The 72,089-nt window shown below is 44.7% G+C and overlaps 1 long non-coding RNA gene across 2 annotated transcripts; it reads right to left on the bottom strand.

The window, feature by feature from the left end:
* Positions 1-24,852: 24,852 nt before the first annotated feature.
* On the bottom strand, positions 24,853-52,993 carry LOC135385278 (uncharacterized). 2 transcript variants are annotated; one of them, XR_010420383.1, is made up of 4 exons: positions 52,926-52,993; positions 35,238-35,462; positions 28,218-28,556; positions 24,853-28,140 (listed from the first exon to the last, which is right to left on the bottom strand). It is a non-coding gene; the product is annotated as an uncharacterized LOC135385278 (long non-coding RNA). The 2 variants fall into 2 exon arrangements; XR_010420382.1 differs by having other exon boundaries at positions 24,853-28,556.
* Positions 52,994-72,089: the final 19,096 nt, after the last annotated feature.

Genomic DNA, 72,089 nt, shown 5'->3' with positions numbered 1-72,089 from the left:
GAAAAAACGATCACCACATTTAATCAAAGAAGATATTCTTAATCAATATGATTATAAACAAAATTACAAATTGTATTATAAAAAGTCTAATATTCCTATACGTGAGAACCATCAGTGCAATAGCGGGAAGTTCTGATAGTTATATGTAGTTAAATGTGAACAGCACAGACCCTGGAAGACTATGGGACACCAACACAAGAGGAAATAAAATCTATACCACTACATTGATTAATCAAAACAACATAGCAATCTATCATTCAGGAAATCAGAAGAAGAAAAAATCAAACTCATCAGAAAATAGACATGTTAAAAATGAACTTCACCACATAGCACGCTTCTACCCAACAAACAGAACACGAACGACAAGAACACAAGAGGAAATAAAATCTATACTAGTACAAAGAAGATATTCTTAATCAATATGATGACAATCAAATTACAAATTGTATTATAAAAAGTCTGAGACGTGAGAACCATCATTGCAATAGCGTGAATATCTGTCATAACATTTCGAGCGCAATAGGGAATCTCAGTTTCATATTCCAACATTACTCAACTTTTAATTTCTTATTAAGTGAACCGCATAGACGTATGGAAATAACGAGAAACAACACAATCAACAGCTACAATTAATAGAGAGCAAAACCTGCACACCATCCAACACACAGAGAAATAATGGCTAATCAATCTATGAAAAGGCGAAATAGCACAGACATAACGCTGAAGAACAGAGGAACACGCGACGACACGTAAACAACAACAGAGGAAAATAATCTATCATTGGACCATCATAAAATCGACCAATATACAATTTTCATTCTAACAAACACTACGAACCTTGATGGAGGTATCCAAGACATAGGAAATATGCACGGTTTTCACTCTTTTCTTCAAAGCCGGTAGACTTTATGTCTCTATCTATGTGACCATAGCACAGCGCATGTTTTATCACTCAAAGAGTTAGGGGCTATATTACTTCGTCCAGCAAACGGGGCGCTGTAGAGGTCAGATAAGAGAGTTCAAAGGCGATATATTTTATTGTGCAGCGCAAATATAGATGTCGATATCACTCGCGGGTGTCACTATCTTTTCGCATCCTTTCCCTGAAACGGAAATCTTTCCTCAACGTGGTTGACAAGTCGAATAAGTTTGTAGAGATGCGATATTCTTATTGAACATGTAGAGAAAGTTTAAATTATTAATTGGTAGCAATGATACCCAATCAAAGAAGAGAAACAAATTTAATTACATCAATTTTTGTAATGTCTTGCAAGATAAATTTCTAATGAACCACACAGAAATATCAAATGTGAAATGCAACTCAGAGTTATGAGGCATTCCCATCTTAGAGGTACTTACTTATGTCAATCGAGTGAACAATTGAAACAAATAGAGGACAATAATTATTTCGAGGGGTAAGTTCACAACTCATCGAATATCAGTCGAGTGAATACTTGAAACAAAATCAAAACAATAATTCTCACGACAGGTGGAGATTATAGCATTCTAAACCAGATGATAAAATTTTAATCAATAAAATAAACATAGATATGCTTTTAATTAAGTGTAGATGTGCACTTGAAAACAGAAGAGACAATTGCTCTACATTGAAAAGATGGACAGATTTTGTACTCGATACCATAAGTCATGGGAAGATGTGATAAAAAACTGCTTCGAAAAGGAGGAGCCGCGAAACGATTTCATTATCGCTGCATTTCAATACGTCCTAGACATGGTCGTATTCGGAGATATGGTACAAACTACAGAACCGAAGGTGCAAGAATTTATATGCCGAATCTACAATACTTATAAAAATATCTGCACATCAACGTCGGAAGGGCCACTAGGATTGATGGCGGAGTTTTTGAGATTTGCTAACGAAGAATTGAAATGCACTAGACCAGATGTAATTGTAATCATTGCAATGGGCATTGCGTTCATCAAGAAAGCAGTCGGATCAAATTATCATATACAAGCGGTCTATATCGCACGTTTCATTACGGATTTGTTGAAATTACACATATCTGAGATGGAAAGTACATAAAATCTTATCACGTGTTATGTTCCAATACCACGGTAACGCAATTATTTTCTTCTACCAGTCTCTGCAAAAGATGTCGAATCAACAGAAGTTCAATATCGTCATGCAAGGTCTGATGTATTATCACCTGTTGAAACTCAACAAACATATCAATTGCGGTGGACCACCAGACGATTTTCATCTAATACTCTCTTGTACGCCATTCAAGAATCTTCGTACAAAGAAAGGAAACATCAATAAGAGACTGTGCAAGTTCATCGCGACAAAGTGCAAGTTGTTGAAGCAATACAAACACGGCGACAACATATCACCTGCGTTAATCAACGCTAGATTCAAGCGCCCAATAATCAGAATAAACTACTTGATGTCTTCGGAATTCATGAATCAAGACAACAAACGAAAACTTCAGAGTTTGGAATAGAATTGTAATTTATCGGAATAAACAAGCATATAATTGAAATAATAATTATATTCTTTGTCATCATTGTAATGTATTCTACACATCGCAACGAAAACAGCTTATGATTGGATTGGAGATCTCTAAGGAAACAAATATTCTACAATTTGTGTAAGAATTCTCATATGGAATGAGACCTGACCACCAAATAGGTTTTACTCGACTACACTCTGTACAAGTTCAACACTCGAAGGATAGAATTGCCGGAGAAGGATCGGTCATTGAAATTTAGAGACATGATACATCAGTCTAGGATTACAAAAAGGATCACTAATCTAATGTGAAAACTTATCATATTTCTCAATCAGTTGCACTAGGCCAGACATAGTAAAAGAAGAAGAAAAGGCATCTTTGACAAGTAACTCGATTGGAGTACGGAACAAATAAATAAATATTTTTGTCAGCACAGTTGTCCGTTTGTATGTCTGGATAGGAAAAATGAAGGAAAAAGCAATGAATGAAAAAGCAACACGCTCGCGTGCGGTACCGCGTTAACGCGTCGGGCGCAGAATCGCGTTCGGTTTCGGGTACGGCATTAGGGAAACGCGGCCCGGCGCGTTGCCGAAACGTCTTCGACGACGCGGGTGACCCTTTCTTCGAGTTTTAAGTAAATTTCGTTCGTAAAATATTCGTAACTTTTAATATCCACGACATAAAGATTTCGCATTATGTTATAGTGTATACAGAAAATATCAGTCCATTCGATTAAATTCTCTGTCATCGTGAAAGAGTGCTCGTCAAAGTGAGCGAGCTAAAGCTTGGGTATTGTGAAATTACACATTCTACAACACTGATCATAAATCTCAACACCTGTTCAAATTTTAATTAAACTCTTACTGATGTGTGGTAGTCACCACTTCTACTGAATGTGAATCGATAAATTTCAGCATGTAATCCACAATCAAAATATCTTGTATAGTATGTTTGAGTATATGCACAACTTTTTAATCTATATCCTTAGAAAAATGCAAGAAATAGCGTGCACTTTTGACTTTGAAAATTTAAAGAAGAAGATGATCTTTAGTGTGGAATTTGCGTTTTACAACGTTATGAGCTAAAGACTTATAAAATTAAAGTATGGCCTTTCCATTTGTAGTGCCCGGATGCTATGACACTAAAATAATGTGATAGTTTTTCTGTTTGGTTACGGGAAATCTCGAGTATATTTTGTGAATTGGATCTACGTTTATATGTGACCTGCGCTGATCTGCTTATTATAATTAATATAACATATCTTCCATTGTGTTTATGCATAACGCTCATCTTCATGGTATATTGGTTAAGCACTTCTGATGGCGGTTGTGTGATCCGCTTCTCCCAAAATCTGATTGCCACTTGGAAATTATTTCATATACGTTTGTGTGCCGTGTGTTACGAAGACTACGTGATTAGAAGTGTAGACTTGGCCTGCACGTCATGCTCGTAAAATCTTTCGTTTGCATTGTGGCATCTGATAACAGATTCGCTTTTCGCGAAGGCTTCGTATTATCTCCCAGGCACTGAACCCGAATTCGATTGTAAAAGTCGATGACACTGTGTCGCGAACGCTTTGAGTTATCCCGCCGCAATCAGATATCTTGCCTTATTTCCCGTTTTGCCATATCTTGGACGGCTCATTTTTCCTATCCAGACATACAAACGGACAACTGTGCTGACAAAAATATTTATTTATTTGTTCCGTACTCCAATCGAGTTACTTGTCAAAGACGCCTTTTCTTCTTCTTTTACTATGTCTGGCCTAGTGCAACTGATTGAGAAATATGATAAGTTTTCACATTAGATTAGTGATCCTTTTTGTAATCCTAGACTGATGTATCATATCTCTAAATTTCAATGACCGATCCTTCTCCGGCAATTCTATCCTTCGGGTGTTGAACTTGTACAGAGTGTAGTCGAGTAAAACCTATTTGGTGGTCAGGTCTCATTCCATATGAGAATTCTTACACAAATTGTAGAATATTCGTTTCCTTAGCGATCTTCAATCTAATCATAAGCTGTTTTCGTTGCAATGTGTAGAATACATTACAATGATGACAAAGAATACAATTATTATTTCAATTATATGCTTGTTTATTCCGATGAATTACAATTCTATTCCAAACTCTGAAGTTTTCGTTTGTTGTCTTGATTCATGAATTCCGAAGACATCAAGTAGTTTATTCTGATTATTGGGCGCTCGAATCCAGCGTTGATTAACGCAGGTGATATGTTGTCGCCGTGTTTGTATTGCTTCAACAACTTGCACTTTGTCGCGATGAACTTGCACAGTCTCTTATTGATGTTTCCTTTCTTTGTACGAAGATTCTTGAATGGCGTACAAGAGAGTATTAGATGAAAATCGTCTGGTGGTCCACCGCAATTGATATGTTTGTTGAGTTTCAACAGGTGATAAATACATCAGACCTTGCATGACGATATTGAACTTCTGTTGATTCGACATCTTTTGCAGAGACTGGTAGAAGAAAATAATTGCGTTACCACGGTATTGGAACATAACACGTGATAAGATTTTATGTACTTTCCATCTCAGATATGTGTAATTTCAACAAATCCGTAATGAAACGTGCGATATAGACCGCTTGTATATGATAATTTGATCCGACTGCTTTCTTGATGAACGCAATGCCCATTGCAATGATTACAATTACATCTGGTCTAGTGCATTTCAATTCTTCGTTAGCAAATCTCAAAAACTCCGCCATCAATCCTAGTGGCCCTTCCGACGTTGATGTGCAGATATTTTTATAAGTATTGTAGATTCGGCATATAAATTCTTGCACCTTCGGTTCTGTAGTTTGTACCATATCTCCGAATACGACCATGTCTAGGACGTATTGAAATGCAGCGATAATGAAATCGTTTCGCGGCTCCTCCTTTTCGAAGCAGTTTTTTATCACATCTTCCCATGACTTATGGTATCGAGTACAAAATCTGTCCATCTTTTCAATGTAGAGCAATTGTCTCTTCTGTTTTCAAGTGCACATCTACACTTAATTAAAAGCATATCTATGTTTATTTTATTGATTAAAATTTTATTACCTGGTTTAGAATGCTATAATCTCCACCTGTCGTGAGAATTATTGTTTTGATTTTGTTTCAAGTATTCACTCGACTGATATTCAATGACTTGTGAACTTACCCCTCGAAATAATTATTGTCCTCTAATTGTTTCAATTGTTCACTCGATTGACATAAGTAAGTAGCTCTAAGTTGGGAATGCCTCATAACTCTGAGTTGCATTTCACATTTGATATTTCTATGTGGTTCATTAGAAATTTCTCTTGCAAGATATTACAAAAATTGATGTAATTAAATTTGTTTCTCTTCTTTGATTGGGTATCATTGCTACCAATTAATAATTTAAACTTTCTCTACATGTTCAATAAGAATAAGAATAAGAAGAAGCGGCGTCGCAGAGAACTAGTCTGCATTCAGTTCCACATGTTCGATGTCGTCTGCAACTGCGCTCGACTGCTTCGCCATCTGACAGAAAGATGCTGAACCACAGTTTGTGTTTCAGCTCCTTTCCGTCAGATGGCGAAGCAGTCGAGCGCGGTGTTGCAGACGATATCGAACATATGAAACTGAATGCAGCCTAGTTATCTGCGACGCCGCTTTCGACCGTGTCGCTATCTGAGGAAAGTAGCTGGAACACAGGTATAGCCGATTAGGCAGCGGCGTTTTTTTAATTTTCACGATTTATCCGCAGAGAAACGGAGCAAATGGCAGTATCGACATACAATTTTGGGGCGTAATACGTCCTCTAACATCTACTTTAGCTTTCCGACACTCTTCTTATTCGTTTTATCTTCGTTACAAACCCCGAAGTTTATCTTGGCGAACCCTGTATATCCCACCCTTCGTCACTTCGAAGCGTCGCTTCGGACCGCGAGAGGAGACGTCGTAATTGTTTTTTAAATGTACGTCGTTCTCGACAAAGAATCCAGACGCGTGAACAGTCTCTTGAGCCAAGGGGCGTGGAATGAAGCACGAAGTCCGAAATACTCCTGTAGGCGTACAAGTCGTTGGAGCTGACGAGGCTGTTGTTCGCATAAACGGTGACCGTCTTAAACATGCCGCTCAACAGATGGTTATTGGGAAAATAACATCTTCCTGGTCCATTTCTCCTCCGTCGTCGCGAATCATGCGCACGGTCGTAGACACGAAACTGCCGTAGAGATCCAAGTGTGCTTTGTAAATTTTGAATAGAAAATTCGATCATGGTATTATTTACCCCGTTGACCGGATAAAAGAGTCGGTACAAAGTATCTTCCACTTCGTATTGAACAGAAGGGGGTTCGAATATCATGACGTCACTTGTCAGAGCGGTGACTCCTGCGCCTCTTTTGCTTTTCGGATGTGTGACCCTCATGGCGAACGAAAGATATCTGCAGATGCGTCGTGTGTCGGTGCCTTTTGATGTCTTTTGCAACGTTTCTTTCCATTGTACATTCCGGAGCCCTGCATGGGATCCAACACGTCTCTCCCCGTTGCTATGGCTGTCTTTTTTACTGCGACCGATATTCCTTCACTGTGGGCCAAATTCCGCACCAAGCGCTTCCACATTTTATTGGCAATCGGTTTTATTTGTTGCCAGATGGGTTCGATAAACTTGGATATGTTGCTCAACACACTGCCTCCTCGTTGGAAAAGGGGTCCCGTATACACAAGAATTATTTTGGGGGAATTACGGTGCATATTTAAAGTGCAAGGTTAAATTGATTCTACCTTTCGATCGCAACGGTTTGGAGCTTCCCGTTTGGTCCGCGAGAACAATCGTCACTGAGCGAATTTCCAGTTGAGATAGGTTAAAATACTGGATGTTATCTAACGTGTAGGTCACGACGTGCTTCTCCTTCTCGTAATAAAAGGGTAGTATTTTTAATATTGTTTTTTTTTCGCTCCCCACGTACATGGGTTCCACGATATCCGTGTACACGATTATGTTGTGAAGCGGGGGTTCTAGGAGTACCTCGACGGAGCTCGTGGCATCCTCCTCCACCCCTGCGAACACGGTACGCGATTCGAAGCCCAGAAGCACAGCCATCTACTCGGAAAGTCTTAAGGTGGTGGTGCCCTCCGAAAGCCAAATTTTACATTTCTGTTCGGTTCGGTCGAAGCTGAGGCGCGCGCGTTCGCCATCGAGCACGTTTATCTCATCCAGGAGTGCTTGGGGTGTAGCATAATAGCCGGGAGGCAGATGTACGTACTTGCCAAGATCGAGCAATTTTCATCTTGATCGCGAAAGAAAATGAACGAGTTACGGGGAGAGAGATGCGTAGAGTTTCTTCGTGTCCCTAGACGGGCGTGAACCGTAGCAGTTTTAGAAAGGGTTCTGGAATGTGCAACTCTTCGGCGTTTTCAGAGAGCAGACGTTATCCGCGAATTCTAGCGAGGCGTCCATCTTGTGCGACTGGAAATACTTGTTGAGTATGTTACGTTAGGACGTGCTTTCCGAATTCAAAGTGATGTCGCCGAAAGCAATGAGTGCGGCGTGCTCCAATAAGGGAGGTGGCTTCGCGTTCGCTCATTTTGGGAGGTTTCGCCGCACGACCTGCTTCGCGCGATGCGAGCGTCAGGTCGATCGCCCGAGCTTGACGAGGGTCCAATTCCACAGCTTTCACGTCTTCAGGTAAGATGACGTCGTGTTGCGATTTATTGTATGCGAAAGAAATCGTTAAATTCCGAAACGGCTTTTCCCAAATCCCTTTCTAGATCCCTGTTACCTCAGGGCCTGAGGTTTCCACAGATTGCACCTGAAGGCATGGACAGCACAGAGCGCCCGTAGCACGACTTCGTGTTCAAAGACTTTTTATTGATGAACATAACAGGAGGAGGCAAGCTAGCTGGTATTGAATTGATATTAACATTGCCTTGAGTTTGAGTTTGTGTTCGTCCTGTGTTTTTCCCCTCAAGCTCAAGGCAATGTTAATATCACTTTTTATTGGTTCTGAGGTCATCAGGTTCTAAATATTTTTCATACACTTTAATTTGTCGTTCACTGTCGCGACTCTCTTCATTTTCTTTTTGGTTTCTTCGCCTCCTCCACTCTGCTCTTGAAGCACTGGACTGGAGGTGTGCACCTAGAAATAAAATTCAGTTCAGGTACGATAACCAAAGAGGTAATACAAAATAATACACGAAATACCGACCAGTGATTACCAAATTGAGTGAGCATGTATGCATCTATGAAAGTAATTTGCTCCACGCAATCACAAAACTATAAAAGTTCATTACGGTAAATTGCCATACTCAAAACGTAGACGGTTGTGACCACAGGCATACCTAGAGTCTCCAAACAAGCTTAGTAGCTCTATGCATAGAAAAATATATGCGTATACGTTTTCAACAAGAAAAAATAACGATAAATGCTTGTCACACCAGAGGGATGAACAGTCTGGTGACCAGCACCCTCAGGGACGTTGTCGAATGAAAAGCAACAGAAGGACAGAAGTTTGGTGCCGATAATATACCGTTCAAGATGTGTAAGCACACACATTATCCTGCGTTTGTTGCGGTTCCGGCTCACGCCTTGATGGTTTTCCTATCCGCTTTCATTCGCTACAGGCCTTGGCGATATCATCAGTGCCTACCACGCGACATGCAATCGATCTGAAATGCATCGTAGGGAATCTGAAAATACGGTATCACACATACTAGAAATTCCATGAACCGCATTCATTTCAGAAAGTGCATAAACTTCTAAAGTGTCTCTTTCCATTCACAACATATTCAAGCATAATTTTTCCTTTGAAAAGAGACACACACGCGCACGCACACACATACAGCAACAACTACATACATAAAAATTTCCTTCACGTACCTTCCAGAAAGAAGTTTCACGGGTTTTCTCGCCCTCCTTCCGGGAAATAGCGTGCACTGGATATTCCGTGTTCCGACTCAAAATCTGTGCGATCGTTGTCTTCAGAAAAATTCAATAGGTTTATATTCACTTTTCGTTCCCTTTAAATCTCTAGCATCGAATATTTCATTTATTTATATTAGTATTATATTTATACTGTATTTATTTCAGCCTGTTTAATAAGCTTTCTGACCCGAAGCTAATTACATTACAACCATAGGATATACCGTATCCATGCAGAAACTATGTGTATATTACTACCTAAAATCTTTGTACTGTTCAGCTAGCTGAGAATAAGACACAAAAGGCTGCTTCTGCAAGAAAATCGTAATTTTTTATTGTTATACATATATACACGGATATTGACAATTACTTTTTTAATGCTTGTGACTACAGCACTCGCACCCAGCACTCACACCTGCTAGTGCTCTTCCTCGTAGCGAAAAAAGAAAAGGTTTGCTATATGTAGCTGAGTGCAACACAGCAGCGGTTATGTGGTGAGGTGCCAATATCTGTCATTTAGATTTGAAGTTATGCCATTTATGTGAAAACTAAAAATAACTTTTTTATGCCCACTACCACTTCTACGAACCTTGTTGACATTGTCGTCCTAGAAATATCACTTTATCAGTGCAGCCAAAACAAATGTCCATCTAAAGTTTCATCTTGGTGGAGGGCAATACACCCCTTTCTCAATGAGGGATGTGACTCCTAACTGGTGTACTTTCCCAGCTGCACTTGTGACTATGACTATGTGGCTATAATCACCATAAATCACCATATGCACCATATGTGCATAAAGAAAGTCTGCCAAATAAATTCTCACCGTTCATTGATTATTTTTGCGGAAGCTGGCTTCACCTACAGCAGTTGTACTCTGTATGAAACGTGCCACATGTAAAGTGACAGCTGTCTAATAAACCACTTGTATTGATTCTTTTGTGGTACTTCAGCTGCTGTGCTCTGTGTTGCTGCAGCACGCCGGTACAGCCAATCTTGCCAAGTAAAGGAAACGAAGGGCATGTGTGGGATAAAAAGGGACGCAATTAATCTGGTGTATTGAAACTTGTGTGTAATGCCTAATAAACAGCACATTACAACATTTTATTGTACACAGGCAAAAATCTGGGGTGGTAAAAGGAGTGGAGTAAACCACTTCTAATTGGTTTATTGGACAGATACACAATACACAATCCTTACTACAGCAACCGAAGACAAGACCAACGTGCTGCAACGCGTCCAATTCCCAACTGTCACTCCTCTCGCCTCTCACCCTCTCACTTTCTCGGCTCTCGCGTCTCGCCGTGAATTTGTAGCCCCGTGGCGCCTTCTTGGTTCTGCATTGCATCAACCTCTGCAATTACCTTTCCTTCGTTTTTTTTCGGGTTCTTTCTTCTGATTATTGAACTTAGTTTTTTTGGCTGTTGAGATGTATTCTTTGACATTTCGCTGGTACTTAATATCTTGTGATGATATTCATTCACCTTTAGATGAGAATATGTGCACGAATTGAAGTTAAAGCATATATTTTATCGCAGAAGTGTGCACCTGGATAAAGAGCAATGAAAATATACCATGCACGTGCTAGAAGAGATCAGAGTAATAGATCAAACAAAACCAGAAGGATATACGGCAAGTGTGGACACGATGAAATCTCAAAGGGGGAGGCCAGGAAGCCGCCCAGCTTGGAATCTCAAGTGGGTTGATTGACCATTCTGCAAACAAAATGGCACCAGTGAGGCTCCAGATGGAACTTCTAGAACCATGTGAGACCAGAGTGGTACCACTGATGTCACCAAAGTGGAACCAGCTACCCCACTTGGAAATCCAGCTGGGACATACCATTCCGGGGCCATCAAACATCCAACTGGAAGCAGTCCAGATTCAACTGAAACCATTCTGGGACCAGTCCAGATTTTCGCCTAGGGTGTGTGCACCAACAAACTGTTGTCGTCATGATTCATAATCATCGTCCTGTTAATGACAAATATACAGTCGGACCTCGTTTTATGAACCCTCGATATACAAATTCCCTCAACTTACGAACGGCTCCACAGGGAACAAAACTTTTTCCGTGTATTTTGACCTCGTTTTACGAACCCTCGATATCCGAATTATGAACGGATTATGAGGGAACGAACCCAAAGTAGCCAAGCCATTCTGACCTTGATATACGAACGGGCGTTATGAACGTACAGAGGACAGGCCAATGGACCGGAGGATAATGAAAGTTCCTCAGCACATGCTGCCAAGGTCAAACATGCAATGTCCCAACGCAACTACGTTCCACAAACATGATTCACCATTTCCTGAAAGAATAATTCGGGCGTTTACAGCCGAATGGTTGTGAGTTTGGACCAGGTCTCCGAGATGGAAACATCTTGCCGTTCCAAGAGAAGGCGTTCAGTCCTGACAGCCGGTGACAAGCGTGATATTTGCCGTTGGAAACAGTCTCATCCGCGCGCGATACGGTACTTTGAGGACCGGGTGCATGAGTCAAGTGTCAGACTTCTGTCATCTCTTCTAAACAGGACAGACCCTGCAGAAAGTATGGTGCAAAGCACAATTATGCAGTATTTTCAAAAATAAAACTTATTCAAATCAATTTCCCGTGGTTTTGTGAGGTATTTGTGCACTGCAGACCTCGGACCTCGATTTACGAATACCTCGATTTACGAACGATTTTCTGAGAAACGAAGGGTGTTCGTAAAGCGAGGTTTGACTGTATTCTAGTCATTCAATATAAAATATCATAAAAAGTAGCTCCTATGGTTATCGGCATGTGATGTCGTTCAGAAATTAATCCTGTGGATGTTCGAAATATGACGTTTTCGAAAGGATTATCCTGTGGATATCTTGTGGACATGCTAAAATGACATTAGACATTCGGACCATTTCTGGATATCCTCAGAAGATTCATGGTTGTCTGGGGGGCGAATCTGAGCACTGCATAGTTGAGTTGTGCAAAGCCACCTAGATATTCTTGTCCATCCTGAGCTTATCTATAGGGCTCATCGCCTTGGGAAGATCACCACCGGTAAATCCCGTCCAATATTTTGCGAAGTTCTCGTCATTTAAAACCACGCAAAGGATACTCGCGTCCGCGCCAAAGTTCAAGTGCTATGCGGTCTCTGATGACTATCCGTCCGCAATGCGTGGAAAAAAAAAATTGAACTTGAACGATCCCAGACCTCTCCTTTTCGGTTGTCTTATATCAACCTTTACATCGGTAACAAACATTTTTACTTCGAGGTGAGTGTCCACGAAGTCGGTACATGAAAGGTCGACCTCTGCTACGGTCATTTCGTCCACACCTCAGTCCACTCCGCAGCCACACACTGCAGTACCACGCACAAGTTTGTCATCTGTCCATCAGTGCATAGCCATCAGTGATATATTGTAACACGCGTATGCTCAATCACAAATGCTCTTTCTTGGCAATCCAGAAGATGTGGGTTCGAGTGCTACAGCTGGCTAACCTTTTCAGTGACTTTCATCTTTCATTGCTCTTTCTTGTTCTCAAATATACACAGTGTACTTTCTAAACGTGATGACCTGCTTTCATTATCTGAGACTACATGTGCAGCCGTTATCACACTTACCGAAATGTGGCTAACACCCGATATGACCGATTCCGAGATAATGCCATCCTTCTCAATTCATCGATGTGACAGGATTGGCCGCAGAGGCGGAGGTGTGCTAATCGCTACTCCTTTGACTACTCCTTTGGCTACTCCTTTTTTTGGCTATAGTCGTGACGATGCCCACTTGAGTGCGGCCAACAACGGCAAGCTACCTCGACCCCCCCCCCCCTACTCCACGCCCACTTCCGTGTGGCCAACACCGGCGAGCCAGTCCTGCCATTACCCCTCTTGCCTGCTACTCGTGGCTATCCACAAACATTGAGGTACAGTCGGACCTTGAGTCTATGTGGGTATCGCTTAACAGTGACCCCAAGAAAGCTCTGCTTGGTGTGTGTTATCGCCCGCACGATTACCACACTGTTGTTCCTCGCCTTCATGACAAACTATATATACATTATCAACAAATGCCCTAATCGGTCTATATTCATTTTCTTTTTTTCTTTTCTTGCGACTTCAAATTTCCCGGCATAAACTGGTCTAAAATTAATAATCCCATCGGTAACTCGTCAGAAACCAACGACTTCATTGATCTATGATCAACTTTTAACCTTCGTCAGGTTGTAACCGGGCTTACATGCATTACCCATAGCACTGCTAGTATCCTTGACCTTGCCCTCACAAATTCAGCTGACGCCATCAGCTTAATCTTTCAGGTTTGAGCGATAATTGTTTCCTCCATTTCTACCTTGACATTACAGTTCTCCCAAGGGCATCTTGACCAGGAACTATATACTGCTGCTGACTAGGCATTGCTTAAGCGCGAATTAAGAGAGTCGTACCGAACCGAAAACCGTTATTAACCGTTATTTTAGGCCGAACCGGTACTGAACCCAACCGAAACAGCAGACGCCATCTTGGAGCAGAGCCGGAACTGAACCGTTAAAACAATAGCGGTAACCGGTTCAAATAACGGTTCATAAGGAACTAACGGCGGAAGTTTGTATGCTGTTGCATGAACATAGACACTACTTGTTTCGTCTTGTTTTCTTCTTTTGTTTTTTTTTATTATTCTTTTATTAGCTTTATAGCCTTCCTGTTGCTTGCCGAAAAACTCGTGCCCTGCAGGAATGCTCTGTATTTTCTGGAGTCGCAAAATAACAACAACAAAGATGGTAACTTAGGCCTGGTATGACTCTACTAACGTGTTACATACACATGAATATATATAAAAGATTCGGGATCAACGACAGTTTTAGGTAGCATTCATGAAGCCACAATAATATACTAATCAGCCCTATGGTGTCCGTATAATACAGGGTGTCCACCCTAGCTTCAGAACTGATCGCTGACACATTGCGCCGTGTGGGTTTACGTAGTAAAGGGCCAGCCATCCTCATGCTGGTCGGAATGAAAAGAACATACCAAGCCGGTTTTCTTTCTGCATTTCAAGTAAAGGAGGTAAAAACAAACATACTGACATCGTATTTAAGATTCGGCAATGGGTTGAAAATTGGTCGGAGTCTCTGTTTGCAGTTGCTCTTGCCGGTGCTCTGTCTTTATTCTGCATGCTAGCACGGCGGCATTCAGTGATAACACGATAGCGCGCCTTTTACATCAACACCCGGACTCAGGATCGCACCGTTCCAATCCAACTTAATTAAAAACGCTAAAACCGCAGTGCCGGGGAGCTAAAGTGAGCCAATCGAACGGCCATGAAGCGCTCTTTTGTTTAACGTGTATTCGCGTCTACTGGCTGGTAGTCAGAGGCTTGGTTGACTGTTATTTCCTGCCGAGATTTTGCGAACAACCCGATGGGTTAGTTAATGAGCTACGTGCTGGGACAGTCAACCCAAACGGGTAATTCGTGGTTATGCTCCTGTCGTAACCACTATTACTGGTGTCTTTCACATCGTGCAAAATCTTCCAAAATTCTGAACGACCTAACGGTCGCCTTCCTGCACACTTCAAGCACTAAAACCGAAGTGTGCCGTAACCTAACTGTTGTGTTTCATTCACACCCGCGGCCCCTGAACCAGTTCGTAAACCGAACCGTTTGAAAAAAAAAAAAAAAAAACGGTTCGAACCAGTATAGTTGCTTGCCGGAGCTGAACAAGAACTGAACCCTTATCGTCGAAGCAAAACCGAGCCGAACCGACAAACGATTCGGTTCGACTCTCTGCTCGATTCATGCTGTTTCTGTATGTATTCAGTTTGGAAGAAATACGGATTCGATTCCAAATTAAACATATAATTCCGTATTCGATTCGTAACACAGTTATGCTCCTGGAGGTCCCAAATATTCTGATGTTCGCTCAGCCCAAATATATTTGACAATGTACGATTTGACCTTAACCTTCAAGGATGTATTGCACTATGTTTCACTCTTCACCGGAGCGGACAGAAGCGGTGCACTTCCTCGTTCTTCATTCTGTCACGCTCGTGCCAATGGGCGGGTCGCTCACAGACTGATTTTGATCGTCACTGACGTAGGAACAACGCGCAGCCGGGAATGGGAAACATTTTTCTTGAACTTGGTAAGTTCAAACACCCCCTTCGCGCAACGTCATCTATTGATCATCGTTCTGTTTGACGAGTCTAGCAGCCCAGGTTAGAGCCCTGCACTATCCGCGGATGGAAGCGGATATCCGCAAGATGCTTGCGGATTCGGATGAAAATTTAGAACTTTCTGCGGTGTGCGGATCGGATGCGGGTGACGCGAGGTCGGATGCGGATCGGATGCGGTTACGAAGGCAGCGGATCGGTAGCGGATCGGATGCGGATATACCGCGTGCTGTAATTTGTCCACTAGCAATTTATTTGCATTGCGCGGCGACAGCGGGCGGATGCTCGGGTTCACCTTTGACCATGCACGGCCAAGACAGGAGAGAACGTATTCTGACGTCTGGACCCGCACGTGCACCGACAAGGTAGCGTTCCACGCGTTCCGGAAGTCTCCCTATCGCGTTTGTTGAAACGTTTCCCGTCGCTTGTCGTCATGAGTCCTCCCGTGACAGCGTGGAGGCATATCCGAAATTATACCAACATATGCTTGCGGCGGTCTTGACGCGTCCTTCGAAACCTGCAGATTTTGCGGATCGGATGCGGATGGTGCGTTTTTGTCAGCGGATCGGATGCGGATGTAAACTGTTGTGTATGCTGCGGATGCGGATCGGATGCGGACCACGTGTGCGTGGATGCGGGTCGGATGCGGATGCCAAAAATCTCATTCGCGCAGGGCTCTACCCCAGGTTTTGCCTTCAACATCAACTGTTTTATCACCCATCCAGTCTTTCCCGATCTTTGCCGTCCTACATCTCACATCTCAACCCGGTTAGCCCATCATTTCAAGATTCAACGCCCGCTGTGTCGCTCAGCATCTTTTCAATGCAATAGCAGTTCTTTAAAGGGGCAATAAACAGGTATACGAGGCGCGCTTTTTTTAAATACATTGTGATACGTTGCCGACGGTGAACGTTTTCGAAAAAAATGTTGTCGCAAAAAAGTAAATAATGGCTCCAAACCAAATGAATATTCACTGCACTCTTTCACCCTCATGCCCCGCCCTGCGATGTCCTGGCGACAATAGCGACACGTCATTTTGACGTCGCGCATCTTCAGCCATTTAGAATACGGGACGCTTATATATTAATTTTTTTTTGTAATATCGAGAAGTGAGGTCAACTCTAAACGTATTCCCACTTGCCCAATCCAAGGTAGCCAGTTCAAACTGTACCAAAAACCCTCAATATTCTATTTCACATGCGCACTATGTTCTCTGTGCTGTATTGCTCCGCGAGGTCACCGCGATGTTCCCGTAACCGGTTCCCTCGCGAGCTGCAGCTTGTCTCAGTGGGGTCCGTCATTGGCTAGGAGAGCGAAATCTCCCCCACCTCCAGCGCCTAAATTCGGTGTTGCTATACGCTCGAATATAGTGACGTGACCCGGCTCCAAGGATAAGGAGAGGCTCGCGCGGATTATGCGCTTTGAATGGCATTGTTTCGTGTGAAAGACACGCGCTGGAAGCAAAAGCATTTCATATTTGGATATCGTGAGCTACATTCTTTCATTGGGCATAATAATTGGAGAATGTTCGTTGACCTGTTTTGTGCCCCTTTAACGCACTTTTGGGTCTCGGTAAAACGTAGCATCAGTGGGGAGGGGCCCTTTCATTCTGGCGATGCTTTATCTCCCCCTCCCCCTTCGTTTCTTCATAGCGTGCCTTTGCTGATAAGAAGCGTTTCTGCGAGCGACGATTTATCGGATTAGAAGGTCTTTACGATAGCGGTTCCTAAAATACGCCAAGCCAAACACCTGATTCATTTGAAGTGGCTGACATCATGTTTTCGGATCTTTGGTTTGACAGCTTCCTTTATTCTTGGAAAGTGATTGTTCTGAGGCAGGAACACACGGACAGACAAGCACAACACAGACCTCTTTCATCTTTCCCGTTATTGTATCGTTTCCGTAGGGCGCCTGCGACCTGCTGAAGTTCTCTAGTGTCGGCACAGTGCGTTTCATAGAATGTCGTCAATGTTGTCAGACACCACGGAGTTACAGTGCCAATGACGTGCTGTGGAGCATTCGCTCAAGTATAGAGCTCGCAGATTTGCCGCCATTGCTGCGGGAGATGCGGACGTGCTCGCGAAAGAAAATGAACGTAAAGCGACGTGCCGGCGAGAATGCCGGGAAAAGGCGTTCGACCAAGCGCACTACCATTGCTGCCGAAAGCGGGGGCCGAAATACGCGTGATGCTGCGTAAATACTAAACCATGCTAAACCTCGAAATACTTCAGCTTAACTATTTGATACCTGCCTATTCGAACTGACAGAACCACCATAGGCAGACCGGCCGAAATCGAACGTTAAAGGGGGTGCGACAGGCCATTCCACGTTACTTATTTATTTATTATTATACCCACAACGTCCGGGGCCATTACAGTACGGGGGAACAATGCAAAGTAAAAATACGAGAAAGAGTAATTTTAGAAACACGACTACACACAAACTGCATACAGGGTTACATGGTATACAAGAGCTGATAAAAGCGCTTAGAGTCACGTTCGTCAACAAGATGGGCAGGCAATGTATTCCATTGAGAAACAGTCCAGGGGAAAAAAGAGTATTTAAAAACATCAGTTATGCCACATAAACGTAAAAAAAGGTGCTTTGCATCAATGTGAACCTCCACTGAAAGCCAGGAGGGTAATAGAACCGGAGAAAACGGGCACAGCTGATACCGAAACTCATGCGGCTCTGACATCACTGACCTCCACGCCGCCAGTGAGGCAGCGCACGAAAAGTCACGTGCTTAGGGTGCCAATGGGAACGGACGCAACTCTGAGGTCTGCGACGACTGCGCTTTGCTCAGGAGGGCGTTCGAGGGCTTGTATCCCGCTAAGTACGAAACGTAGAAGAATATTTCTTTTTCCTCTGTATCCTGGCGTGCAATACAAGGCAGCCATGATACAATGAACCAGGTCTACTTGCTTCGTGAAAGGCGCGCATTGGCTGACGCTTGCGGTGCCCGCATGTATGCGGATTGCTTAAACCGTACGCACACGCACGCAGTGAAACGCAGTACTGTTAACCAAGCTTTATAGTGCGCGCTACATGGACTACATTGACTACGGTATTAAAAAACCCATTCTCTGCATCGCTAGAATTGAAGACCACCGAAACGAAGAGGATCCATTCGAATGACCGTGTACGGTGACACACGTACGTTCATGGCCGTAAGAATAAATAGCGAGTGTTAGCAGATCGGAAGGCCTTAAAGGGGCACTAAAATGCAAAAAACAACTTGCTCTCAAATGAAAGTCCGTGTTTCAATTAGTATAATACAAGCAAAATTAGTTCGCACAGCGCTACCGTTTAGAAGAAAAACGCAATGGGGGGGTCGAGGTAGCTTGCCGTTGTTGGCCGCACTCAAGTGGGCATCGTCACGACTATAGCCGAAAAATAGAAACGCAATGACAACACAGCAGTCTTTGGCGGCAACGAATGGGATGCGCAGGAAGCGACGATTGGCGGCATCCAATGACACAGCAGGACAAGGGCGCGCTTACCTATCGTGGCCGTGGGGATTTGGGACGGGTCCGGTAGTAGTGTTCTGTATATGCGCGGCATGATGCGCACTGCTTCATTTTTCAATACCGACTCACTGAATTGTAGCCTACAATAGTTCTCGCAGATGTTCCACTGTCAGCATTTATTTTCACGTTTATATTCATTCATTCATTGACAACATTTATATTCACGGAAAGAGACGCCAGCCGGCTTCGCAACGCGCAACGCGTTTTTCGCCGGGACTGCTTCATGGCGTGGCACGCGCGTGCACGCGCAGCATGGAGTAAAAATATGGTGAGCTAGCCATAGTAAAAACACCAATGCACGAGCTGAAACGACGTTCACTGCTTTGCGCCGAAACAAGAAAGAGTCCCGTATATTTTCTATTGTAGCTTCGTAACGGAATCAAAGTTTTGAATTATCATAAGTACGAAATTAACATAGCGTGGAACGTGATTTGAAGTGAACTTGTTTTTTGCATTTTAGTGCCCCTTTAACCATAACGCTTCGGAAGACATAATAAGTCGATATGACCAGAATTCAGGGACATCTCCTCTGATGCAGGTTCTGCCTGATAGCAGAAGAACGTGTAAGAAAGCCAACTTGAAAGAAAAGTATAAGCCGAGGAGGAAGGAAGATGGAAAGAGGCGTGGGCAGACGAGAAAGGGGGTTTGTGCATCAGATTTCGCGCGCGGAGCCCGGCTATCAGCAGCAATTGCCCAGCGCAGAATGAAAACGTGATGAATCAGCTCTGACAACTTTTGCGATGCTTTTCTTTGCTGTACTGCTGCTCAGAATCCTGGGCTGCTGCTCGTAGCGTGTGGAACGGTGTGATTGACACCCGTAAGGCTGGTTCTGATCTGTTTTTTTTTTTTTTTTGTTCTCTCTATGGGGAATGGGGATGCCGTCGACGATGAGAAATGTGTGTCCTGGGGCCACTTCTGAGGGAAATGTGCCGCCGTATGTGTGACAGTGCCTGAGGAAAACCCCAGAAATTATCCTACATTATGATGACAAGAAATTATACTCTATAAGCTACGAAACCGGATTCAGTAACTGCACTTCACTTTGTTACTTGCATCTTGTTACTCCGTGATCACTGTATCGTACGCTCCAGTTTGTTCTTGCCCTTATCATGAGGGCATTTCAATGCTTAATTCCAAATTTTGCGTTTTAGTCTCTTCGCGGCACCATCAAGAAGGTTTGTCGGTTACCAACACCCTCCCATATAAAAATAAAAATAAACAAACAAGTGGAAGAGTGCTTATTTTCAGAACATAGAGGTGGCAGCAGAGCCACGTTCTACACAAAAAGTAATAGGTAAACCAACGCCTCCTATATAACATCCGGCATTCACGCTTACGTCACCTATGGAGGCCTGTCCTGCTTTGCGATCTGCTTCGAGCTTTCTTCTCGTTCGTTCTTGCATTTGTCTCATAGAAACAGCCACAATAGTAACAGCAGGCCTTCAAGTGTGACGCACGGCACAGGCTTTCTCCGTATCTTGGAGGTGTTGCTCAAATAATCGCCAAAATCAAAGACAAAAGGAAGATGTAATCGCAAACTGCGGTGATAAAATCGTAGGGACCAACGGACGTCATATCAAAGTTTCCTTCATGGCACCAAGAGTAGAGTCGGAGAAACGTCCGTAATGTTTCTCGCAGATAATCCCCATTCTTCTAGGATTCTGATGGGCGTCTGATTCGCTTTATTATAAAATGGGGTGAACCGTTCATATAACGTGGTTTGCCAGAACAAATCAGTGGATAAGATTCTGAGTCTTATAAAACTGCAGATTGGCGCCGACAAGCATGATAACCTTACAAACCGTCTGCTAAAACTGCTTTGATGCGCTTGCTATTGGTGACCTGAAATAAGAGACTTCAACTAGCCAGTAACGACAGTCCTCGCAGTCCCATATGAAGGCACTTTGTATTATGCGAGAAGCGGTAAAGAAAAACACCGGATGCAAGTACAAGTTTTCTCACTCGTCGGAAGCACTGTAATGCTTAATCCGCAGTCTCCGTGGGACGTGCATTAGTACATGTGACAGTTTGATTAAAATGAATGGAAAACCTTGTGAGTGCGAACAAAAGCACATTCTTAATGATGAACAAATAAAATTTAAAAAGAGAAACAAGAATCTCGACTCCACGCGCCTTGCTGTTGTAAAAATAGGGGTTAAAGATGCTCTCATTGCTGTTGTTCTGCAATGTTAACATGTTGGCATTCTGCAAAGCGGGGACTTCCTGTAGCATTGCATGCGATGCGTTCGGATGCGATGGAAATTGGTCTACCTTTCATATACTAGTCATGTTATGTCATAGTGCCTAATAATAAGCCATCCAGGAAGAACCAACTGCCCAGAATTTTGTCATCATGAGGGACCACGACGCAACCGCTTCGGAAGGCACACTGAGCAGTCCTTAATACTTTCGTCGTAGAGAAGAAAAGAAAAGAAGCCAAAATCTGGGGCACACTGCAGTTGCACTAAAAGTACCGTAGAAGACAGTTTCGCCTTTCGTGCATGACAAGAACGCTTTCGAAGAGGACGACAGTTTATGGGGAACACATTGCTTTCTCGATGATGCAAGCGTAAAGGCACGCCAATGAAATTGAAACGGCGAAAATAAGTACCACAGGAACAACAACAACAGCAGAGAAGAAACTGACGCACTTGGGTTTCCCTTCCAGTTGTTCACCATCGTGGGACCTCTCATAGAATACGTAAATGTTTGCACGTCTTTCTAAAGCTGAGGGACAAAGAATATTCCAGGTGAAATGCTTAGCTTCAATGAAGGGCAGCGTGTACGCCGGTCAAGTCAACTTGAGGAGGGACAATTCTGGGAATGACTGAAATATCTCGAACACCATTAAAATCACAGCACCTAAAAGGCTGTTCATATGGCGAGTGTAATCCGCAGCGCTTCCAATTGAAAATGACGACCTGTATTGCGATCATGCCCTTGCGCGAAGCCTTGAAACGGACTATTTGATGAGTTCCGCATCAGTAGGGAACAAAGGGTGTTCAAGTGACAGGCATGAAACTAGAGTGATATACTAGTATATATATACTGGGTGCGTTACTTGAGACTGACCAGAATTTTATTAAATTCGCGGTTTGTTTTTCTTTACGAAAGTCGTTGAATATATCTATTCCTGACGGGACCTACTCAATGGTGGTGGTGTATGACTAATTAGTGCAGCCGTTGATTAATTTTATAATGGCTCCTCATAATTCCTGAAAACAAGTTGAGCGCGCAATTCCAAATTTGTTGAGCACTACCCTGAGAAGTCTAGTCAGCAAAAATCGAAACAGTAGCACTTTTCTGTGCCCTTAAAAATGAGCAAAATGCACTATCTTCGAGCGTTGCGCGAGTTCTGCGGCCGCTTTTTCCTATAACTCTGACTGTCACGGTCTCACAACACTGACATCACGCTGATCCTCAAAACATGCGCACCCCCCTCCCCCCCTTCCTAGCGTCCTCGTTGTTTTTCTTTTGTTAAAATTTCATACGACGTAGACACTTATTCAGCAGCAGAATCGGTGATTTCATTTTTGTTATCTGCCTGTTTTTACAGTAATGCATTGGCAGTTTTATTGCGTGACGTTTATTACATCAAATCGCGAACTGTGTTGTGAGGTGTTAGCAGGTTAATCGAGATAACGACGGAAAGAAAATCAAATACGGCATGTTTTATGATAATGTATAGACTGAGTGAGACTTCCAGAGACTTCCAGACAGAGACTTCCAGAGACAAAGCGGGCTGGCTGTTCCGTGATTTCAGGAACAACCTGATGTCAGTTGAGAAGGTGTGACACCGAGACAGGGAGAGGAGAAATTGGCTGTAAAACCCGCACAGGACTCAATTACCTACTTTGTATTTTCGCACATTTTTTTACTAGAGCGCAAAAAAAGGCGCTGTTGTTTCTGTTCTTGAGGGGTAGGCCTCTCAGGGTTGTGCCGGTCAAGCCAACTTTAAGAAACTGTGTCCCGCATTTTTCGGAATGCTGATTCCTTTGAAATGGCTTACATCACCTTGATGTTGTTGATCTTTGATGTGACAGCTTCCTTTATCTTATCGTTTCCGTAGAGTGCTACCGAACTGCTAAAACTCCCAAAGGTGTGCCTCTTTTGCTGAATTCAAGTAACTCACAGAAAAGGTGCTGAGAAGTGGCGAGTTACTTGAATTCGTTAATTGCTGTGCGTTGGAGGCTTACGTGTTTGTGGCCTGCCCCAGCTAATTCTCGTTATTTAAATTATTTGCCTATTTTCCATCCGAAATGGAGTCGTCAGAATAGAATCGAATAGAAATAGAAAGAAAAAATAGAAACGTAGGTCGCACTGGTGCGACCAGCTGTTCCAGGATACTTGATGTGTGAAAGCACTGAACGATTTAAGAGATCATTTCAGCACTTATGTGATTGAGCATGTATGTTCGTCAGTGCACACAGCGCAGGTTGCTGGTGCTGCCCTGGCCAGCTCCCCGATACCTTCTCAAGACTAGAAGGCCGGTTTCTTCAGCGTTCGCGAACTAGAGTCGAAATGGCGACAGGAGACTAGCACGTGCTCCGTGTTCTCCACAGTTCCGCAAGTTCAACAGTTCGGCGTTGCAACGACCAATGGAGTCCTCGTCTTTCATCTGTTGTAATGCCAGTAATTCTATCGCATTTCATACACGTTTGGCAGTGAGCCAAAGCGTACGGTCACTGTTTCCGGCTGTTTCTTTCCACGAACGATAGCCCATAGTGGAACAGTCTTCCCGTCAAGATTGTATGTAACCGAGACATAGCTCATTTCAGAACCAGAGGTTTGCGCTTTTACCATAAACTTGTTCATCATCAATATTTATTTTTTCTTATTACTGGTTATCTGCCTTACAGTTCTCAGTGTTAATCGATGACTGTGCTGATCTATAGCAACCAAACGACTTAGCCCTCCGTCATTTAATTTCCCTTGACGTATATGTAACAAATAGATAAGCTTTCCGACACTATGTCCACCCGGTTGTGTATCTTGGAAACTGCATCTAGGCAACTCTCATAGTTTTAGTATATAATTTCTGTTATTTATAAAAAAAAAGATGCGTTGTACATAGAGGATATCCCGAACGTTCCCGATAATCCTTGCTGGACACGTACCCCAAATTCCCGCCAGATTAAGGATATTTTTCTCCGTGTGGTGTCTGTTTTTAAGCGGGCAGAACCCGTACCCATGAAAGTCTAGGGCACCGTTCAGATTCTTCTTATTATTATTTCCATCTAGCCAATTGCGGCTAATGGTGAATGTGTGATTTTTTGGAGGAGAAGGAACTACACGAGAGTGTCGCATTTGAATTTCTTTGTAACTTTTAATTGCTGCTTGACATTTTATGAACATTAGGAAATGACAGGGCTTGCACAGCCACAGCGTGGGCGCAACTACCACCACAAAAATACACGTGTGCCACTCAGAGGTTTCAATGGACGCCAGCGGAAGGGTCAGCAAAACCAATACAAGATGACTTGTGCTTGGAGAATGCGCGTTTGGCAGTGAATGACATACCGCACGCTGCACATGTGTATGATGGACGAAGCCTATAATGTGTGTTCGTGTGACATTTCATATTTGCACTGCACCCGAACGCTTTGGGGCACAGCTGGCACTTGTAGGGCTTTTCTCCCGTATGACGACGTAGGTGTACATTCAGGTTGGAGCTTATAGTGAAGGCTTGCGGGCAAAGATGACACTGATAGGGCTTTTCACCCGTGTGGCGACGAATATGGATCTTTAAGTTGGAAGGATATGCGAAGGCCTCAGGACAGTATTGACATTGGTATGGTTTTTCACCGTGCCTCCGCTCGTGTCTCAGCCAGGCTTCTCTACGTCGCGAAATGTAAGGGCACACCCGACACTGGTAGCAACGGACGTAGTCTTCCTGTGTTGGTATGCCTGCGAGAAGATAGACATAATTCGTGCTTCCACATCACGAAATGCCATTCAGACTCAAGCAACAGGTATGAAGAACGGGATCAGAGATGGGAAGTAACGCAGTAACAAGACAGTGCGTTATACCGGTAATGCGCATTACGTCTCGGCGAAGAGCAATGCTAGTGAATTATATTTTGTGCAATAATGTGAGTAATGTAATGACATTAGAGTTTGGCTGGATAATGCGTAATGACATTACTCATTACTTGAGCTGAAAATTCAGGCATTGTCCCAAAACGGCAATTACAAACATGGCCTGGCACACGTAAGGAAACCCCCCCCCCCCCCCGCTTGAAATCTTTGAACCACCTTTGTCACCATACAGGTCACCAAGATGGAGGACAGAGTTTAAGTGGCGCGTTCTGTCCTGAAATTAGTCTTATTCTTGATCTATGATTGTTCATTGAAATTATGCGCGCTGCTCTCATGTATCAACGCTATCATTCATACGTAGTGATTTTGGAGAAAAACTCTAATTATACGCCCACTGGAAATGTGTAAATCAGTAAACGACTGGTCTTAAGTCCTTTACACCTTAACATCAAACAAAACTGCATTATTACTCCAGAAGAAATGTAATAGCAAAGCAATGTCATTACTTGAGGTAAGCAATCACATAAGTAACGCGTCAGTAAGAATGAAAAGTAATAAGCAATGTATTTCTTTACAAAATTCTACCGAGTAAAGGAAATGCATTACAAGATTAGTTAAGTAATTTCCGTGAGTCTAAACGGGAGGCACGCCAAATCCAACAGATAGGCGTCCTCTACAGCGAGTCTTCCAGGTATGAGTACAAAGACGACAATGTTCAGCCACGGCTAAAAACTTTGGAATGGCTAATGACCGGTTAGATCAAATAGATCGAGCATCGTTTTCGTAACTTGAGTTTGGCTAGTCAGTTCTAAGAAAGGTGATTTCATTCAGGCTTAAAATGCGTCCCACTGGTGACAGGTTCGTGTTGGTTGGGTTTGGTTTTAAGGAAAAAATAAAATGGAGATTTTGGCCTCACTAATGTCAGGCCCGCTACTCGGTTTGTGTCTTAAGAACACAACCGACTGCTTTTGCCACGCGAGAAACGCATCAGCTCCTTCGATTACACGCACAGTTACTGGTTTTCGACGTCATCGCAACGTCACATGACAATAAAACAGACATTGCACAGAACCTTACTGGACCGCGAGGAAACGAAAGGCGGATAGGGATAGCGTTCACGCCGTCCCTGTTCCACAAACGCTGTCCGTGTTCGTCCCTTGTTTTCTGGCGTTACCATTTTACCGCCTTCACCGTCTCGTGACGTTACATCGTTTTGTTTGCATGTGCACATATTCCTCCAAAAACACTGTTACTCAGTCTCTCACACTAACCATACAAAAATAGTTTGCCTTGAGAAGAGCCTTGTCTTGAGCGGCTGCTCACAAGATCCACAGTAGTATCACAGTTTACTGGGTTTGTACTATAAAAGATCAGCCACATTTTCGCTCGTGACGGGATACGTACCTGACGGAGAGACTTCCTCTGCCACACAGTGAAAAATATTAGGCTATAAGGTTTCTCTGGCATGAATCCATATGTTGCCGCGGAAGTCTGTCCGTCAAGTTGTTACCGCGTCATGAGCGAATAAGTACTGACCTTTTATAGCATACACCCTGCATAGTAACAGAAATGGCAGTGACTGGCACGACACGTGCGTAACAAAACGTAACCATGAATGTCAGTGCAAAGTATAGTGCGCACAACATGGAACACATCACGAGGACCGAAGTGTGAAGAGAGCACACAAAAGCTTCATGGAACAAAGCAAGGTGATGTTGTGCGCAGTGACATGTTCTTTTGTAATCTGTCTCATGGAGTCCCATTAGCATTGGGGTAGTGGTTCGCAGCTCAGGTGGGGAATTTCCCCATTCATCGTCAGTGTATTCGCTGTTGTTGTAGTCTGCATTGTCTGAAAGACAGTGGGAAAATGCAGTATGAGACACATACTGTCTTTTCAAACAGCATCCATTAAAATACTTAATATGATGCGCGACAACCCCATGCGCTGAATGCTCGAGAGTGACGTTGAGGCTTATGAACAACCTGCAAATAGATGTCACGTCGAGACTGGGAGGTACCCGGGTTCGAATCCCGGTGCCGGCTGTGTTGTCTGGGGTTTTTCCTGGGTTTTCCTCAGACGCTTTCAGACATATGTCGGACAGTTCCGTTAGAAGTCGGCCCAGGACGCACATTCTCCCAGGGCGTCAGTCGTGACGTTGCCCACATACGTGAGGCCGACAACGGCAAGCCCTATCACCACCCACCACCACCACCACCTGCAAATAGAAGCGTGACTGCAAGCATTAGTGACACCATCATCAAATCAGCGTTTTCGTCCATTATCCACCATCGCTGCGACCCTTGGTCTATGGTCCGCGTCTATGGTCCTCGTCCATGGTCCGCGTCCATGGTCCGCGTCCATGTTCTTCGTACATGGTTTAATTCTACTTACCAGCGGCACTATCTCAAAGCACTGCTCAGATTTCTGGATCCCGTAGAACTGCGGTCACCACTGGGAAGCTCATCAGTATATTTTCCGCAAAGCAATGGGGCAGAGTATCGCCTGTGCCGATGAAATTCCCCACTCTGAAATAAATCTGTTACTTCGACTCTCCCGAAGTTTTGTTCAAAATGTGGCTGCAAAAATGAAAATGTACCCGAACAACTCGCGTAGATGCTGCAGAGGTCTGGAATTGCCACACCGGAAAAATTGAATTATCGTCGTTTGACTTATTGAATTGTCCCCTAAGTTTTCGAAGTAGAACGTACTTTAGTGACTTCCAATTTGATTTAGTCCATTAATCTGATTCAGTTTAATTATTCAGCAATTGATCGATTAATAACGAATACTGCATTACTTTGCATTAGTTTAATCAATCTACTCCAAACCAACCAGTAACGATGAAACGTTACATGAACTTTCTAAAGCGCCCACCATATGAGGGATAGGGGATGCGTAGATTCTAGGTAAAGAATTGGTTATACTCTTCGCGCACAGCCAACCGCGTATAAAATACGACAGCCTTATCATTGCAGTAGATGAAGGGGTCGACGACTCCATTCTGGATTGCGAGAGAGGCATACTTTCGAGAGCTTTAGCAGGACACAGCAGTAGCAGCAACACACTATGGAAACGACACGATAAAGGAAGCTGACAAATCAAAGATCAGCAACGTGATGTAAACCAATTGTCCGATCATACTTTCCCAAGCGCTATCGTTGAGAACTTCCGACCTGCTAAAGCTCGGTATTCATTCCTAAGGCCATTGAACCTGAACACAATCCGGATCCGTACACAATCACTCGGATGATTCCTCTTCGTCTACGTGATCTTCAGTTCGAGCGATGCATATCTAGAGGACGTGGTGTCCCTTTACACGAGTCCCGACCGGCGCTGGTGGAATATCCTAGCGGCCAGATGTGCGTGGCCTCACGCTAGAACGGTGCCGGTAGAATTGGCTGCCAGGCGCAGTAGTCCACGGCAGCAGAGGCACGTCGTCATCGTCCACGGGCCGCCACACATATAATGGGTTTGTGGATACTGTAGTAGAATATGTGGTCCATATAGCGCACATTAACATACTAGTTACCGCTGCGCCAATAAAACATGAATCATCATCATCATCAACTAACATGCACTTATCACGAACAGAGAATCTATAAAAGATGAAATTCACTGAAAAGGTTAGCCAGCTGTAGGATTCGAACCCACATCTTCTGGATAGCAGCTGGCTAACCTTTTCAGTGACTTTCATCTTTCATCGTTAATTTCTTAGGCAAATTGAGGCTTTGTATGTATTTGTCCCTTCTATGTTGTTCCAGCCTCAGAACATCGTTTTTTGTTTTTTTTTTGTTTTATTTACTGACACATTGCTCGTACACTGATGAAATGTGGGACTACGAGGCCGCAGCCTGTTATGTATCGTGTGGGCAAACAATATGGAAACTGCGTTACATGTCTTGTGGGTCAGCCTATCAGCACAAGTGTAATAAAGTGAAACCACAGGTATGTAACAGATGTACAACAAATTAACAGCACCAGCAATAGTTCCCAACTACAACGCTAACACCTAAAGTAAAATGACTAGTGACATGCATCACAAGCGACAACAATATCATACAATAAAACAGCGACAAAGATAACGGTGTATCAATGCTCGGTTAAGTGTGCTCGTAGTCGCTGTCTAAATAAGAAGAGTTATTTAATTGCCGAAGCTCTTTTGGTAATTCATTCCATGCTTTTGGTCCGCAATAACTAAATCTATATATACCAAAATTAGTTCTTGGGAAGGGCATTCTAAGGTGCATGTATGTTCTGCGCGACGAATATGTTGTGCTGCAATATGTAAGAGAAACAGAACTAAGTACACTAGTGGAGTACACCAATCTGTGTACTAGTAAAATTAATTTATATTCAGGGTGTCGAACCGCAAAAAATACGGGTTCGGTTCGGGTTCGGGTTCGCGTTGTTTTGATTTCGTTCCGGTTCAGTTCCGGTTCGGCCACGCCAAAAACCGAACCGGTTCCGTTTTATATGTTCCATAAAACTGCTTTTATCAGGAAATGCGTGGCTAATAGCTTACTGCTGTTGTCTGAATTGACGTCTTTAGCGGTGAGGTAGCTCTTTAGCGAGAGAAATAAGAAATGGATGAACACTTATTGCAAATAGAGTCCACGCTGATGAAGCGGTGTTGTCCCGCTACTTTCTGTTCCCAAAATCTCTTTTTCACACGCACAGTGCCAGCAAGAAAAACTTAAACGAAGCCTAATAAGATGGACAGCGTAAGATAGACGACAGTACTTGCCGGCACACTGCCTTCGCAGCGTGAATCGATCTGAAACCGTACTGAAGCATGTCGAAAATAAGCCTGCCAGCCTTACTCTGTCCGAGCTCACAGCAGTGTACTAGTTAATCCACCTCACAAAGGCAATGTATCACGACACAACTGCACTACCAATAAGCAGAACCACATTTACTTTTCAAACCACGACCAATCAAACAGGCACCGTTCTGCGTACGCCCCTTCTCCACTTCTCATGTTTCTGACTTGTTTAATTTTTACTGCTCACGTGTAAAAAGAAATCTTGGGCGCTTATTTGATCACATATTCGTCTGTAGAGCTACTAACTGGCCTACTCCATTCCTGTTGGATTCGTCCGCGTGGCACCTCGTCTCTGAAGAGTAGACGCCGTATCACCGCGTGCGTGGGGCGCCAGCCGCGGCGCTCACAAGGACAACTGCGCTTCAACATGCTAAAATGATGCTGAAAGTATACTTACTATACGTCGTCGTCTGACTGGTAGGTGAAAATTTCTGAAATCCATGATATAGGCGCGTGATGATGATACCGATGTGTCTTCGTTCGGGGATAAAGAGGAACTCTTGTGCTGACTTCTATGTTCGAACCGTTTTGTTGCGAACCGGTTACTGCTATTATTTTTTACGGTTCTGCTCCGGTTCGGGTTCAGCAGTGTTCCGAAAATTTCGGTTCGGGTTCGGGTTCGGTTCTGGCAAAAATAACGGTTCGGGTACGGTTTTCGGTTCGGGTTCGGGTTCGGTTCGACACACTGTTTATATTTGATAAGTGTAAAGACATCCATAATCGAAAATAGGGAGAAGGCGTGTGTGATCGAGTCCCTGGGACCCTTGGCCAGTATGATTCTCAGTGCACGCTTCTGAACTATTAGCAAAGGCTGAAGTACACTGCTATAGGTTAGTCCTTATGCCACGAGAGCATAGTTTAAGTGTGAGTGGATCAAAGCATTGTAGATATTGACCATTATGCGTGTGGGAAAAAAGGTTCGGACCTTCGACAGTGCCTGTAGGCCGCAACACATTTTCCCTCTAATGTAACTAACCAATGTTCTTGCAATGTTCTTGCCAATTAAGATATTCATAAAGTGTGACACCCAAAAACTTTACCGACTTTGCCCGCGAGAGCCTGTGACAAGTAGAATACACACTTGAATTCTCAAGATCAAGTGATCTCTGTACTGGTCGAAACACTACGCAGCTAGTTTTTGAAAAATTCGGAACTAACTTATTTGAAGACAGCCAGATTGACACTCTGTTAAGAGCTTGGTTAGCTTCGTGGTGAAGTGTTTCTAGGGCTACGGCATCCCCAAACACGCTGGCGTCGTCCGCGTAAAGGGTACACTCTGCTGACAAGAACTCTGGCAGATCATTGATAAAAACTAAAAAAAGCAGAGGGCCCAGGATTGAACCCCGCGGTACCCCAACTATGTTTTGTAGGCTAGTAGATTTATCATCGCCTATTGATACGTACTGGGTTCTGCCAGTTAAGTATAGCTATTAAAGAGTTGAAGTGGCGTACCTCTTATTCCCGTACAGTTCTAGTTTCGGCAGTAATCTCTCATGATCTATGAGGTCAAACCCCTTCATTAGATCTATAAATATGCACATTATTAATCTTTTTCTATCTATGGCTGTTCTAACTTTCTCAACAGTGTTGAGTAGCGCCAAATCTGTAGATTTACCTGGGCGAAACCCGAACTGACATTCCGACAAGAAGCTATGTTTGTCAAGGTACTTTAACAGTCTACGATGGAGAAGCATTTCAATCACCTTACTGAGTAACTCAGCACAGATATGGGCCTATAATTGGAAATCTGGAGCCTATCCCCCTTTTTGTGTACTGGTATGATTTTAGCGACCTTTAGTTCCACCGGAAACGCTCCTTCTAAGAAAATGTCATTTATAACACGAGACAATGGCCCTGATAGATAATGTCGAAAATGTTTCAAGAACCTGGGTGAAATGTTGTCGTACCCAGTGGATTTTTTTTACTTTCATGTTTAACATGATAGTTTCCACTTCCTCTGCACACCTTTGTTCGAAAAAAAATGTTGATGAGCGCCTTTCTGGTAGCATAACTAAATAATTTCTCACTGGAGGTATATACTCGACTTGGTCTGTGACGCTACAAAAGTATTGGTTAAAGAGGTTACACATATCGGACGCATCTGTTATAATGTTGCCGTCATAATTTCGCAACAGCAGACACTTCTACACTGTCGTTTGACTGGTTAAGTGCACCTTTTATCAGATTCCACACTTTTTTTTGGTTCCCCTCGCATTCACTCAAGGACCGCGGATAGTAATGCACCTTAGCCTCCCTCAGTATTTTGGAAAGAACATTGTTGTACTTTTTATACCTCAAGTATAGTGCATGGTATCCTGGATTACATCGATGTTTTTATAGAGATTGTATTTATGTTTCATTGACCTCAGGAGGCCACTCATGGTCCACGGTTTCCTTGCCCTATTTCGCTTAGTACGCGTAACATAGAAAGTCGACTTTGTGATAATAGTTTGCAAAACATTCTGGAAACATCTAAACTTGTCTTCAGGTTCAAGTTGTCTGGAAAACCCCACAGCTGTGTAGACAATTGTGCTTCAGCAATGGTGTAATCGACGAACGGGTGCCTTACTCTATGTATTTCCCTTATGCTTCGAGCTGCACGAGACACATAGACAAGTTCGTGATCACTGATGTCACATGCAGAAACACCATAAATCAAATGGTCCTCCCTGAGGTTGGTAAGAATATGGTCTATCAATGTGGAAGATGTTGAGCTAAATCTTGTCGGCGAAGTTATAACTTGCTGAAAACCGTAAGAACAATAAATTTCCTTATTCGTTATCGAGTAAGGGTTGTTACTCAAAAGATCAATGTTACAGTCTCCCAGAAGAACCAGATTGTACTTGTGTGATCGACAAAAGTGCAATATTCTCTCTAATTCCTCTAGAAAATGAGGAATTAAGTTCTGGGTCGACCTGTACACTACCCCAACTAGCAAAGGGCGGGACATGAAGGATAACGCTTGTTCCCCACATTGATAGAACGCACGATTGGTGTCAGTAAGAACCTCAATAAACAGGCTTTCGCAAAGGGGTGTATTAATGAAATGTCATGTCGACAGACACATGGAACGTGATTCTTAATATACAGGGTGTCCACGCTAAGTGTGAACAGATTTTTTAAAAATATATATAACACTTTTTCCAAGATGAAATCAATTGCAATATAGCATATGCTAAAGGGCACTCCCTAGCAGGGCATTAGCAAAGCCCAAAGGCAATGTCTTAATTAACTTTCATTAATTAACTTTTTAATTATAAAAGCTACAAAGTTGTCCCAATGAGAACATCTGTTCCTTTCGGTCACCTGATATCGTAGCCGTTTTCAGAACAAAAATCCATTCGATAGATCGCCCGCAAAAAATTCGTGAAGGAACGCCATTTTTTCTTTATTTTGTTCATTGCGCTTCTTAGAAGACGCCTCTTTCTTTCACCCCCAATGTGAGAGGGAGAAAGAGCACACTATCGCCTCTCGCGTCCTGGAAAAAGATTAAAAGGAAACATAAAATGCAACCCAAGATAAGGCCAGTTCCGATAGAGTCACCCGATACATTTGTTTTTGTTTTGTTTCCGCAACGTAAAGCTAATCTTCGACGCATGAGGCGGCACTGTGCTCCTTCCCCCTCTCCCGTTGGGGATGAAGGAAGTACGCGTCTTCTAAGAAGCGCAATGAACAAAATAAAGAAAAAAATGGCGTTCCTTCAGGAATTTTTTGCGGGCGATCTATCGAACGGATTTTTGTTCTGAAAACGGCTACGATATCAGGTGACCGAAAGGAACAGATGTTCTCATTGGGACAACGTTGTAGCTTTTATAATTAAAAAGTTTATTAATGAAAGTTAACTAAGACATTGGCTTTGGACTTTGCTAATGCCCTGCTAGGGAGTGCCCTTCAGCATATGCTATATTGCAATTGATTTCATGTTGGAAAAAGTGTTATATATATTTTTAAAAAATCTGTTCACACTTAACGTGGACACCCTGTATAATGCTACGCCTCCGTGAGCATCATTTTTCCTATTAACAAATTCGTGGGCATAACCATCAAGCTTACAAAGTGATTCCTTTGTGCTCTCTAACCACGTTTCGGTTAACGCCACAACAAAGAGTGCCTTTTGTTTCAAGATTTGTGAAACTAACACAGTAACTTCATCAAGGTGTTTTATAAAACTATGCACGTTTAAGTGTACAACTGACAGGTCAGGGTTAATCACTTCCGCCAAGTCAGTCAATGTTACAGAGTTCATAACAGATACAACAAACTATAGGCACAGCCTATGCAGAATGACAAAACCATGCAAACTAAAGGGAGTGACCAAGCCTACAGCAATGCGAGGTCATCTACATGGGTTATGCGAATTGCCCCCCCCCCTTTCGCACCTTCATGTTTTCTTAGAAAGATTCGGCCATTTCTCCACCCATACAAAAGTAAACTTTTTCTCTTTTGCAAACGTTCTTGTCGCTCCGAGCAACACTTTATTGGCAGCTGTTAAGTTCTCACAAATGAACACTCGCTCTTCGCTTGCACCAACACTGCAAGTTTCTTGGAATTTTTTATCCACGTGTCTCTGACATGCCGTTCCTTGAATTTGATCAATATTGGTGGTTTCGTGCTATCGGCCTTTGCTGGGAAGCGGTGGGCTGCTTCAAAATCTGATAAGGTCAAGTGTGTAACGCCGATTTGCGATGCAATGTTGTTTATCTCTTTCAGGATATATTCTCCTGGTACACATGGAGACCTCTAATTTCCACATTGCATTGACGACTGTATTGTTCAAGGTCGCCCAAACGATAGACCTTATCGTTTTGATTTCATCTTCCTTACTTTTTAATGACGCTGTTGTTTTTTCTAACTGTTCATTTAGGTGCATTATCTGGACTTCATTGTTTACAACACGTGATGTTAGGGCTTCGTTTTTTGATGTTAAGCCGTCTACTTTCTTTTCTACAGCATCAATTTTCTCGAGTGCCAGGTTCATTTTCACACCATTCTGACGAACCTCAAGTAATATGGTGGACAGGGACGGTTCTCCCGATAATGACTTATCGCATGTATTACATGTACCACAGACCCATTCACTTCGTTCTGTATCTGTCAAGGCTTTCAAGGAGGTTTTGGTTATATTTGAACATTTGCCGCCGTGATACAGACTGTGGCACCTAGAGCAACGGATACCATTCATATCCACCGTAACACTTTGCATACAAGAGAAGCACAGATCATTCTCTGTCGTAGACATATTTAGATACTCTGGAATGATTCACCCAAGCAGTCTTGTCGGGAGTGGTAGAGGAAAAAAACCTTAAATTGCTAGATACATTGAGGAAAGTCAGACTCACCTAAAACAGTGCAAGAACACAAAGATGACTTGAAACTGACTGAAATCCCCCACAAGACTGCGAGGCCCGGTCGCTCCAACAACGCTTAAATGTACTGTTGCAGCATGTCGTAACGGAATTCACAGATTGCAGATGCGAGTAGCTGTAGCCTGGCAATTGGTAGAGCGTTATCGTCGAGATGGTATTGTCCTCTCTTGCGTGTTGCTGTAACTTTGCAGTTGTTATCTAAAACAGTGCAAGAACACAAAGATGAGTTGAAACTGACTGAAATCCCCCACAAGACTCTTCGGTCCGGTTCGGAACGGTTCTTTCAAGAGAATCTATGGTTGTGCCGGCGAGAGGTAGACTGCGACAACAACTGCGATGGTTCTACGACCATTCATAGTGCTCTCGATTGCGCACATGTGTCCCGTTTCTAGCTTCGTATTGATGCGCAGGAACAATGAGGGGGGGACAGCATTTTCCCCTTGCTTGGCGTAAAGTGCGACACCAGCCGCTCTGCTCTCTCGGCGCATGCGGAACTACGTGCAGCCGCATCCGCCTGTCTAAACACGGATCATCAGTCCACGTTTCCGTCGACCCGAGCACGTGTGCCTTCGTAAGAATTGCATCAACCTGAACGTCCATTCTGTGTGTCCGCAAAATCTGAATGACCGCTACTGTCATGCTCAGAGTTACGATCATGATAGGAGCGCTTGTTTTCGCCATCTTCCACCACTCGAGAAATTTCTCTGCGCCTCGCGTAACGGTGTCGAGCCTCTGGCGCTCGAGTCTTCGAAACTCGTCGTGTAGATGTTTGTGTGCGTTGCGCTTGGTGTGACAGAACATAAAGTATCCGTCGACAATTGTGATGGACAGGACCTCGAGGCTAGTCACTCGCGACATGGCAACATAGACGAGATGTTGCCGTTGTGACTTGCTATAGGAGTACCTTGTTGTAGGCCGCACCTTACAATTTATGAATGGTCATGGCGTTGGCCTAGACGAGAGGGAAGTGAATGCCTTTGCTGGCGACACCCGTTTTTAACATCATGGCGGTGACCGTTCTCAGGTTATTGGGAACCCTGTCCTGACCTAGAGAAGGGTTGATGGCGGGTAGTGTGGCGGACTTGATTTTAGCGGTGCGACCCGTTACTTCACCAACAAACCGGAGCCGTAGACGGACGATGTACTTCTTGCGACACGGTTGTCTGAAGTCGGCACCCTGTGGTTTCTCCCATCTCAAACCTCGTGGTGTTGCAAGGTCATTTATTTCGAGTAAGAAGCACGTGCGGCATATGGTCTAGCTCTAAATACAATGATGATGATGATGATGATTGAATTTTAATGGCCCGAAAGCAACAAAGGCCATAAGTGCAAAGACTGTGGTAATGAATGAAACAGGGTTAAGGTAAGTCGATTAGGTTAAACATAAAGCATTTAAAAGGTGGCATAAAACATGACAATAGAAATTAAAAAAAAACAGGCAATCATAGTGCATTTAAAAGCCCTATGTCCCTAAAAAAGCTAAGAGTTCTTGAAGGGGGAATAAGAGGTTTTCGTCACCCAGCAAAAGGGCCGGATGTAGGGGTGTGTGATCTCGATAAAATTCATGAAAATGACGACGACGACGATGTTCGTGTGATGGACAGGTGATCAGGATGTGTAGCACAGAGAGTTGCACTCCACAGCGCAAACACTGGGGTGCATCCTCCTTGCGCAGCGGAAAACCATGTGTCAAGTGTGTGTGCCCTATCCTGAGCCGGCTCAAAATGACTTCAAATCGACGATTTTCGAAACGGAAACTGGAACTGCCTATAGTACCCTTAATGAGATGTAATTTGTAAGTTGTTAATGTGTAATGTGTAGATAATCCCAGTCTCGCTGCCATGCTTCATGGATTTTCCTCTTCAGGACCGATTGAAGGTCCTGATAAGGAATCTGGAAGGGAGTTGTATCACTAGGAAGAGCTGCTGCTGCTGCAGCGTCCGCGAGTTCGTTGCCGGGTATACCCACGTGACTCGGCACCCAGCAGAACATTATTGAGAGACCTTTCTTGGTAGCTCTGAAAGCCAGGCATTGTGCACGTTGTACAAGAAGGTTTTTTTTTTTTTTTGCGTGCTGAGGCTACATATGGCTTGCAAACAGCTGAGGGAGTCCACATATATAACCGACGACTTGATGTGATGTTGTACAATGTGATTTAATGCTAAAATTACACCATATACTTCTGCACTGAAAATAGAAAAGCTGTTTGTCACTCAGTGGGACTTCGTACACGTGCCAGTTACCATTGAGCACGAGACCCTGATTTGTGTTTTAGAGCCATCCGTGTAAAAGGCTATGCGGTCTCCAAAACCTTATTTCAAGACTGCAAATTCCTGTTGGAGCACAACATGTGGGGTATCCTGTTTTTTTAAATTTTGATAGTGAAAAGTTACATTGTGGAGGTGGCTGCCATGGAGGAACCCTTGCTCTAGTTTCCAACACGAAAGAGCTACAATGTGTAAACCCATAGCGTTGAACATCTTGCAAAAGGCGCATGCTAAGTGGCGGGACAATCGTGGGTCTATTAATGGGGGGGGGGGAGTGCTGTTTAAAGCACGTGTCCTTAACACATGGGAGGGTCCGGTTATCAGGGTATCCTCTTATCCTTAACGCGTAAGAAGTGGCAAGATAAAACCTTCACCGTTCAAGGGACCATTCATTACATTCAACATAGAGGCTCTCAACCGGCGAGGTGCGGAATGCCCCCAGGACCAGACGAAGTCCCTGGTGATGAATAGGATCAAGAAGTCTCGGAACTGATTGACGGGCTGAACCATACACCACTGACCAATAGTCAAGTCTTGAACGGATCATAGACATATAGACACTCTGAAGAGTTTCTCTATCTGCTCCCCATGACCTCTGTGACAGTACTTTCAAAAGGTTTAAGGATTTTGTACATTTTACTTTCAGGTGTGTGATTTGAGTCGAGAAGGTCAATTTCTTATCGAAGATGAGACCGAGAAACTTGTATTCTGGCTGAACAGCTAGGTCGCGCCTGTCCATTTTTGGAGAAGGTTCGGAGAGCATTCTCCTTACTCGAGAAAAGGGAACACTGGGAACAGGGAAAAACTGTTTTGTTGGGTGAAAACCGAAACCCATTTTCGTTTGCCCACTTGCTCAGTTTATTTATAGTGAACTGTAATTGCCGTTCGCATCTACCCAGATCAGTGGAACAGCACGATATCTGTAGATCATCCACATATAGGGAATGTGTAATAGCAGGTGGAATTGCATTCACCACAGAATTCATTTGAACTATGAACAGTGACACACTCAGCACAGATCCCTGCGGAACACCATTTTCTTGGATAAAGGGTTGTGATAATACTGTGCCAAGAAGGAGCCTGAAGGTCCTCCCCTCAAGGAAGTTAGCGAAGCTAGCGATACAACGCAAAAGCGGCCCCGTATCCCGAAAGCATGCAAGTCACGAAGGATACCGTAGCGCCACGCAGTGTCGTCGGCCTTTTCTAAGTCAAAGAAGACTGATAAGCAGTGCTGTTTCCTCACAAATGCTTCCCGGATGGTAGTTTCTAGACGAACAAGATGGTCAACTGTAGAACATCCGACTCGAAACCCACACCGATACTTACTAAGACGCTGATTTTCTTCTAGATAATGGACAAGGCGGTTGTTTACCATCCGTTCAAAGGTTTCGCCGAGGCAACTCGTGAGAGCTATAGGCCTGTAACTGCTTGGGTTGGAGGCATCTTTTCCTGGTTTCAACAAAGGAAGGATTGTCGCTAATTTCCAACGAGAAAGAAGCTGCCCTTCTTTCCAAACTAAGTTAAAGAAGTGGAGAAGACATTCTCGTGCTTCGGCTGACAGGTGCATTAGCATCGAGTATGTGATGCGATCTGGTCCTGGGGATGTGCCTTTCGATGGCAAAGCCCTCAGAAGCTCAGTCATATTGAAAGGCATATTATACTCGAAATGCTCACCATGACCGGCAGATATACTCTTCTTTTCAGAAGATGCTTTAACCTTCAAGAATTCTTTACTGTAAGGTTCGGAACTGGAAACGCTCTGAAAATGTTCACCCAAGACGTTGGCTTGGTCTTCCAAACTGTCACAGGGAGACCCATTGATTTGCAGAAGAGGGGTTGAAAGGTTACGATAGTCGCCTTTAATATTTCTCAGCCTCTCCCAAAACTTTCTTTGAGGGTGTATTTGATGTTAATGACGAAACAAAGCCTCTCCACGATTCTTTGTGATCTTGTTTCCTTGTCCATCTCGCTTTCGCCCGTGCTTTCTTAAAGAGTAAGTAATTCTCTGTAGTGGGGTACCTGCGAAAGATGCCCCATGCTCGGTTTTGTTCTTTTCGTGTTTTTTCACAGTCGCTCGTCCACCAAGGCTTGGGGCGTTGGGGATGCGACCAGATGTCTGTGGAATGGACTCAATAGCTGCCTCTATGATTGTGGCTGTAATAAAGTCATTAGCCTGGTTGACGTCCATACCAGATAAAGACCCCAATGGTAGTGTGGCTTTCTCTTGAAAGAGGTTCCAATCTGCTAAGGATAGTTTCCATCGTGGACGTCGTGTATTCATAGTGTTTAATGCATGGTTTAACCTTAGGACTAAAGGGAAGTGATCACTACCTCGAGGGTTGTCCTCTACTGCCCAGTCTATGTCCTGGAACAGAGATGGGCTGCAGAAGGAAAGGTCAATTGCTGAAAAGGACTGTGTGGCACTATCTACGTAGGTTGCAGCTCCTGTGTTTAGGATGCAAATAGACCTTGCAAGCAAAATCCTTTCTATCATCTTCCCCCGTCTGTCGATCTTTCTACTGCCCCATAAACAGTTATGGGCATTGAAATCTCCAAGTACAAGATATGGTGATGAAAGTTCATCCAGTAAATGTTCCAGTTGTTTTTGCTCCACCACCACCGATGGAGGCAGATATAAAGAGCAAACTGTTAAAATCCTATGAAGTCAAATTTGAACAGCAACTGCTTCAAGATCTGTTTTCTGTGGAAAGTTCGTAGGAACGGAATTCCGCGTGAGGATTGCAACACCTCCAGATGTACGTGTTGCATCTAGACGATCTTTTCGGAACAGGTTCCACCGCCTGAGAGTGTGTGTCTGTTGGTGATTCAGGTATGTTTCTTGTAACGCAACACAAAATGCATCATACCTGTCTGAAAGATCGTTGATGTCATCGAGATTCGTGAAAAGCCCTCGACAATTCGACTGTACGATAGCCATAATGAAGAACATCAGAGTGATGTATACAAGACGTGTCTGCATTATGGAGAGGAGTGTACTGTTCAAGCAAAGTTTCATTATTTTTTCTTTGGGGGCATTATGGGCTGTCTCGGGGTTTTCTTCTGAGCAGCCGCTAGTTCCTTAGGCTATATATCGGGGAGTGAGCCACTCCCAGATAGACTACGTGTATAGTCTGTCTTTTAGACTGGGAGCTCGCGCTCGCCAATGAGCCTTGCGAACTTGCATCGTCATCGCATTCCATAGAAGTCATTTCCATGGATGGCGATGACAGCAGTGGCGTCGATGACGGTGACGCCACAGAAGTGAGTGAAGTGGGGGTGGATCTTCCACTCCCATGTTTTCCTCTGTGCTTATGTGTGTTTCAGTCTGTGTGTGTTTGGTGACCATTTGTGGCTTTCCTTTGACCGTCGCTGCAAAAGATTTTTCAAAGAAATATGGTGATACCTTTTTTTATTGCCTCCGGATAGCTGAAGTTTTGAGTAACCTTAACATGTAGAATCTCCTTCTCATATTTCCACTTCGGACAAGCTCGTGAATATGAGGGGTGCTCACCGGAGCAATTGACGCAGCGGTCGGCCCCCTTGCACTCCTTTGTGTCGTGGCCTGCATGACCACATCTTGCACAACACGGGGAACCCCGGCATGCATCAGCAGCATGTCCATATTTATTGCAGCGAAAACAGCGCAACGGATTTGGGATATATGGCCGCACATCCGCTGAATGATATCCTACTTTTAACTTGTCAGATAACGTCGGTTTATCAAAGGTGTGCACGATGTTCCTCGTTGTGATATATTCACCATTCTTATGGATCTTAATTTTGCGAACATCTACGACATCCTGATCTCTCAAGTTTTCCAGTATCTCTTCCACAGGTACGTCAATCAGCTCTGAAACTGAGATGACGCCCTTGCAAGTTTTGAGTGTTTCGTGTAGAGAAGCTGAAATCTTTTTCCCATCAGCTCATGTGTGTTGAGGATGTGTTCGCAATCTTTGGCACTTGCGCATTTTATGAGCAGATCACCACATCGTATACGTTTGATTTCAGTGACGTTTCTGGACAGCGATGCCACCGCTTTTTCAATGAAAAAGGGTGACATCTTTCCAAGTGGTATGCTTTTGTCTTTATCTGTGTCTGAAGAGGAAAGTACGATGTATTTAGTGGTGAACTGGTTTTGATACAGTTTGTAAGACTTCGGTCCGTGGTCGCTTTGCGCCCACGATCTTCAGGTGAAGAAGAAAATTTTCCCATACAGGTTTCATCAAATGAGTATTCCTAACCGTCACCCGCACTTCATACTCATACGTATGGGAAGGTCCCGGAGTTTTCAGAAAACCCATCAGCCGGGGCTTGACCCCGACCGCCACCGTTCAAGGCTTCTACACTTCACCTTAAATCCCCTCGGCACGGTACGGTGACACCTTGGGACTGGGGGCAAGGGGTCCGTGGTAACAATTGTGTGTTTACGTCGCGAGACAACTGAGATCATGAGCGACGCCACAGCGGTCGGTCTGTGAATTGCTTTTGCCCACCTGAGGGTTCTTTAACGTGCGATGAAAGCTCATCACACGGCAGCCCGTATTTAACGTCCCTCGCGGAAGACGGCGTGTCTAAGCAGCTTGTACCCTGCCACCAAGTTGTTGGCGTCCTCGGTCGGGTTCGAACCCGCGATCTCGGGATCAGAAGGCGAACACGCTACCGACTGAGCCACCGAGGCCGGTCGGGGTCCGTGGTGGCGCCAAACACCAGCCGAAGCCGGTGCCCCCTGCGGGGTCTAAATACAATATTGGAACAATATTTTCAAGGGCACTCAAGGAAATATGGGCTGCAGATGCGACTCACATGCGACTCACATGCCATTTCAGACAGCCGTGTCGCGAGCAGTACCTACTCCTATCCTACTCCTACGGCCTACTCCATCGTTCTCGATGAATTTGAGAGTCCCCACCGAATCGTTAACGACTGCATCGTGCACATCGACATCATCCGTGATCATGTCGTTGACACTGTAATTCCGTGGTGTCAGACGAACGAAGAAGGAGACGACATAACGACGACATAACGAAGTCACGCAGTCACTGGGGGGGGGGGGGATATGTTTATTATATAAAAATTAGGAAGGAAAGGTTGGCCTGCGCTAGGGAGCAGTGTTGGACACGCTACCAAAACTAAGTAACGAATTACCGCTACTCGCTACTCCACAGAGAAAGTGACGCAATACTAGCATTGCTACAATTTTGAAAAAAAAAAAAGTAACGAGATACCGCTACCGCTACCAGTAAAAGTATCGTAAATACCATGCCGCTATTTATCCGCTACCGTACCCTTCTCTATGCAACACCTTACCGTAGGTATCTCGTTGTCGAACGTGTCTAGAGACGGTGCAATATTTAAGCTCCCTCACGTCGCTGACATGCAGTATAAAGTATACTACTACCTATACCAGCTACTATATATTATTTCACGTTGATCTTGACCTTGAGATGATGGGCATTTAAGTCTTAATTTGACGCACATAGCGCACGTATGCATTTAATAATTTTCGCGTCAGTATGTTTCAAGCACAAGAGGATTTTTCTGCAGTGGTAGTATTTTGTCCGAGATATCCGCGGATACCAACCTCAAACTCTTCCGTCTGCTTCCTGTCGACGGGTTGATCAGTGTGATCAAGTAGCGTAACTACCATGATAAGCGGCCAAACATCGAGTCAACAATAATGGCTACCATGAGGTGAAAACATCAAACATATGGTATAGTGTTTGCTCTCACCATGGCTAATACCCTGGCGAGTCTTGGCATACTGCACCAAAGCTTAGGTCTCACACGGATTAGGAGTTAAATGTTGCTGCCTCCCTCTGCTTCCCTTCTTCCATAGACACACGATGACTTCCCTTACAAAGCGTTTGACTATACGAAAATACGTTCAATACGCGTTTTCCAGGAGCATGAGCCCCGTTTTAAGGGTCTATCTGTGTGAGACAATGACCCAAGCAGCACACAATACTGGACCCATATTGGCTGGTCATTGGCGATACGGGTCCAATATGGGGCCCGTTTCGCCAAGATCTCCCCCATATTGGCTGAAACTGGGCAATATGGGCCACATATTGCCCAGTTTGAACCAATATTGGAAAAATTTCGGCAATATGAGCCCCATATTGCCCGTGTGCACCCCATATTGACTGAAAATAACAGGAAATGGTACGCACCCGTGCTGCACAAACGCCCACGCAGCACGGCGAGATTGGACGTTAAAGCGTCTGAAATGCCCAATTCAGTATGTCGTTACATCCAACAACTTCCCGCATATGATACACATTGTTCGAAACAGTCAACATACGTGGCAACCACACTGTAACGTTCACTAGAACTCTAGAACTCGACAACTATTTTTCTACTTTCTGGAAGCAGCCGCCATATTGCTTCGCGATGCCAATGCCAGTCAGTCGAGCCGATTGAGAGCGAGCTGGTCGTTTGGGCGAAATCACGCGTCCTACAACTAATGCGCATGCGCGACAATCGCATCGGACATTTCATACGGGCTAAAATGTCGCTGGTCCCTGTAATGATAACCGAATTGCGGCAAGTCAAGTAAAAAACACAATGTTTGATAGGAAGGGGTGGCTCCTCTGTAAAGTTAGGTGCTTTCAAGTTCCCAGTAAACCACCCACGTCTATTAGACATCCAGAGGATGATACACCGTGGATATTTTGGATGTCGAGTAGACATCCGCTAACGTGGAATGGATGTACTATGGATCGTCGGAAGCTCATCCATAACTGTATAAATGCATGCCCTCTGGATGTAACAGCTGGACATTTGTCACATCCAATGGACGTGCTTGTGAGGCATTGCGACGTCTAATATACGTCCTATCGATGTTCCTACCGGATTAACATACGACAATATATAGACCGGATTGCAAATCTACTTTTTCAGCTATTTTGTGTGCGTGAAGAGCGCAAATGCCATAGCCGTGGCCGTACCCCACCCGACACGGCTTGGGCATTTCTCAGTTTCTGTTGGCGTACTGGATGGAACATATACTAAAATACCGATAGTTGTGGGATATTTGTTAAGTGTAGTGGAGGCCAAAAACGTTTGTAACGGTGACGATGATGTGTTTCTGCAATTAATATGTACGTCTGCGATGAGCCAAACTGCCCGCTAACATTTCTTATATTTCTTCCTGACAAATATTGTGTTTGTAATTCAGGCTATTGTCTATGATGAGGTTACCTACTGAGTGGAACTGTCAAACTGACAGGTTTCCTGTGTTGGTGGAAGAGTGCTACGTCGATACTTTGCAGAGAGCAGCACGCGAACAAATGGAAAAATTTGCTTTTACTTGTGCTCCAATTTCTCACGTTCTCGCAAGATAGATTCGCTTTCTTCTAGCGCTATACGTAAAAATTACTATTGAACTGATAGTCTAAGCAACGTTTCGTAAATGTACGTCTATATTATAGTATATTAATCTGGTAGGAACATCGCATGGACGTATATTAGACGTCGCAATGCCTCACAAACACGTCTACTGGACGTGGCAAATTTCCAGCAGGTACATCCAGAGGACACCCAGTAAACCACAAACGTCTGTTGGGCATACCAGAAAGATCCACACGTCTAAGACGTTTGGGATGTCTAGTAGACATCCGGATATGTCCAGCTAACGTGGAATGGATGTACTATGGATCGTCGGAAGCTCATCCATAACTGTATAAATGGATATCCTCTGGATGTAACAGTGAGACATTTGTCACATCCGGTGGACGTGGTTGTGAGGCATTGCGACGTCTAATATACGTCCAATCGATGTTCCTACCGGATTAACATACGATAATATAGACGTACGTTTACGAAACATTGTTTCGATTATCAATTCAATAGTAATTTTTACGTATAGCGCTAGAAGAAAGCGAATCTATCTTGCGAGAACGTGAGAAATTGGAGAACAAGTAAAAGCAAGTTTTTCCATTTGTTCGCGTCCTGCTCTCTGCAAAGTATCTACGTAGCACTCTTCCACCAACACAGGAAACCTGTCAGTTTGACAACTCCACTCGGTAGGTAACCTCATCATATACAATAGCCTGAATTACAAACACAATATTTGTTAGCAAGGAATATCAGAAATGTTAGCGGGCAGTTTGACTCATTGGAGACGTACGAATTAATTGCAGAAACACATCCTCGTCACCGTTACAAACGTTTTCGCCCCCACTACAGTTAACAAACATCCCGCAACTATTGGTATTGTAGTATATGTTCCATCCAGTACGCCAATTGAGGCTACTGAGAAATGCCCAAGCCGTGTCGGGTGGGGTACGGCCACGGCCCTCCCAACTTTATTATCGAAGCGGACTTGGGGGCAAGGCGAGCTGCCATGGCCCTATTAATCTAACCTAAATTCATTAAGCTAACCTAAGATATCATAAACTTCGTTTAGTGATCAGTTAGGTTAGATTAGTGCAGCTGTGACAGCTTGCCTCGCCCTCTCAACTTCATTACCGAAGCGGATTTGGGGGCAAAGCAAGCTGTCATGCCCCTATTAGTCTAACCTAACTTCACTAAACTAACCCAGGACATCATCAACTTGGTTAGTTTAGTGATAAGTTAGATTAATGAGGCCATGACGGCTTCCCTTGCCCCTCAAAATCCGTTTCAATAATGAGGCGAAGGCGCCTTGCAGAATGGCAACACCAACGAAAAGAATACGCTGGTTTCGTTCAAAAACTAGCGAAAAAATCATCAAAAATCACGCTAAACAGCGAAGAAACGAAGAGTGCAGCAACGCTCGGCGTTCCTTGAAGTCGGCTTGCCCGGAATACACGGAAGTGTTAGGTGAAGTCAACTTTCAAATGGTGACGCCTACCAAAGAAATGCCCCCAACACTTTAAAGCAAGGTTGGCCGTACGTTTGGAGGGAAATGAATGACTATAGCGATATCTCATTGTGTTCCGATATATTTTCGTATTCTTGTTCCAAAAGACTCCACCCTTTGTTTATCTGATTCGATCAGTGGAGCTGCAAAACATAGTTTTAATTGTACGATCACCATGCTTACATTAGTTTTGTAACTGATATTGTACGACGGAAACTAGCTTCGTAGCCAATATTATGCAGTATGCTACACAGCGTGTTTCACTTAACGTGATAAAAAATTCTACACGGGCTAACTGCAAATCCAGCCATCCCGCATCATTTTCTTTATGTCCTGTCAAGACCGCCGCCACCAAGAGGCACCAAGACCGGACCCTACGACTTCCGTCTGACGCTCCTAGGGATGCTAGTGCCACAGTCCCGTCTCGTACAGATGCACAAGAATTTCCTGCACTACCCCCTCGATCTGCACCAGGTGAACGAGGGTCGCTGAACACAGTCGCGGCTACGCCTATCACAAACCCACCACCTCCTCGTCCATCAAGACAGATTACAAACACTTACGCCAGTGTGACGGAACCAGCACGCTCGAGGCGACAGTTACCCTCATCAGCCTCTCAATATATGCCTTCTCTGGGACTCTTCTCAGCGGTACTCGCTGCCCTTAAGGCCATTGTCTCTGCTTTTCCTGGTGCGTCGCAACTGCCCGAGGTTCAAGCGCTTCTGGCACTGGAGGCATTATCTTCGCATCAGCATGACGGAATTGTATAAAAAGGCCCTGGCTATGCAGTGGAATCCTCGAAGCCTGCGTAACAAGCTCCCAGAATTTAAATTACATCTACAACAGTACAAGTTCCCTTTCATAGCTATATGCGAACACGGCATGGATTGTACACATCGTGTTAATGGATACAGAATCTATCGCTCTCATGATTCCCCTGAGAGCAGAGCAGCGCTATACGTTCGCAATGACCTCGTTGCTGCACCCATCGGCTCAGTTTGTCATCGCTCTTATGATTACGTCACCTGCAGGATCTGCCTTGGCCCCATGCTGTTAACGGTCGTCAGTATCTATATCCGTCCCGCGGTACAGGTCCCGTGGAGTGACTTCGAACGCTTACTTGGTTCTCCGGAAGCCCCTGGGGAAGCCTGGGGAAGCCGAAGGACGGATAGTAGGGGAAGGAGGTTGTTGGAGGCAATGGAGAATAATAACATGTGCCTGCTGAACCACCGCGAGCCCACTTACATGCGATCCCCAACGTCACTTGATGTATTGGACCTCTCGTGGTGCTCAAGCGACATAATTCGCCACTTGTCGTGCGCTACGGACGTTGACACTAGAGGTAGCGATCATTTTCCTCTATATATTTCTCACGACAGACTGCCCTTCTCAGCTACTGCTGGACTGATTTCTTTCACAAACTGGAGACGTTTTCGTGCGGGCCTCAGAACATCTGTGCACTCCGGTATGTCCCCAGAGGCTCTCTCTCAAGCAATTACCCCCGGTATTCAGGACGCGGTGGTCATGTCTAAAAGGGTAACAGGCCATGTCGGCCATTCCCCAGCCATTAATCACCTTAGAGCATTACGTCGCCGAGCTGAAAGAACGGCTCGTCGGACAGGGCAACTTACGGACATTGTGGAATACCGCCGGATGAAAGCTAAAGTAACACGAGAACTTAAAAACGAGGACAGGAAGCGTTGGCGTAAGTTTTGCCACCACCTTTCACCGTTTGATCCGGCCACGAAGATCTGGCGGACAATCCGATCTCTGAAGGAGGCGCCCCCTCAAAAGAATCCTCTCGCGGCCTTGGCTATCGTTCAGCGTGTAGACGAAAACACGCTTGCGACGGACTTCTGTGTGGTACTAACGACTCCGGCGGCTGCCTCGACCACGCCCCTACACCGCAGTTTTGTCCACAGTTTGACGGCTGAACTTCACCACGACTGGCCCCGTCCCCCGGAAGTTATGGACCGCGACTTCACACTAATCGAGCTAAAGGCAGCGTTGAAGCTTGTGAACGCCGCCTCGTCCCCTGGGCCCGATAAAATCACCTATGCCGCCCTACGAAACCTTGACGGGCGGTCACTCCAAGCTCTCCTTCATGTCTATAATACGTCTTGGCAACAAGGATCTTTACCACATACATGGAAGGAGGCATTGGTTGTTCCCATCCTGAAACCAGGCAAGCCCCCAAATTCCCTATCTTCCTTTCGCCCGGTGAGCCTGACAAGCTGTATGGGGAAACTGATGGAGAGAATGGTTCTGCATCGCCTCGACTGGTGGCTTGAAAAACAACGTGCGTTCCCTCACGAAATGGCTGGATTTCGTCGCCATCGAAGCTCCATGGATCCAGTTCTCGACCTAGTCTCCACAGTTCAACATGCTCGAGCCCATCGACGGATCGTCCGATCGGTCTTCCTCGACATCAAGCGCGCATATGATACCGTCTCGCACATTTGTGTGCTGCACGCCTTGCGCTCGTTTGGAGTATCCGGTCGGCTCTTCATCTGGCTCCAGGACGTCCTTACGGACCGAACTGTCGCTGTCCGTACGTCCCAAGGCCAAAGCCCTCAGCATCCTGTTCCTCAAGGAGTCCCCCAAGGAAGCATTCTCAGCCCGACACTCTTTAACGTGGTGATGGCCGGCCTACAATCAGTAATTCCTCGCAAAGTGTCTTTCTCCATCTATGCAGATGACGTCGCCCTTTGGACAGTAGGAAAATCACGCCCGGCTCTCCAGCGCCGCCTGCAGCTCGCTTTAAACAATATCCATACGTACCTCGCGCAGCTCGGGATGGACCTTTCACCCGAAAAGTGTGTCGAGCTCCCTTTCACGCGTAAAGCTATGGCCAATTTCCCTCTTTGGCTTGGCTTAAAGAAGCTTGACCCGGTACGCTTTCACCGCTTCCTTGGCGTGGTAATCGACTCGGACTTGCGCTGGGCTCGGCACATTAAACATCTTGAAACTAAAGTGCAGCGATGGCTCCCCGCAATTCAACATCTTTCTGGCGCAGGATGGGCTGTGATCAGCGTTCCCTGCTCGCGGTTCACGCGGCATTGGTGAGGGTAACTGTGCTTTACAGCCTTCCTATTCTGCACAGGATATCAACAACTTCATTAAATACACTTCGGTCCCTGTTTGCTCGAAGCCTTCGTCGATGCCTCGGAGTTTCAAGAATGGCTGAAACACGGCAAGTACTGGCTGAAGCTGGTGAGCTCCCGATTGAAGTTCTCCGTGAACGGGAAACGGCTCGGCACTACCTCCGTTTGCGTGCTCACATTCCCCGCCACCCGCTACTCAGAAAAATTCGATACCGCCCTGAAAGCGACTTCTATCGAGTAGCGCAGAGGACACGCCCGACTCTCACTGGCTTCATCCCTATTGGCATATTTCTTATATACCGCCGGAAGCCCCCTGGTCTCTACCGGTACCGCCCACTTTTGTACGCCTCCCAAACCTTCTGGAAAGAAGAGATCAGGTCCCCCCTCAAGTCCTCCGAGCCCATTTTCATGCTCTGGTAGACGCGAAGTTTTCTACGTTTACGGCAGCATATACTGATGGCGCATCCCGAAACAACAAGTCCGCCTCAGCCTTCGTCATTCCATCCGAAGGCTTCGTGCACGGAAGACGCCTCTCACATCCAACCTCCTCCACAGCTGCGGAACTCTATGCCATTCTTTTCTTTCTACAACACATCGCTGATTTTCCACCCCGGGAATGGGCAGTCTTTACAGACACCAAATCTGCCCTACAAGCAGTTGAAAATTCCGGCATACGAGGCCTATGCGCACCCCTAGTCACACACGTGCTAATGGCTTACCACACTATCTACGCCGCAGGCCACAGGCTAGTTCTCCAGTGGGTTCCAGCCCACTGTGGTGTCGTGGGGAACGAGCAGGCCGACAGCGCCGCAGAAGCAGCACTCTCGTATCGGAAACGGACCCGTATTGTTCTGCTGAGAGGAGACCGCCGTTCCATTCTGCGACGCCTAGTGACACGCCTGGCTTCCCGCCAACGGACAACCGACATTCTTCCCCCCTCTATGTTGAGCAGAGTTGATCCCACGCTCGCTTTCCGCATGCCACGAAACACCTCTCGTCAAGATACTGCATTAATCCACCGCATGCGCCTCGATGTGGCCTTTACAGCTCAGTGGCGTTACCGCTTGAGGCAAGTTGACTCTCCCACCTGCTGCCACTGTGGTGCTCTTGGGGATCTGGAGCACATTCTTCTTCATTGCCCTCACTACGCACCTTCCCGAACCACACTCTCCGAGTCTCTTCGTCAGCTGGACTCTCGCCCTTTCTCCCTATCGAAATTGCTTGGTCCCTGGCCCAATCCAGCCCAGCAACGCTCTGCGCTCAAAGCTCTTCTGACATTTCTGGACACCATCGGACTTCGATCGTTATTGTGAAGGGGCTCGTTATTTTGTTCCCCCCATTCCATCCAGCAATGGGGTAGAGTATCGCCTGTGGCGATGAAACTCCCCACTCTCCAAGGCCGAAAATAAAGTCGTTGTTGTTTTCTAACTGGCTACGTACTTGTCGGAGGATTGCCGGACTTTCGACAATTACCTTCTGGAAACTTTTGACACCATTGAGGAAGGCTTTGGATAACTTTTAAATCCGGGATTTTTTTTTTCAATTGAACTTTAAAAATTGCAAAGCGAACCTCTTTTTTTTTTTACAGAAATATGAAGTCCTCCCCGGATAACCACACACCCAACCGAAACTATGCGCAGTATCGCAATATAAAAATAGTATTAAAAAATTAGTAAAAATTCGGCTTTAGCCCCGCCTGCTTGATTGTCGCAAAGAACAGCGCACGTATTTGCGGGGAGAGGAGGAAGTGTTCCCGCCTCTTGTTTTACCTTTCTTTGCGCCGCGTTGACCTTCATGCTGGTGACAACCAACTTATCACAAAGAAAAGAAAACAACCGTCTTCTCACAAAGAAGCGAAGACAAATGAAGGCGAGGACACTTTCTCGCCTAGACGCAGATTTCGCGCGCGCTTCAAATCAAGCAGATGAAGTGTAATTTTTACTATTTTGTTATTTCTGTTGCGATACTGTGCATAGCTTTTGTTGGGTCTGCGGTTATCCTTGGAGGACATCTTATTTCTGTAAAAAAAGTGAGGTTCGCTTGGCAATTTTCAAAGTTCAATTGGAAAAAATAAATTTACCGCAATTAAAAATTGTCCAAAGCCCTCCTCAATGATAGCAAATGTTTCCAGAAGGTAAATGCCGAAAGTCCGACAATCCTCCGGCGAGCACGTCGCCAGTTAGAATTTTTTATCACCTTAGATGAAAAACCCTGTATATACCTCTGTGTGTTTCACAGAGGTATAAAGTTTCACAGAGGTATAAAAAGTTAGAAAATGTATGCACACACTTCGCTTATCAAAGTTAGTGAAATTGAGGAAGATCGTCACATCAGTCTACGTGATTAACAAGTAATTAAGAGGAATGACAAAAAGAAATTCTGCTCCATCGCTATCTAACTTTTTCTCTCTGTGCTCCACGTCTTCCATATTATGAAAAGTAGCGGAAGCGGTAGCGGAGAAAGAATCCGCCGCTACCCATATTTGTAGCGAAAATACTTTTTCCGTTATCAGTTTAAGACGTAGCGCGATCGCTACTCCGCTATTGAAAAAGTGGTGAATATGGTAGAGGCGCTATGCACAACAGTGCTAGGGAGTAAAGGCCTGTTCCGACATATAGCAGCGCGCTAATATAGCGTTACGAAACGGCGCGCAAAAACAGCGTTCACTGTTATCCGACGGTTCACACTTGCAAAGCGGCGCTAGCGGAAGTGGAAGTTCGGTGGTTCCCGGTCTCTCCCATTATGGCTCCTCCAGAGTTCGGCAGCATGCGGACGAACAAGTTTGATCAACTGACTAAACGAAAAAATACCAGACATTTTGGATTTTGGAAGACTCGTCGGTTCCAATGCGGTCGCCGTGCCGTGAAATGCGGAAGCAAAACAACTCCACGACTTCCGCGACGTCATCGCTGAAGGGCCTCCTCATTGGCCGACAGGAATGTATGCTAATATTAGCGCTGCAAAAGTTGACACGAGCTCAACTCCGGCAAGCGCTAATTTTTAGCGGTTGGGAGCAGTGCGAGGAGGAAAATATCGCGCTATTTTCTAGCGCTATTTAGCAAATCGCTATATGTCGGAACAGGCCTTTAGCTTCAGCAGGTGGCAAGCGCTCTACGAAAATGACACAGTAAAGGAAGTCAAAACAAAGATTACATGATGCCAGCCACATCAAACAAATACGGGATTATCATGTTTTAGGAACCACTATCACGAAGGCCATCTAATTTGCTAAATCCCCGCAGAAACGTTTCTTACCAGCCGAGGCCCGCAATAAAGAAACAAACGAGAGGAGATAACGCATCGCGAGAGTAAAACTCTCCCTCCCCACAAATGCTACACTTCCGAGGCCCAAAAGGCCATTAACGACATGTCTCTGGTCCGGCTCCATACCAAATATTGGCGCTTCCCGAGACTCATGGTCCAACATTCGGTAACGTGTTCAACATACCTGCATGAGATCTGCGAAGTGTATCCACATTGTGCCGCTTCGTCAACTTTTCAAAAGCCACAGATGGGACCGAGTGCGGCGACGTCGCACCGCAGCTGCGAAGCGATTCATTTTTACGAGCACCGAACGAATGACATTCCAGATATGTTTTACTTATTTTTCCGAAGAGCGTGACGAGGCAAGAAATATTGCTCCCCTTTTCTTCCTTTCAGTTTTGTGCTGCAGGAGAAATGAACTCTCTTTGATGAGAGAAACGAGGAACGGGGAACCAAGAACACACTGAAAGAATGGTTAAAAAGCGAGTAAGTTGCTGGTATAGATTCGCGACAAATATATATATATATCAGTGTTGCGGATTTAACGAGTCAAATCGGATTTAAATCAAATCTATGTTTTTGGAACACCGCAAATCAAATACAAATCAAGTCCGGATTTAAACATGACGCGACAAATCAAATCATTTTAAATCCGGATTTGTTTTTGGTGTCCTAAATCAAATCCAGTTTTAAATCCGGATTTATCAAATCCGTCAACGAATCCAGGGGCTAAAGTTCCCGAAATAGCTGTAGCATGCAGCTGACCATGTCTACTAGGTACAATTACCGCATGCATTCGCTGGATAAGACCCGTTACATGGTACAAACACATAATGCCACCTGCAGCGCAGAGTATGAACAGCCAACATAGCGATGCGGAGGTTGAAACTGACATTTTATTTTTAATAACAAAGACGGTTAAGAGCATCAACTGTTTACTATATACATAAAAACAAGACTTTCGTGCAGTAGGCTGCACTTCTTCAGGTTTGAGGACCTGTTACAAGTGGTGAAGCATATATCAAAAACCAAGTCACATGGTTCAAGAGAAAAGGGTAAGGCTGAAGAGAACTACAAACGCAATACAAATATCAACAAAAATGAAAAACAAAAAGGAAAAACAAAACGCAATCAATAGGAGGTGGCTGGACAAGGTCAGACAGACATACAGACGAGTCGGAGTTGTACGTGGACGAAACCAATGAACATCACATGAATAGGCACAGCAGCCAGTTGGCACAAAGAGCTTTAGAATGCGTACGGGGAATTAGGGCTCAAGAGCGAAGGATTGAGGACACACAGCACCTTGATGGCTAAGAGCTTCCAGACTCTGGGAAAGTAACGCGGAGTTGGTGTCTTACTGATTGTGTATCATCGTGTATGATGTGAAAAATGGCAGACAAGTGATGATACAATAAATAGAGTCATAGTATAAAGGACTGTAATGGGCCGCCGTACACGTTGATGCCGTGCGGCTCGTTGCAAATTTCGAAATGAAAAAGGATTCTCGATTTTTGCGTTTGATGTCATTAGCGTACCCGGATTCTAAAATGGTGATAAGTATATGCGTATGCAGATCATGTCCTGGAAGATTAAAATGTAGAGATACAGGCGATTGACGTTTATTAACAATATCTGATTTATGGCCATAAAATCTTTCACGGATGGTGTTACGTGTTTCGCCTATATATTGTTTATTGCACAATTTGCATGTAATGAGATAGCAGACATTGAATGAGTTACAGTGAAGAGACTGCCGAATAGAGAAAACGAAACCATTAACAGCGCTACAGGTGGAGGTACATGTTGCAATAGCAAGTTTAGCAGCGATTGCTGTTGCAAGGAGCGCAACCGGGACTCTGTTGATTATTGCGGGAGGAAGTGAGTAAGTCGCGTATGTTACGTGATCTCCGAAATGTAATAGCCGGAGCATTAGGGAAAATGTCTTTGAGATATTCATCGGCGTGGAGTATGTTTAAATGGCGTTTGAACACAGATCCTACATTACGGAGTGCGCGGTTGTAAGGTGTAATGAAAGTGCATTTGTTATTATGACTTTGTGCCTTATTGGATTCACGAGAAAGCAACCTTTCCCTGTCTAGGGAGGTGGCTCTGGCTAGGGCATTGTCGATGAGTTCGTCGGGATATCTGCGCTCCTTGAAGTCATTGCACATGTCCTTTGCATGCTTCAAAAAATCTTGTGTATTGGAACATATGCGTTTTAAACGTGTGAGTTGTCCAAATGGAATGCTTCGCTTTTGGATATTAGGGTGATGGCTGTTGAAATGAAGATACTGTCGTTTGTCAGTCGGCGTCTTATAGAGATCTGTGACGAGTTTACCCGACTCGAGAGAAACAGTGACGTCTAGAAAGCTGATTGAAGTTCGAGAGTAGTTGCACGTGAATTTGATGGAATTGTGTCGTGAGTTAAAATGATCAAAAAATGAGAGTAGAGAGGTTTCGTCAGCTGTCCAGATGGCAAAAATATCATCAATGTATCGCAGGAATACTAATGGTGCCACTGGAAAAGACTCTAAGGCTCTTTGTTCAAAAAGCCCCATGAAGAGGTTTGCGTAATTGGGTGAGACACGGGAACCCATCGCTGCGCCCTGAACTTGGACATAATGTTTGTCATTAAAAACAAAGTTGTTGTACTGCAAGACTAACTCAAGAAGACAGATAATGGTTTTAGTTTGAAGAAGATCAGACGGAAAGGAGGAAAGGAAAAGCTCTACAGCGTTGACACCTTCATCATGGGGAATATTTGTATATAATGACGTCACATCCATAGTTACCACAATTACCAGTATAGCGTTGTTGAGGTTAGGAGAAATGTTATTAATGGAATTTATTTGGGCAAGGAAGTCGTTAGTGTCCTTTACATAAGAGGGAAGCTGTGGAGGAATATGCTTGATGCAGTGATCTAAGACGAGGGACATTTTCTCAGTCGGTGTATTAACACCCGAAATTAGAGACCTGCCAGGGTGGTTACTTTTGTGCATCTTAATAAGGAGATAAAAAGAACCAGGCGTGGTGTTCTTCGGCTTAATAAAGTCTGCTGTATAACGCGGGAGAGAATTGTCTTTGGCAAGTTTTAAGATCTTCTTGTTAATTATTTGGCAGAATAATGACGTCGGGTCGCCATCAAGAGGTCTGTAAAATGTCTCATCATCAAGGTGTTTGTTTGCCTCATATATGTAGGCCGATGCATTCATAACGACTATTCCGCCACCTTTGTCAACAGGTCTAATGATAATATCTTTACGTCTCTTAAGATTCATTCCGTCCTTTCTGCTTTAGATACGTTAAAATTTTTAGCGTTGTTATCAATGACAGTTAGGCATTTAATATCGTTATAAACCGCTCTAATGTAATTGTCAATCATGGGGCTTGTTTTCGACGTGTCCAGTTTGAGGGTTTCTTAAATGGTGTTATCTCTGTATGTTCACTGCCGTGGAAAAACGTCTGCAGGTGCATTCTACGACCTAAGCTTAGAAGGTCATTTAGGATTTCGAAATTGTCAGTGCTGGGAGGGGTGGGCACAAAGGTGAGACCTTTGGACAACACATTTACTTCTGCTTTGTTTAATGGTACGTTAGCGAGATTGAATACCACGTTGTTTGCGGCTGAACTGGGATATGTATGAGGTGTCAAAGCGTCGCAAATATCAATATCCTCAATCGGAGTGAGTTTAATGCCGTCGCGTTTCGCCTTCTTGGACTTAGTGCGTTGCAGGACGGAAAGTTTACGGACACAAAAAGAGCGCAGCGAATCCAGCTCTTCCGGCGATAGTACACGGCTAAGTTGTCGAAGTTGATTGTCTGTGTCCTTAATGACATGTGAGGCTTCATTCTGTGAAATTCTGATGAGGCTTATGGAAGCATGGGTCAAGATATTGGACCAACTTTTGGAATTACGAGGAGATTGAAATTTAAATGAGGAACATGCACTGAGCAACAAACCTTTAGGAACAACGTTTTGTCTGATGCAATCGGTATAAAAATACAAGTGGGAAACAAACCTTGCTTTCTTATCTAACAATTTACGAGCCTTCAGGAAAGAAGGGGATTTTGAGTTGTCCGAGATGAGTCAACGTGAACTTGAGCTTCGTGTGTTGTACCGTGAAGTGCGGAATCCTGGTTTCTTGAAAGTGGCCCCTCCCGAAGACGAAGGGGACGTAGGCTTCGGAAGGTTGGTGTTGGACGCCGGGCGAACTGGCGAACTGGAGACATGGATGACACTTACAGTGGGGTGCACAGTATCCAAATGAGGACATTCACGCACAGTGGGCACTGGAGGCGAAGAAGTTGAGGGCTGCACAAGAACGTAATTACCATCTGAAGACGCGTTGCAGGCAGAGTCACACTTAAGGTCACATGGTGCGCACTGGGTGGCATGTGGTACGTGGATATCGGAGTAACATATTTGCAAATACGTCTGCTCACACATGATATGCGCACATATAATAAAGCCACCTGTCGGGAATCGTATGTTACGTTAAATGTGATGGCTGCGTGCTGCACACCGCAGTTGTGTTATAACAAACTCAATAGTACATCCGCCCAACACGCGTAGGCAGTCTTATTCTCTCATGTTCTTGTTTAGAAAGACCAGCTGCTTCAATGTAGCTGGATGCAGCCTGTTTCTTTTCGCGCTCGCTGCAGCGAACACTCGTTCAACTGCTCCATAACTTGCAGGTACTGCAAATACATGTTTCGCTACTTCCGAAAGCAGCGGATAGCGGGCCGCTGCGGACATCCAATAGCCGAGAGGGGAAACATCATCATCTAGCTACTGTACACTCGCTTAAACAAGGACTATTTCGTCGTTCGGTCTTGCGGTACGCGAGTTCTGCGGTGGAATCAAGTTGACCATAAGCAAGCCACTACGAAAAAAGGCGACCAACATTCACATCCCTGTTCCTGGACACAATGACCTCATACGACTGGTTCTCATGTGCCCATTCCGGGACTTAATTTAGAAATCTCTGGGACACCAGAACGCGACATCAGTCGCAGTTCAGAACCAAGAAAGCAGACAAAATGCATGTATGATAGTCCTTTTCTCGAACGTACTTTGCGTGAGCTCAGCGAACCAGTGGTGCGCTTTCTCCAATGCGTTCCATTTCTAACAAATCATAGAAAGTTGTGATACCGTTGTGAATTAGACGTTTAGAATTAGAATTAGAAGTTAGAATTCGAATTTAGAATTAGAATTAGAATCTGTCTGACACGCAGACCACCTCTTAAGCTTGAAGCCCTCTACAGACAGTGTCCGTAGACTGCTTCACAGAATAAACAAATCACGAGATTTATTTTTGAACGAAACTGAACTTTCGACGGGACATTCGGAACAGAGATGGCGGGATGCAAGGCAAGCTATCCCAAATCCAAAATTTTTTTAAACCTTCTCATTAAGAGTTGCATTGCATCATGTGTAAACATATGTGAAATGCAATTCAGCCAAATGTCTTGTAAAAATGTAATTATAGAGACGGCCTCAGATACGACTTAGAAGGGAACTGCCTGCCCAGCAACGTCAAATTTCGCAACAGTCAAAATCCAACCATTTCCCTTAAGGAGCGAACCAAATACACATCCAATTCCGTCGGAAAAAGACGTGATTCAATCCAAGTCCAAACCATCTGCCAAAATTGTGATGCAATCCAAATCCAAATCATCTGTCAAAAATGTGATTCAATCCAAATCCAAATCCTCGCCATATTTTCCCCGTAAATCAAATCCCAAATCAAATTCACGAGCCCTTTGATGGATTTAAATCCGCAACACTTATATATATATATGTATATATATAAAAGTGAAATAATAAGACTTGGACTACAGATTACAGGAACGTTAACAAAAACTAATTTATTAAATGGGCATTTTAACACATAGATTAAAAAAAGAATGGTCGACGTTTCGACAGTGGCACTGTCTTCGTCAGTGGCACTTTCTTCACTTTTGTCCTGACGAAGACAGTGCCACTGTCGAAACGTCGACCATTCTTTTTTTAATCTATGTGTTAAAATGCCCATTTAATAAATTAGTTTTTGTTAACGTTCCTGTAATCTGTAGTCCAAGTCTTATTATTTCACTTTTATTCAACTTCGTAGCCGTCTGATATATTAACCTATTTGTTATGTATATATATATATATATATATATATATATATAACGAGAGGGGAAAAAACTTGTTTTTTCCCTCGTTATAATTCACTGGCTTGCACTGTGGCATTGAGGAGTGCTCAGTCACCCTCCCAAGTGTATATCGCTCGGTGAGCTACCCCTGGTTTGCCAAATCCGAACGAGGCGCAGCTACCCAGAGCTGACGAGCCGTAAACACGGCGAAACACGTGTCCTCTGGTGCTGTCGCATAGTTCCATGAGTATCTGTTTCTCTGCGAGCAGCCATAGAAGCCATCTTAATCTGTAATTTTGAATTTCAAACACGTCTAGTGTCATTTATTTCTTTCTTTAATGGCTTTTTCCCCCTCATTATATATATATATATATATACGGCAAGAGATCAAAAGTCGGATGGGCACGAAATGATATAAATACAAAATAAACAAGACGTGGACAACAGAAGTAGCAGTATTAAGTAAAAAAAAAAGGATTGATTATGAATTAAACTGTTTAATTAAAATGCGCTAACGAAATTCTCCGTGCACTCTACGTTGCGGCGGAGGCTCCGCCTTCTTCAGGACAAAAGTATTAAGGGTAATGTAGTAAGTAGGTAAAGTACTCATCCCTAAAGTATCTAATGTATCTAGAGTATAAATTTTTGTTACCGCATTTTAATTAACTAGTTTAATTCATAATAAATCTTTTTTTTTTCTTAATACGCCTACTTCTGTTCTCCACGCCTCGTTTATTTTGTATAATATATATATGTCGAGAGTAAGACGGACCTCAAGAACCCACACAAACAAGGCCCGAAAGGCAGCTGAAAAGTTTATTTAACAGACGATAAAGTTAAGCAGAACCGGATAATTCGAGTGGGCCAGAAAGGAAGCTTGCCGTACCGAAGGTCACAAGAAGGCTTGCTGACACAGGTCCCACAACAGGAGATGGAGAGCGTCCTTCAAAAGCCTTTCTTGCCTTTTATCTGGCGTTCACGATTTTCTCATTCAACAAGGGGCACAACGCACTTAGAATTAGTTTTTTTTTATTTTGTGTTAGTTCCGCGAAGCAACTGTGACTATGAGCGGCGTACAGACGTGGACAGATGGAGAGAGGACATCAGGAAGTAGTGGGGGATAGGGGTTTAGTATGCGTCCTAAACCTACTTTAGGGGAAACTGTGCCGACATTCGTCTGGAAAGTCTTCGGAAAACCCAGAGAAAACCTCAGACAGCACAGCCGGTGGTGCGATTCCAACGCACCTCCTCCCAGTCTTGAGCACGGCCTTGGCTACCACCAACAAGCAGGACGCCTTAGGTTCGCCGTCGAACCCCGCTGGATCTCGAGGTTCGACGAACTTTCGAATTTTATCTATATTCGACAAGGCTCGCAAAGGTTCGCAGACTTGGCCTTTGTCGTGAAAAGTTGAAAATGCTGTGACTCATATAGCTCTTAAAACTGAAATGTCTGTTTACCAAACATGACAAAACATTGGTTTGGGCTAGTCAGTACAAGTTCACGATTAAACAGGCGCAGCACGGAGAGGGACCGATAAGGAACAACACCACGCAGACGCTCACTAGCAACTACGGAAAGTTTATTGAAAACAACAGTTCTTATGACCACTACCACAGGAAGTGCAATCGGCATTGTAATAATGCACTCGCACCTATCAGACCTGCCTCTTATGTCGTTTGTATGCCTCTGATTCGGAATAGTTTGAAATCCCGTGTTATGAAGACAGGCAACGCACAGGAAAACATTGTTGTTGCCCGGCAGTGTCTCAGTCGCGTCACAGCAGGTGGCATTTTCCTTTTCAGGTTTCCACCCTACCTTGCTAGTGCGTAACACAGAAAAATATAGAACGTCAGACTCTAAACACACCATAACTACTTGGCGGCTTTTCGGGACGAAAAATATATGCTTTCGGCAAGGAGATCGGCGCGCATGCGCAGTCGAAGTGGAACTTCTACGAACTCTTCCGAATTTTGCGAAGTTTTGCGAATTCGAACATCTCTTACTCTTACGAAATTCGTTACATCTCTACTTACAATCATACAAATTCTTTACTATTTCAGAGGTGCGGTAGCATGATTGAACCGTACAGAGTGAACTTGAAAAGGATCCTCCTGAACAGAACGAGCTGTAAACGTCTCTGTCATCTTTTACATTCAAGTTACCATTCTAGGACAGCCTGAAAACCTGTGGCATATTAGCTTCAAAACAAGGATTTACATTTATTGCAGCCTGACAACTATCTCAGTGCCTCCTCTATGTTTGTCCTTCTACGTACCTCGTACTGTCCTTTTATCGAGTTTAGTACGTGTAACCAACCAGCCCAAATTTTAACGCAGTTTAAGTACGATCTTGTCGACCCAGCAACGAGGACACAGACTGACAAGTGAAGAAGAGTTACTGCTTTCCTTAAGACGAAAGGTTAGACAACTCAACTCTCATTTTTATACATTCTTAAGAACTTGGTCCTGGCCTGTTTCACGTCAGCTCAGACAGGGAGGTCCCATCGACCTCCTGTATTTTTATTATTTTCTATATTTAGAAGTGATGATCAGCAGCGGTATAATGAATAATTTCTACCGAATAATTTTCGTGCAAAAAAATTAATCGAGGATAGCGGGCCCTGGATTCGAGGGTTTCAGTTTTGCCGTGTTTGCACGGTTATATCTCCTCATATACCCTCATATCTCATATTGAAGAGTGGCTTTAAGAGAATGTTCCTCTTGCAGCTAATGATTTACGTGTCGGATAGAGCGGCGAGACATTTTAAAAATCGGCATAGGCCCTGTGAGCTCTCCGAATCTACTTTGTGAGCGCCGACATGGCTGTTCACCGGAACAGCCATGACAAAAGCGCATGTGACAGCATCGGCGAAATAATCAAGCACCATGCCACGACACCTAACGATCTAACTTGCGTTCACGCGATCGAGATGTCATCCTAGGGTCACAAGATATGATAACGTGCTTGCCAAAACACCTAAAGTGCATCCGTTTACTCCATCTACGCGCTGATGACGTGGCTCCTCTCAGAATGCAAAACAAAACGAAATGGGTAAATGTATACCGCATCAAAGTGGCATACAAGGTTCGCATGCGTGCCAAAGCAAGACATCGGAAAGTGGATGCAGAGAAACATTCATACGTACCGTGGAGAGTGAATGCAGAAAAGTGACCTTTTCATAGAAACTGAGTGAAATCAGTTGCGCTGTCATTGCAAAATACTGCTTCCGCTTTCGCAGTCCTGTAAATGTATCGACATAAACTACCACTTTTGATCGCACAAAGTTGCCCCTATTCGTCTACGACATCGACAGAGATTCGCCATCCCGCGGTACCGCTAGCAGGGCTCTAACACGTACGCACGCAGAGTAGGGCCACGTTTTAACGCGCTATTCGCCAGCGTATTTTTTTTTTTTTTTTCGTGAGATGAAACGTCTAACATCAGGCCATGTCCTGGCGAAATATAAATGAAATCAAAACGGGCCTTTTCGAGAACCGGACGCGCAAAATCCTTGTTTCTTTTTTTTTTTTTTTTTTCGAAATATGCCTAAACATTTGCCGTTTCAGCAGATAATTGTAGAAGGTATACGCACATAGACATATGAGATAAAAAAGAATTAAAATCTGAGTGAACTGATACCAAATATGGTAGTGAGGGGCATCTACAGCCAGAGAAATCACGCGTCGAATTTGGAACAAAACTGCGCGAGAGAGCATGTTCGCCATTTTTTATAGCACGCCAAAATTTGCGCTCGGACTGCTGGTCTGTAGGCATAGAGACCAAGAGGGTAAAATAATACACAGTCCAGCTTGTTGAAATGTCGTCAAGAAAAATAGTAACGAAAGAATGAAACACGAAGTCAGAGTAACTATTTAATATGGGAGCTTTCGGGCAGGGCCTGCCCTTCTTCAGACAAAAGGAGCAGTTAAAGCATTGCTTATATATATGAGGAGTGGGATATATATATAAGGAGTGGGATCGGTGACAGAAGGAACCAAAGAATAAGATGGAAGCAACGCAAGTCACAAAGAACAAAACAGAAGGCTATACATTGGATAGATATCTGACGCCAATAGCGTTGGAAGAAACGTACGCCAGTTTTGCCGTGTGTTCCTGTGCCCAGCCAATGTGGACAGCCAATGTCGCAGGCCTCCTGTATGTGACCACATTCCTGCCCTTCTGAAGAAAAACTCTGAACCTCCCGTTGTTGCTCACCAACTGGAGCACCTCAACCCAGCTTACTCTCAACGACTCCCTGTGCACACTGATGAATCAGTGTCTCAAGGCGGATCAACAGCACCCTTTTATATCCCACATGCGTGGGTCGTCCTCACAGACAGCAAGGCGTCTTTGACACTCCCGTCAACATACCCCCCCCCCCCAGAGTCGTGAGTGATCTGCGCACCATGGTACTTCAGGAGTACGCCCACCTCTCCTCGGTCGGCCACCGTATCTGCCTTCAGTGGGTACCCGGGCATACAGGGCTGCACGGAAACACCTGTGCTGACGCGGCTGCGAGACGCGCCGCGCTTGATGCGGCCACGCTGGTGCCCCTACTGCCGCTCACGGTGTCTGCGTGTCGCCTGCTAATACGATGTCTCTGCTGCGACGGCACTCGCCAGTTTGTTGTAGACGCTATCCGACCTAATGCGTTCCTGCAGTCTATCGACCCCTCATTGGAGTTTGTCATCGGCTGCCGCTACACCCGCGAGGAGGAGTCCCTTCTACATCGTCTTCGGCTGAACGTTGCCCTCACCCTTTCACTCCTGTTCAGAATGGGCCGCGTCCAATAAACATATAAATAATAATAAACTTGCCCCTGCTGCGCCGTAGAAGACGATATCTCCCATCAGCTCCTCCACTGTCAGCGTCACCACCATCATCGGGCCGTGCTCTAGCAACACCTCTCGGAGCTTGGGTGTACGGACGGACGGACGGACGGACGGATGTTTCTCTCGCAACACTCCTTGGCCCTGTGCAGCGAGCTAGCCAGTAGAGAGTCACAAAAGCGGTGCTCCGCTTTTTGCATGACACGGTCCTCCTCGGCTCCCTGTGAGCCGAGTGTCTTTCATGTTGTTCTTTTTATTTGTTTATTTATTTATGTGTCTTTTTGTTATTTCTTTTTCTTTCTTGTTTATATTTTTTCCTTTTTCTTCTTTTTTTTAGGGAATAGCAAGCCGGCGTGCTGCATGGCTGACCTTTCCCCTTTCTTTTTCCTTTTTTCTGCCAATAAATTCCCCCCCCCCGTATTTACCCTCAATCAGGGGACTAATTAACAGAGATATTTTAATGAACTTTTTAATTATTGGCTTTAGGGAGCACATTGCAATTGTAATATTAAAGCCTGAGCGTCACACGATGCGCTCGAACCACTGACGAAGCACGACCGTAATCGCAGCGCACGCCACAGACCTAAATATTTGCAGTCTATTGCGTACCTTAAGTGATCGCCAAAAGGGGACGGTGACGTCGATATCTCCGCCCTCACTTAGCGTCACAGAAAAACGTAATGTTTCACGATCTTTGTTTTGTTTCCTTTTTCTTTCTTTCCTAAGACAACTCCCCTTTTTATGAAAATTTGTTGCAGATAAAAGGAAACACCCTGTATATATATATATATATACTTTTTTTTTGTCGTGAATCTATACCGCCAACGCACTCGCTTTTTAACCATTCTTTCAGTGTGTTCTTGGTTCCCCGTTCCTCGTTTCTCTCATCAAAGAGCGTTCATTTCTCTTCCAGCACAAAACTAAAAGGAAAAAAAGGGGGAGCAATATTTCTTGCCTCGTCACGTTCTTCGTAAAAATAAGTAACACTCACCTGGAATGTGATTCGTTCGGTGCCCGTAAAAATGAATCGCTTCGCAGGTGCGGTGCGCCGTCGCCGCGCTCGGCCCCATCTGCGGCTTTTGAAAAGTTGACGGAGCGGCACAATGTGGATACACTTCGGAAATCTCATGAAGGTATATTGAACACGTTACGGAATGTTGGACCAGGAGCCTCGGGAGGCGCCAATATTTGGTAGGGAGCCGGACCAGAGACATGTCGTTAACGCACTTTTGGGCCTCGGAAGTGCAGCATTTGTGGAGAGGGACACTTTTACTCTCGAGACGCGTTATCTCCTCTCGTTTGTTTCTTTATTGCGGGCAGCGGCTGGCAAGAAACATTTCTACGGGTAGGGATTTAGCAGATTGCATGGCCTTCATGACAATGGTTCCTAAAACATGATAATCCCTTGTTTCTTTGATATAGCTGGCGTCATGTTATGAATCTTTGTTTTGAATTCCTTTGTTAGAAAATAGAAAGTTGTTATACTTCAGCACATGAAGTATAACAACTTTGTATTTTTTAACACTCACTACGTACAAGTCCATAGAGCCGCAATGGGTTCATGCGTATCTCCAAATTATGCTAATCTTTTTATGGGGTCTTTTGAGAAAAGAGCACTTGAGAGCTTTGATGTACAGTCATTAATTTATTACAGGTATATTGATGATATATTTGTGATTTGGTCAGGTGACGAAATACCTTTGCAAGCATTTTTCGATCACTTCAATTGACTGCGTAGTTGAATCAAAATTTCCTGCACTACCTCAAACCTTACTGTGAATTTTCTCGATGTTACAGTTTCACTTAGAGATGGCAAGTTAGTAACTGACCTCTTGAAGAAACCTACAGACGGTCGTCAATACCCTTATTTCGATAGTTATCATCGCCATACACAAAATAAAAATATTCCCTACGGTCAATCCTTGCGGCAAAAACGTGTTTCTTCCCATTAAAATAGTTTTTCCAAGCAATCCCGAAACATGTCTATGGATTTCTTCAAACGAGGATACCCCGCGCTTTAGTTAAAGATGCTCTACAAAAGTCATCCCAGAAACAGAGAGATTCTTTTTTAAAACGAACACTTATAAGAGAGAGGTCAAACCTAATTTTCGCTATTCAATACAACAATGTTTTTGAAAAATGCAAAACAATTCCAGATCGTCATATTAACATCCTACATGCAGACAGCAAATTAAAAGAAATATTCCGGCATGCTCCTACCGTAGCGTTTCGGCGCCATCGTAACATCCGCGACATACTTTGTTCCTCTAACGTACAAAAACAGCCCTCAGGCTGTGTCACTTGTAATAGGAAACGATGCCAAACTTGTAAACATATGGTCCCTTGCACTAGAGTCAAAAGCCAGCAGTTGTGAGTTCAAAATTGGACAGCCTTTAAACTGTTGCTCGTATAACATTTGCTACACAATATTTTGCTCAAGATGTGGTTTACAGTACATTGGAGAGTCTCGTAATTCCATGCGCGAAAGGTTTTATGGACACAAAGGTGACATCGTTGATAAACGACAGACTCCCATATCTGTGCATTTCAATCTCCCTGGTCACGATTATAATGAAGATTTAAGGATTGTAATTTTAGAATCCGGCTTCACTAACGATTATAAGCGTAAATATAGATAACCTTTTTTAATTACAAAGCTTCACAGTCTGGTTCCCCGTGGTATAAATGTACATAGCGGCCCGCTTTACCACCTGATGAAAGGGAACATTGATATTTCGCCACCTGTTCCAACAGTCAATGATACCGTGGCCAATGCTTGTCATTTGGTTAATTAACTTGATTAAGTGACTGACTGATTGATGTACAATAACGCAGTATGCTTCCCCTATACCTTACCATTGTATAATTGAGAAAACTGTCCAACCCCTACCCTCATTATTTTGGTGTGTCTGCATTGTTCTTATAAAATGTCAGTGTCCAACTTTTGAATGCACAAGTAATTTTTTCACGCCATTCACATTAGCTGCAAGCAACTTGTATATCGCCATGGAGTGCCCATCGTCCGCTTTCGGGTCCTACGTTGTGCGATTGAGGACATCTATTCCCTCGCCCTCCAACATGCCGTCTCATCCCCCTCCCATGTGGACCCTCGCTACTCCTCCCGTGTACTCCAGCATCCCTGGCGCCTTCAAAAAAGGCGACCACCCTGCAGTCGCTTTGCTCCAACTCGTGCTGGAACACCTTAATAACGTGCACTCCCGAAGAATAGCGGTCTACACGGACGCGTCGGTCTCCGCGGGCGCCTCAACTTTAGCCGTTGATGTGCCTTCAGAAAATTACGAACTAGCGCTCAAGCTTCCTCACGAGACATCCTCCACCGAAGCAGAGCTCGCCGCCATCAATGAAGCCCTGAAACTTATATCAACGAGGCCCCCAAACAACTGGACTGTGCTTACGGACAGCAAGGCGGCGCTGCAAATATTATCTTCTCCTTGCTCCAAGATCGTCACAGACATCTGCTCCCTAGCCCTCACGACATACAGCCGTCTCACCGCATCCGGCCACAGCGTGTGGCTTCAATGGGTCCCCAGCCACATCGGCCTGCCGGGAAATACCCGCGCTGACGTAGCGGCGAGAGCCGCGCACGGGGCAGCTGCCACCACAATGACCACCACCATTCCTCTCACTCCATCAGCCTGCCTGATACAGATCCGCCGCAAGACGTCTCGCAGCTCCCTCGCGTTTAGCTGAAACGCTGTAGCGGCAAACACGTTCCTCCACTCCATCGACCCGAGGATGGAACTCACCCTCTCCCAGCGGCTGTCGCGACAGGAGGAGTCGATCCTCCATCGCCTACGCCTCGATGTTGCCCTGACCCCGCTGCTCCTCTCTAAGATCGATAGACGGACGTCCCCGATGTGTCCCTGCTGTGCTGCAGCCGCCGACATACGCCATCTATTGCTGCACTGCAAGCGGTACGCCGGCCCCCGAGCCGTCCTCGCCACAAATCTCACTTCCCTAGGCCACAGGGAACTTTCCCTGGCGACGCTGCTGGGACCTGTCCGGCACTCCAGACAGTGGGCAGTCATCCGAGCCCTCCTGTGTTACCTGAAGAACACTGGGCTGCTCAGCAGCCTTTGAGCCTTGAGCCACCCCATCAGCCATCCCACCTTGAGAGCCTTTGAGCCACCCCATCGTCCCCTGCCACTTTCTCTTTTCCTTTTCTGCTTCTTTTTTCTCTTTTTCACCTTCTGTCTATCTTTCTTTTGTTTCTTTTTTCTCTTTTGGGAATAGCAAGTCGCCCTTGGCCTGTCTGACCTTTCCCCCCTTTTTTACCTTTAATAAACATATCCCCCCCAACTTGTATTTAGCCTTTTTCTTCTTTTTCAACGGACAAGCGCGGCCGGCTGACCCTTTTCAAAATCCAGTCTGGCCACCTTCTAGCAGACGACATTCGGCCATATCTTGGGCACGCCGTACATGTGGCGCCGTTTATGGTAAGCGGGCGCGCGATGGCGAACGAGAAGTCAGTGGTCAAGAGACTTGACGAACATACCAGATGGGTTTTCCCAAAGACGTGTGGACCCTTTTTGTGAACATATGAGTTCATCTGGCACGTCTGGCCGCGCTAGCGAGAACAGTGTGCGTGTCATATACGGATTCAACTTCCATCCACGTTGCTTTGTCGACTTTCAGATACGGTACACCATATTTTTGCATGCGTGTTTCTTATGGACATTTCAAGACCAGTCGTGTATTTTGAATGTGGGACCTTACTGTGTTGCATGCTTTCGCCGATGCTTCCTACTATATCCTACTATATGTTCTATGCTTTCGCCTGCGGGGTATTTATAGTTCGCCCATTTAGAATGGCAACAGAACGCTTCTGACGATAGTTATTTGGAAAGCCATGTATCATGTGAACTTTAGCCGCCAAAAAGTTTGTGCACACGCCTTGTTCCCTTCGGCGTCTCTCATGCCACGCTGGCTGCAGAAGTGCACGCAACAACAGACTGACATTACAAATGCAGATGGATGAACAACTCATGAAAAGAGCGATGCTTCGATGAGAAAGCAGACCAAGTCCCTGGCGGCGGACGACAAAAGTCGCGCGGTTCAAACAGAGCCGTACTGTCCGCGCGCGGGCAACGCTTCCATCCTTGCCCAAAATATGGCGGACGCGCGCTGCCAGAGCGTAGTTTGTCTCGCCTTAAACTAGATGGCGCTGTACCGGTGTACGTTTCTTCCAACGGTCCAGATATCTATCCAATGTATAGCGTTCTGTTTTGTTCTTTGTGATTTCATCCTTGCGTTGCTTCTCTCTTATTCTTTGGTTCCTTCTCTCACCGATCCCACTCCTTATATAAGCAATGTTTTAACTGCTTCTTTTGTCTGAAGAAGGGCAGGTTCTGCCCGAAAGCTCGCGTATTAAATAGTTATACTCTGACTTCGTGCTTCATTCTTTCGTTATTATTTTTCTGTAGACATACTAAAGGGTAAAAAAATTTCACTACAATATCTTTTAAAATCCAGTAGATATAGTACACGGCAAAACTGAAACACTCGAGTTCAGGACAGGATTCTCTCCACAATTTTGCACGAAAACTATTCGGTAGAAATTATTCATTTCACCACTGTTGATCATCATATACGATGACCTTCTAAATATAAAAATAAATAAATATAAAAATATGAAATATATAAAAAATAATGCTGCCTGAACTGGCTGAAACCGGCCTGCTGCTGATCTTGTACCTGTTCTCATTGAGGACTATTGATCTTCTTGGTGGTCTAGATATCTTATCTCTAAAGACAACAAATCGACGGAAGGTGAGCTCACACACAATTTTTCGCCTGCCTTTTCTATTAAATATGCTTCTTCTCCCTTGAAAGCTTATCTTTAAAACGTGCTTTTGTAACTGTGTCTCTAAATTGAGGCGTGCCCTTGCAATTCCTCGAATGTAATACCAACAATTCGGACGGTGAAGCGTTATTTATCGTTTGTTTGTTTGTAAGGGAAAAAAAGAGGGGAAATTGAACTCGTCTCCCGACTTGTTCTGCTACTCCTAAGATAAATCCCCCCACTCCCCCCAAATACTTCTGATGTGCTCTACTCGCAAGTTCGCCATTCACTATGCACATGTTTCCTATTCAGAAATCCACTATTCATGTGTTCACTAGAAGTCCACTATTATCCCAAGATCATGCACAGATAATCCTAAAAGGCTGTGCCCATCCCACAGCTCTGTCGTGTTGTATTCGTGTTCCCTTTGTCTAGTGTTTAGGTATCTGCCTGTCTGTCCCTAGTCGATTTTCAGAGACGTTAGTAGAATTGATAAACCACTTGTTTTGAGCCTTCTACATATTTGTTTTTGTGCTTGATGTGACACCGAAGTGTGTCCTCTTCTGGAATATTTACGTTGTTTATAAAGCTTGCAATTTGTGAGGAGCCCTGAGGAAATCATTGGATTGATTGATTGATTTTAAAAGAAACAAATGGAGATGTTAGTCTCGAGCCACCCGGGACTGGCTACTCCAGGACGCGTTATTAAGAAAAGAAAGGGAACTACACAAAACTCGACGCTTTGAAACGGAATGGCTACAGAATAAATGAGAACATCACCACCTAGCTTGGCACCAAAAGCGAAATCTTAATGCACAAAAACAAAGCGCGTCACAATGTGTCAGAGAGGTCCGTGGAGACGAGAAATTGCACAAGGGCGCGCATTGCAGGTATGAGCTGATTTGCTGGCCATCACCCAAGAACGTTTTCGGTGGAGTATGGCCGATTATCCAGGCGGGACAGGGACGACACAAGGGTACATCGGTGTGCACTGTACCTCGGGCAGTCTTGGAGTATATGATCCATGTCCTCAACTACATATCACACAGGCCGCAGTTGGGAGACGGGACCATGCCAAGCTTAAACAAAAGTCATCCACTGTACGGCACGTTGAGGCGAAGCCTGTAGATGAGCGACGTGATGGGTCGAGGAAGCACTGACTGCATATAAAACCGGAGATATGGGTCCACCTCGCGCAGGAACGACGTAGAAGGGACACTTCTGCGCCAGTGTTCACTGCACAGACGTCTCATAAGAGTACCAATTGCTTGATTCGCGTCCGCTTGGGTGAAATACGTAGGGTGCGTCGGTACGCCACGTGCCACATGAGCCCGTCTCGCAAGTAGGTCGGCAGCCTCATTCCCAGGGACGCCACAATGACCTGAGATCCACTGCAAAGTGATGTTATGTGTCTGTGTGACAGCACACGAATACTCCCTGAGGACGTCACACACCAGTGGAGCGAGGGAGCTCGAGCCCATGGTGCACTGCAGAGCTTGGAGGGCGGTTTTGGAGTCACTGTATATGGTCCAGTGCATGGGTGGTTGACGGGACACAATGAAGGAAAGCGCCATAAGAATGGAATGCAGCTCGGCCGCAGCAGCCGACGTCGGGTGCGACAGCCTAGCGCTTCGTTCAATCGACAGCTCAGGCATTACGAATGCACAGGTAGAGCCGGTCAGTGTCGATGAGCCATCAGTAAAGATTTTAATTCTGCCTTCATCGCGATGAAGCAGGCTCAGAGTGAGTTGGCGAAGAACAAGTGGTGTAGCCGATTTTCTGGAAGTCAAGCCAGGGACGTTGACATGCACAGGTGGTGCATGAAGGGCCCACGGTGGGACTGCGGGTCCAGTTTTTTGTGCTTTAGAATGAGGCTGCGGTGAGCTAAACAACTTGGCAGTATCCGGATGCTGGTCGCCGAAGAATGTCGCGCACTAATTTGTGACGGTAGTGGTGAGTGGAGAGCCTCATGTAGTGCCCAAGAGATTGTGGCGTCCGCATAAAGACCAGCGAAGGCTCCTTGGCTTCAGCCATGACAGGAATCATGAAATCATTGGAACTTGGTGTTGCTCTGCTATCTTCTTTAAATTCTGGCCAATTTTGTGTATGTATGGCATCCTGGGTGGTCGAAGCTTCGGCTTTTCCCTTTGTTCTTCACTCTTCCCCCCCCCCCCCCGTTTTCAACTTTTTGTCGGCGACGGACGTCAGCTTAGTTTGGGGGAAACCTCCTCAGGTCAATTTTTGAAGTTGCGCAAGCAAGCTTTCGTTTATCATGTGGGTACAGGACTTTTTATGGGGGATGATATGGCAAGGGTTGCTGTACCTCTTTTTACTAACTTGGGCGGAATGATGGGGGAGTACTTGTTTTCATGATCTCGGGCTGTATTTCCGAGTGAGTTATGGCGTCTCGCTCGTTCGTGTCATGCAGACCTCGGCAAAAAAACTCTTGAGCGCAATAACTCACGATACGCACAATCACGATCGCCGATCGTATATAGAGTGTGTGAGTCCAACTTGTTTCACACAGCATGGCAGCACCTATGCAATAATCTGCTATCACGTCGACATGGCAACG

The sequence above is a fragment of the Ornithodoros turicata genome, chromosome 2 (genome assembly GCF_037126465.1).
Source record: "Ornithodoros turicata isolate Travis chromosome 2, ASM3712646v1, whole genome shotgun sequence".
Lineage (NCBI taxonomy): Eukaryota > Metazoa > Arthropoda > Arachnida > Ixodida > Argasidae > Ornithodoros > Ornithodoros turicata.
This window is presented reverse-complemented; position numbering and strand designations above follow the sequence as displayed.